At 38.1% G+C, this 72,089-nt stretch overlaps 1 long non-coding RNA gene across 1 annotated transcript; it reads right to left on the bottom strand.

Annotated features, from left to right (window-relative positions):
* Window positions 1-36,354: 36,354 nt before the first annotated feature.
* Window positions 36,355-59,553, bottom strand: LOC121831623 (uncharacterized). The gene is made up of 2 exons (XR_013053097.1): window positions 58,828-59,553; window positions 36,355-36,421 (listed from the first exon to the last, which is right to left on the bottom strand). It is a non-coding gene; the product is annotated as an uncharacterized LOC121831623 (long non-coding RNA).
* Window positions 59,554-72,089: the final 12,536 nt, after the last annotated feature.

The raw sequence follows: 72,089 nt of genomic DNA, 5'->3' as shown, positions 1-72,089 counted from the left end.
ATCTTGCTCTTATTGCAATGAGTAGAATTTGACAGAGAGAACTTACCTAGTCTAACAGTGGGAATTAAGTAGGCTTGTCAAATATTGAATTATATGCAGGGAGGTTGAATTTATCCAGCATGTAGTTAAGAGACTCTGAAAGAGTTTAACAAGAGGAGGTGCATATCCTAAGCATAAGAAATAGTAACTTAAAATTAACAGTGATATCAGAGACAGGACAAAGAGCTGGAATGTGCTTAAATACAGGAGCCAAGTCTGTCTACTCTTAAATATATTTTAAAAGATCAGCATTTGCTAATAATTATTGTTTAAAACCATCTATTTATATATTTTTTTACCAAGTACCAAAATACATATGCCTAAACTTACACAGGGCAAATCTTGAGAGGGGCTTACCCTAGAGATTTGAGGGTTTTATGGAATTCCTATCATCTTTCTTATCTATTTTAATTGCAATCAAGACATTTGGGGCATTTCCACAGAACGTTATATTAATGACCATCATGGCTATAGTTACCTGGAAGCAGCAGATATGTCTAGAGAAACTTATTACTGTATAAAATCTTCATCTCTAAGTGTCTTCTGGACACAATCTTTTTACATTTAGGGTCTTGGTTATGTCTCTAGAGTCTACCAGGATTTATTAATGGACTTAGGAAATGCAAAACTGGTATATTTCAGATGGTGGCCATATGTCATCTGTTCCATGCTGACTGCACCCATAAAACACCTCATTTTTGTACATGGCCTTAGGGAATGCCTCTCTTCCACATACAAATGGGAGAGAGATTGGTTTTGGAAAGCTATAACAGATGATCAAGTTAGGCGGTAAATGTGAAGGGGATGCAGAAATGGGGGATATGATCTACAAATGTTTTCCAAGGTTTACTTTTTAAGGGGTAGGGCCAAAAGAATTCTTGAGAGAAACCCCTATCAGACTCATGAGGACCTTGCTGTTTTTCTTTATGGATGCTTCTCTACCTAAATAATGAGATGGTTCATCTTTCTAAACCCACAGTATTGCAAAAGCAGCCTATGTCGTATAACCAAGGAAATAGCATAAATGCTAAGATGCTTTTATGAAAATTATTTAAGCACGCTGTCAATCAGTCCCTGTACTGTGAAGTATAGGAGGGGATTACTAAAAACAAATAACAACAAGAAACCCATAAAACAACATGATGCAATTGTAGTAAGTAGAGTTTCAAGTCCAGTTAATATGAATTTTTCTTTTGAGATAGGAAAGACAAGTTATTTTCTGCGTATTTTAAAGGCCTCCCTCAGGGAAGCAAGGGCCTCAGGGCCTCAGCCTTCAAGGAGACTGTGAGGATTTCTGAAAAGCATGTTTCTGCATAGCAGAGGGTGATACTCTGGCACAAGAGTTAAATCTCATCTGCAGATTTTGATATGTGACTTAAGAGCCTTAAGGATGGTGATTTGTCACTGAGTGTCAAGTGTAGCTCTTCAAAGGGACTAGCAGATGAAGTAGAAAGATATACCACGTGCCAGTCTTTGTTCAGGGGGATGCTAAGTACTCAGTTGTTCAGTCAAAAATGGTCTGGCTTTAGAAATGGTCTTACCCCTTTACTCAGGCTTGCAAAAACATTCACAATGGTGGCATTTTCACTATTAGGAAAGAGAGTAATGAGAGAGTATATTAGTTATTTTTCTATTGGCTGATGAAACACCATGACCAAGGCAATTTACAGAAGACAGAGTTTATTTTAGGCTTAGGGTTCTAACAGTAAATAGTCTATGATGGTGGAGTGAAGGTAGCATGTGGCAGGCAGCTGGAAGCTCACATCTCAAATGACGGTGGTAGTCAACCTTGTCAACTTGATTGGGTTAAGAAACACATACATACTAGTAGAGTACACTCTGAGTATCTTTGAGATAATGTTCAGAGGGAATTAACTAAGACCTGCCCTGAATATTAGTGGTACTATAGTCTGAGGCCCCAGGTGGAATAAAAGGGAGGAAGTGAAAAGTCAACGAACATGGTTGTTTTCCTTTTCTCTGGGTCTGGAGCTGCTCATTGCTTGATTTACTTTACAAATTTTCCATGTTCTTGGCCACTCTGTTCTCATTAATGAGTTTTTTAATTCATCCTCAAAGCTTACTATGGCCTTCATTGCCTACAGGTATTCCAACCCTGCTACACATCATTTGGTCTCCTGAGCCTTTCTGTGAAATCCACATAATGTCCTTCATCCACTAAAAATCTTGCCTTCTATGTGACTGTAAAACCAGTACCATGTACTGAGGCTTATGTCTGCCACCAGTTTTAGCAGTTATTTCCTTTGTACCTTTGGCTAAAGTGGTCTCCTGAATGGCTGACTACAAGAAGATGCTTCACAGGGTCTCCAGTGGTCTTCTCTTTTCAAGAGAAAGACTTTTAAATACAGTTGATGTTGGTCTTGATAATGAATGGGGTTTGTGCTGTGGCACAAACAGCCATGTTCTGTATGGCAAATATCTTAATAAATAAAACACTGATTGACCAGCAGCCAGACAGGGAGTGTAGGCGGGACTAACAGAGAGGAGAATTAAGGGAACAGGAAGGGAAGGAGGAGACTGCCTGCAGCCGCCGCCAGGACAAGGAAGATGTAAGGTACCAGTAAGCCACGAGCCACATGGCAAAGTATAGATTAATAGAAATGGGCTGAATATAAGAGTAAGAGCTAGACAATGGTAGGCCTGAGCTAATGGCCAAGCAGTTTAAATAATATAAGCATCTGTATGTTTATTTTATAAGTGGACTAAGGAACTGCCGGGGCTTGGTGGGACCTGGAGAGAAGCTCTCCAGCTACAGGTTTGGGACATGCTTGAGATACCTTCAAAACATCTTTCCTGTTGTCCCAATGCAAATAATGTGTTTTTTTAAATGACTGTAATCTTTACAGAAACTGTGCCATATTCATATGTGTTATTTTTGATCAGACTGAAAGTATTTTGAATCTTTCAATTCTACTTTTTTATTGCAATTCTCACTGTAAATCTGGCTAAATGTAGTTGACCATACACATGCTGCATCCTGAATCCTAGGCTGCCTTGAAACACCCTTCTCCAAATCAAATGGTTTATCACATTTAAACTCACAGCTTGAAAAGGACAACATGTGAACAAGTCCCCTTGCCAAAATCTAAAACGAACTGTTTTAACCTAATTCTCACTAAAATCCTTGACCCTACTTGAAACACAGCTATCTGCACTCTGAGTTACAGGCAGATTCATTCACTAAGTTGATTTTGCAGTATTCTAGGGCTTCTATAGGGCACATCTTCAAACTCCTCCACATTTCTTCTCCAAACCAGTTCCAAAGGCTTAAGAGACACTGGAAGGAAGAATTAAGGTTAACTTTTGTTTTCAGAGGCTTCAAGCCATCATAGCAGGGATAGTGTGGATGATCAGATCATAATCATACAGCTAAGAAGCTGAGGAGGAGAATAACAGCACTAACAAGCTTTTTCCATTCTCCGCATGTATTTCATCCTGGCTCTCAGCTTATAGAATGATGTGATCTTCACTCAGAAAGAAAGAGTCTTCCATTCTTAGGTGATCCTAGCTGGAAACACCTTCACTGTCACATCCAAGGATTGATAAATCTTAGGCACTCCAACTGCAATCAAGTAGACAATAAAAATTAACCATCACAGTCATGGCAGATATTTTGAGAAAGTTGAACATTTGGTTCTTAGCACATATATTAGTACTTTTTTTAAAATTGAAGAATGAACTAATAACATAACAGTAACTTATTTTGTCTGTATCATTAACAATAAGCAAGGTGAGTAGTTTGGCAGCTACTTTCCCTGATAATACATTCCATTAATGCAACTGTCTTTGAATCATTTTTGTACTTGTAAATAACTACTCACCCATCTTCTGTAGATAACACAGCAAAACTCATTGGTTTACCAGTTGGACTATGGTCTATCTCCAATTCCTTATTTAGGGTGAGTAGATGTTCACACCTCCCCATGAAGAGTGTCACACACCACAGACATCTACATATGTCAATATAGTTAAACAATTTATGCAGCATAATTGCTAAATCTTTAGGTGCATCTTTAAATGGTACAGATCCAGCTGAGAAGTAATGTTTTTCTTACCAATGAAAGCTTTGTCTTCTCTGCTGTGTCTTATACTACTGGGATCTGTCAGTAGAGATGCATTCAATTATGGCACTTAGTACTTTTAGATGGTTCCCTAAGATATAACTAAAACAGAAATAAACATCAGAACATTTATTATAGTGGGGGAGGTTAGAGCTTGTATAAAGGAACTGAGTAAAAATTGTGTGGTAGGTGAAAGATATCAATTAAGAGTATGTCATGATTTGCTCTGTATCCTTCACTACATTTGGAATCAGGACTAATGGCAACCATAATATCAGTAATATAATGATGTTACATATATGAAGAACACATGTATACATATATGTATGTGTGTATACATATATGTGCAATATGTCAATTTAAAACAAATTCAACTTTGTAGACACAGTTTTATAGCTCCTCTTCCATTTTTCTTTTTTCTTTATATTTAATGGATATACCAGGATGATGGTATACATAGGTACAGTGAAATGATTTCTGAAGCTGTCAATTTATATATTTGTCACTTCACACAGTTGTTATTATAGTAAGCATCTAAAGTCTAATAGCAGAGTCATTTGTTCTCAATACCCAGTGCAGCCATGAATTTCTTCTTCATTTACCACCCATCTCTGGAAAGAGAAGCTTCTCTTATTAAGGCTGAGAATAGTATATGTCTGTTCAGAAGGAAACTTGTAATTAATAACAACAGTATTCAGTTACCCTCCCCAAAGGCTTATAATCCCCCTGACCATGAGCTATTGACCAGACTTATAGTACTAGGCATGAATTCCTCCCCATGGAGCAGGTTTCAAACCCATATCATTAATGACACTATTACAGAAATGGGTATCTTGCTTGTCAGGTTGATCAGTAGATTACAGAATTTACAGCTGGGTAAGACCACTGGTGCTTTTTCTCCTCCACCCTGCCCCATAGCCTGCATAGCAAAACTATGAAACTGTGAAAGCTAGCCAACAGAGAGGAAGCTTCCATTGCAGAACTACCTTGATTTCTCTACATCACACATCCAAGGTGTGCAGTGTCTTCAACCGTGTGGTCTTGTCATCTGGTTCTGGTGGATGACTGTGATGTTTTGAATGAAAATGTCCCCCAAGGACTCATAAGGTGTGGCACTATTGGAGGTGTGGCCTTGTTGGAGGAAGTACATGACAGGGGATGGGCTTTGTGGTTTCAGAAATTCAAGCCAGTGTCACTCGTGTTGCCTGTAGATCAAGATGTAGAACTCTCAGTCCCTCTCCAGCACTATGCCTGTCTGCACTCTGCCATGCTTCCTGCCATGGTGATAATGGATTAAACCTCTGAACTGTAAGCCAGCCCCCAATGAAATGTTTTCCTTTATAAGAGTTGCTGTGGTCATAGTGTCTCTTTACAGCAATAAAAACCCAACTAAGACAATGATTTAGAGGAAGAAGAAGAACATTTAGTGTCTTTTGGGTGAAGCAGCTTCTGTAACTTCCCTGTACAGCTCAAGAGGATGTATTCTATGCTGGAGATTGGGGGTTTTGGTTTTTGTTAAGTAGCTCACAGCTCCTGGGAGCAGCTTTTTTTGAGCTGTGCAAGGCATCTCCCTTCAAATTATTTTTTAATTATAAATTTATATTTTAAAATTTGATTGAGGCACTAAGTTTATGTATGGCTTTTTCACGCCTTCCTTATTTTGGTTATCTGTCTCCCTGACCTCTTTATCTCCCCAACCCCCTGCCACTCTTGCTGCTCTCCACCACCAGTGTTCTTCCTCTGTACCTTTCTATTACCTGGGTCCTACTGTCCTCACCTCTTAAGGAGTTTTCTTCCCCATGGCCTCGGTTTTAGTTTTCTGGATTCTACAGGTACTCCAAGCTGATGATTACACAGAATGAAAAACTCAAAGGTAAAATCCATACGTAAAGGAGAACATGTAACATTTGTCTTTCTGGGCGGAGCAATATTACTCAGTATTGTTGTTTATGGGTGTTGTTGTTGTTCTCACAACCCCACCCATTCACTTAGAAATTTCCTAATTTCATTTTTAACAGATGAATCAAATGTCATTGTGTATATGTACCATATGCTCACTATCTGTTCATCAGTGAATAGACGTGTAGAAGGATACCAATTCTTAGCTGGCTTGAATAGAGTAGCAATAAACATGGGTGAAAAAGTATTTCTGCAGAAGGATGTAGAGTCCTTTGGGCATATGGCCCAGAGTGGAAGAGGTGGGTCATATAATGATGAATTCTACATTGTGTCCAAGTACCTCCTTATTTTTATCTCCCCCTCCCTCTTTCCTCACTCCTCTCTCCCCTCCATTCTCTTCTCCAATCTTCCCTTTCAGTATTCTCTTTTCCCATATTTTTTAACTTTTCCTTCTTCTCTTCATTCCTCCTCCTTCATTTCTTCTATGCCTTCCTTTCTTTCTTTTGAGCAAGGAGAAGAAAAATAAGCTAATGCTTTTCAAAGATAAATATGATAAAATAATTTTTCTCAGGAAATCTCATAAATGAAACTGGTTAATTTTAACACTATGAAAATCCATCAAGAATGAGAGATGTTTTACTTATTTTGTGAACATTCTTTGCTTAATTTCCAGCATTTTAGATATTCCCATTAAAGCAGTAGCTATTGTGAGCAGTATTGTGTTGCCCTCACTCTCCTTATGTTTTTAGACTTCATGCTGAATGAGATAATCATGTAGTACAATCAATTTTATGAATATTTTATTCTAGGATGTTATGGGTAACTATAAAATATGCTTATTTCATTATTCTTACAGAGAGAAACAGGTTCTGGCAAACTCTTAACAATATTTAAGTTGTGCAAAATTATGGGACATTTCATCTTAAAGATATGTAAATGCTAAAAATGGAAATGAGTCAGATTTTCATGAGCATTAACAACGTTGATAATATTGGCGAGCAAAGACTGTATCAAAGCCTTGAATATGTTCATAAAGATATCAAAGGAAGAGGAATATAGCCTCTGCGTGTGTGTTTTATGCTTATGATGATCAGGATTCTCAATCATTGCCTAAGTTATGGAATAATTTAAAATTCTCTTTTGTCTGGGCTCTTATTTATATTTATAAGTATACACTTCCTTTTCCTGTTTTCTTGTCAAAGTAACTTACTATCTTATTGTAATGTAGCAAGTCAAACTGCCTTGGAGACAAGCTAGGTTCTCTAATAAGGTACTAAGCAATGCAATGCATTTTGCAGACTCTTCCAACTGTCAAGACTCTTGTAATGCATCAAAGCCAAACACACACACACACACACACACACACACACACACACACACACACACACACACACACACAGAATTTGTGTTATTAATTATGAAGTATAAAATTGAAATTGCTGAAACAAAATACTTCTACATCTTCATGAAAAAAATGTCCAGGAATAAAGTAATAAGTTTTAATTAGAGAATAAATCCTACTCCATAAATGTGGTCATTCTGAAATGAAAGCATACATAGAATTAATGTATGCCATTGAACATAACTGTAATGGGTGAAGGCTTGATTTTTGTATTAGTAAGTGTTCTCTAGAGTAACAGAACTTAGAGAATGAGTCTCTATATATAGAAAGGAGATTTATGAAAATGATTTACAGGCTGTGGTCCAGCTAATCTAATAATGCTTGTCTATGAATGGAAGGTCCAGGGATCCAGTTGTTGTTCAGTCCATAGAGCTGTGTGTCTCATCTGATCTTCAGTATACATTGGAATCCCAAAGAGGTAGACTCTAATGACTGTGAAGGAAAGTACTTGCTATTGAGGGCAAGAGCAAGCAGCCAAGTAGAGAGAGAGAGAGCTTCCTTCTTCCATGTCATTCATATAGGCTACCAGCAGAAGGTATAGACCAGATTAGAGGTAGATCTTCCCACCTCAAAGTTCTGGCTTAAAAGTGGATCTTCCCACTTCAAATTATTAATTAAGAAAAATCCCTCATGGGTGTGGCCAGTCATTGGGATTTTAGTTAATTCCAGATGTACTCAAGTTGACAACCAAGAATAGTAATTATAGCTTTCTTTCATCTTCTAGAGTTCTGGTATCAGGATCGTGGTGTTGAAAGTGTTAGAAAATGGTAGTCTTTCTACTACTGGAAACCAATTTCTTGATCTCCTATTAAGGTGAATACAGCAGTTCTGCTGAGTTTTAGGCTGAAGCTACGATGATGTTTATTGTCAGTTTCTCTGCCTCTCATGTCTTCCTGCACCAATTCCTGTTTAATCCACAGATTCTGCTCAGGGTCCTATAACAAAATATTGGTATGCTGGCTTTAAAGCAAGGTTTTTTTTCCCCCACTGTCCTGGAGTTTAGAGTCTAAGATCAAAGTGCTGAGGGCTCTTCTTTTGAACTGAAGTCAGTGGCAGCTTTTCTGTCGGGTACATGAACAGCTTCAGTTTTGTTTTGTTTTTCCCCCACCAAAGGCATTGCACAAGCCATTGCTTCTTTGAATACTATTTCTTATGCAGTCACCACGTCGCCTTCTCATCGTTCAAACATCAGCTTAATTTTCATCTACTTTGCAAAGAAATTTGGAACAGATTCTCCTGAGAGCCAATATTCCCTTCTACCACCTTCTATCTTGCCTATTGCTAGAATATCACACAAAGCATCAGTGTTAGCTTAAACAATTGCTCTTTGCTGTCTTCTTCCTTGGTTAATTGGTCCTTCTCTTGACTATCAGTTTTCAGGGCAGAAGTCCTGCCTGACTTACTCCATCATTCCCAAGTCCCAGAATATACCTGACATACAACTTACACTTCATTCTTTCTTTTTGACAGGAATTATTTGAATAAAGAATTACTTAGATTTGCTTTTATGTATTAATAAAGTCAGATATCCCCCCTTTTCAATTAATTCTGTTCACTGACTCAGACCTCTCGAGGAAGATGATGAAGCACAATAGCTCCAAATACCATGTTGAAGACGTATTTGCATTCTTTTCATCACAAACTAGTTACTGAAATGCAAGAGATAACTTTCTACATATAATTTCCATTTATTAAAAAAAAGCTACACGTGCTTCTGATATCTTTCAAAATGTCTCACCCGAGATTTCACACTTAAATGAGTAATTTTGATGTACCCTTACTTCCCAGAGATGAAGCATTTTAAAAGGGAGACTATCCATTTCATCCAGCACACGAGTGCATTAGTGATGCCACAGGTACTTGTAAGGCCAAGGAACAGATACAACTCCACAGCAGTAGATTTTATTTGACAGTCCTGAGACTTTTCTCAATGATTGCACAAAAGCGTTAAATAGAAATGGCCTAGGGATAGGTGTTGAATCAATATGCACCAGTAAGTTTGTGAAATCAATTTATTTGATCCTCACATACAGGAAAATTGATGTAACTAGTGCTGTGTAACTCCTATTAATTGCTCACAGTGACAGAAGATTTATCAATTAATTATTGACTTCTTCAAGGCCGTGGGAAAATGGCGGTGGCCCCAAGGTTAAGTGTATAATATAGAAACCTTCTTTAGACGAATGAAGTGCAACAGGAAACTATATACTTTATCATACTTTTGAGATAGGAGTGTGAGTATCTCTGTATTTGAGTTCACCAATTTATCTCTTCTACTCACGTCTTTCCTTAGATGTTAGCCATATCAGTTGAGTGATTGATAAAGTTTGCAAGAGAATCTGTCATTAAAACTACTACTTAACCTTTCTTGTCACTGAGCATTTTCAGGGAGTTGGAGAATGGAGAAAAGAGAACAGAAAAAAAAAAGATGCAAAAAAAGGCTCCACAGGAATTGGTCCAAATAATGCCATCAGTGTGCTGCCTAGTTTTATGTCAACTTGATACGAGGTAAATTGAGAGGAGGAAGCCTCAACTGAAAAAATGCTTCAGTAAGATTTGGCTGTAGGAAAGTCTGTAGGGTATTTTTTCCTTTTCTTTTATTAATAATATATATTTTTATATCTAGGTTACAATTTAACTCTACTTTTCATAGTTCATCCCTCCCTTCCTTCCCATACATATCTACCCCCTTTCTGTCTCTCATTAGAAAATAAGAATATAAAGCATAATAGTAAAATAAAATAAAACAAAAAACAAAATCAAATCATATCAAAATAGGACAAAACAAACAGAAGGAAAAGAGCTCAAGAACAGGCACAAGGAACAGATATGGGTGGAGAGACTTATTCATTTGCACACTCAGGAATCCTATAAAAACATAAAATTGGAAGCCATAAATATATATGCAAAGGACCTTAGTGATTGATGTGGGAGAACCCAGTCCATTGTGGGTGGGGGTACCCTTGGTTTGATAGTCCTGGGTTCTATAAGAAATCAAGCTAAGCAAGTCATGAGGATCAAGCCAGCAAGCAGTACTCCTCTATGGCTTCTGCCTCAGTTCCTGCCTCTGGGTTCCTGTCATGTTTGAGTTCCTTCTCTGACTTCCTTTGATGATGAACTGTAATATGGAAGAGTAAGGAAAATAAACCCTTTCCTCCCCAACTTGCTTTCGTCATGGTGTTTATCATAGCAATAGTAGTGCCACTAAGACATTCAGATAATATCATTAGATACAAGATTCTCCTTTCCAGGAATACAAAACAGGGGCTTAAGATAATGATGTTTTGCTTATAGGCATATTGCCCAGAGCTAGTGTGTTTTCAATGTGATGTCTTACAATAGACTTTTATCTTCCCCTTGACATGTTCAATACATGGTATTCTTTCTTGTGTCTAATATAACATAGTTCCTCTAGGTATTGCTTCTATCTAAAAAGCAGTCAAGGGAAAGGCTGGAAAACAAAGGGCTACAATGGAGTGCCAGGTAATTTCATCCCATCCAGAAGCTTTAGAAACAAACCCTACTCAAATCTATATATAAATTTTACCTCTAATGGCTAAATCAGATTAAGGAATGCTGAGCATTAACTGTGAACATTAAAGCCCCTAACAAATTGAGAATTATACCAAAGGACAAAGGAGAAAGTTAGTATTGAATAAGTAATTTGTGGATCTGCCCCAGACAATGAGACTTTTTAGGTAAAATAACTTGCCAGATTCACGAGGCCTGAGAAAGTTTGACCCAAGCTATGTGTTAGGTGTTTCTGGGTAGCTCAAGTTCTACTGTCCTAATTATACACAACAATTGGTGTACTGAAGAGTGATGGTTCTGTGAGGTTAAAATGAGGTTTCTTGATGAAAATGATTAGAAACCACTAAATTAAGACATACCTGGGGGAAACAATATTTATTTATTACTTATTTTTATAGAAAAAGTTATTTAAAGCACTGGTAGTAGATGCAAAATTAGAATCATTGTGACCCTAGATCTCATTATTCTGCTAGTCATTTACTTTTCTACTAAGGGGTAGTAGGACAGAGGAAATATTGTGTACTTATTCCATGTTCTGTTTTTTTTTTTTTGTTTGTTTGTTTTTGTTTTTTTGAGACAGGATTTCTCTGTGCAGTTTTGGTGCCTGTCCTGGATCTTGCTCTGTAGGCCAGGCTAGCCTCAAACTCACAGAGATCTGCCTGGCTCTGCCTCTTGAGTGCTGGGATTAAAGGCGTGTGCCACTACCGCCAGGCAAAAATGTGTAGCCCAGGCTGGCCTCGAACTTGTGATCCCCCTGCCTCTGCCTCCTTTAGCAAATCCTACCGTGTGCACCACCACAACCGGCCCATGTTCCGTTTTTTTTTTTTTTAAGGACACTGAATTTGCATGCTTGGTGAGAATAGCTGAGGCTTACCTTCTTAGCAAACTAGAAGTATGTAACCAGTTCTATTAGCTGTAGCCCTCTTCCTCACTGGGGTAGCACAGTAGAGCTGACTCCATTGTAGGGGGCACAGAGGACCTTGTGTACGCTGATCTGAGGATGTGAGAGTGGGAGAGCTGGTCTGGCCCCTCATCTGCCATGCATTGGTGTGGGTATAGGAGAGACAATGCCTACACCGCACTCCCTGTGATAGGTGGAAGAGCTGGCCATGAGAGTGGAATCGCTGGCCCTACTCCTCACTAGCTCCAGCATTCGGGATAACAGGCCCTGCACCTCCACTGGGCAGCACAATAGGGCTGGGACTAGTAATGTGGGTGTGAGTAAACTGGCCCTGGGTGCATGAGAACAGGAGAACTGGTCCCTCCCCTAGCTGCCTGTTGCATTGGGTCATTTAGCTGGGGCAGTGCTGTGGAGTTCGCTCTAGTATTGACAATGGGGGACAGCTGGCAGGATGACCAACTCAGCTACCACTCAGGCCCCAAACCAGGGCTATGAGTCGGCCCACCCCAACATCTACCCCATCTGTGAACTGCTGGAGCATGTGAAGGGACCATTCCTACAGTCCCAAAGCAGCAAGATCTCCATGACACAGGGCAACAACAGGATATCCAAGAGGAGTTCTGATGAGGGCCCAGCACTGGTAGTGTAGCAGAAGCCAGAGGCCTTGAACCAGACCAATGACTCATTACAATGAATACTTGCAAGTCAGGTGCATGAACTAAAGTGTATCCTCTGTGACACACTGTGGCATACTAATAGTTTGCATGATGAAATTTTAAAAAATTTTTTTTTTTATTTTATTTTGAGGGGGAGGTTACAAAGGCAGAGGGTGGATACAAAGAGATGAGGAGGTGAATGGGGTAGGGATGCATGATGTGAAACCCACAAATAATCGATAAAAACTTTAAAAAAGATATGTTGATCTGATACTTTATTAGACTGGTTTGCTTGAGTTTTTTTTTTAGTGTTTTAAAAATACCATTTTTTCATTATTTCTATAATTTCAGAAATGTTTGATTCCTTCCATACTGTAAGGTATGCTTGACAAATAAAAAATGAACATTGACCTAGTTATTGTTGGCATATTCTGTATATGTTATACACATAAATTCAATTGTATCTCTCTCTCTCTCTCTCTCTCTCTCTCTCTCTCTCTCTCTCTCTCTCTTTGTTTTTTGAGACAGAGTAGCTTTGTGCCTTTCCTGGATCTCACTCTGTAGACCGGGCTGGCCTCAAACTCACAAAGATCTGCCTGCCTCTGCCTCCCAAGTGCTGGGATTAAAGGCATGCACCACTACCACCCGGCTCAACAATATCTCATACTACATTTTTTTTTTTAATATACCAAATCAATTGAGTTATATTTTATTTTCCATGCAATACACTTATTCAAAGTGTATATACTCTGATGGCTTCTTATACAATTGTCATTACAATCAATTTTAATTTTTTTAATCACTCTAAGTAGAAGCTTTATGTATTGCAGACATGCCTCCTTCTCTGTCTCTCATCACTAAAGAACAAGGAGCCCCCCTGTTGCTTCTGTGGCTTTGTCTGTTCTGAACTCTAGGATTGGGATGTTGTTTATCTCTTTCAGAATTTGATTGGTTGGATTTGATCACCATGCTGCCAATGCAGAGGGCATGGCCTTTCAGAAGTGATTAGGTTGGTTAAAGGAAATGAAGTCTTTCCCACCACAATGGACTTTTTATGCAGTGAGGATTCTCCTGGGGTGTTTCTCTCTCCCATGCATCTGCTTGCTCTTCTGCTTTGTGCAATAAATAAACCAGCTTCACCAGAAACAAAATGGCCGCTTATCCTCTGTCCTTTGATTTCCTTACCTCTAGAACCATGAAACAAAGTATATTTCAGTCCTTCAGAAGTTAACAAATCACAGATAATCTAGTGTAGTAACAGAAACCAAACCAAAACATGGACACTTCACGCAAATGATATCATACACTGCCATAGTCTGTTATAACTGCCTTCCTCATGGAGCATTGTTTGTAATGTTTATCCTAACTTTAGCATGTTCAGCAGTCAATCTATATTTATAGACAAATAATATTTTATCATATGAATGTACAACATTTTATTTATTCATTGATCAGATTTTATGTATTTAGTTTGCTTCTGCCTTTTCAGGTACTGTGATTAATATTGCTTCAACGTACACAGTTTATGTGAATGCATAGTTATTCTTCTCTTGGATATATTCCTGTTGAAATTTGTGTCTTGTAGTAAATCTGTATTTCACTTTTTGAGGAACTCACAGGCTTGTTCAACATAGTCATCTAGTTTTACCTTGTCCTCAGTGGAATTTTCTTTTTCCATTGCTTTAATGTTTACTGTTAAATCTTTTCATTCATAGAGACACCCTATTGTCCTTGAAGAAAGTTCAAGTTGTTGATATGTTTATCAAGAGAACATTTTGACTACTAAGGTCAAATCACATTCAAAGTGACTGGAATCTTGCCATAAAAGGGAATGAGAGAAAAAGAGATATAAATAGGCTGAAGAAAAATTGGAACAGTGGAATAATTCATGGATGAAGATGACCTGTGGTGTTTTTAGCCAGGCATAGTGGGATGTATTTATAAATCAAACACTTACGAAGTAGAGGCAGGAAGATCAACAAATTCAAGGTTAGCCTTAGCTGCAGACTGAGTTGGAGGCGAGTCTGAGCTAATACCAATAGTGCTAGGAATTCCCTGTGAAAGTCCAACGAAATATAGCATTACTAATGGCTGTTTACCAAGACGAGGCCTTTTACAGTCAGTGAATGATTCCAAACAAGGCCCAGAACTCTTACCCTGTGATCATGATGTGTTTCCTACTCAGAGGCTTGGGATGCATGTTCAAATTCATTTCCACATTTTTTTTTTGCTGGAATCTTGATCAAGTAGTTTAACTCAAAATTTGTTGAACAAAATGGCATTTCGTAAAATTCAAAATACAGAACAAAAGCACAGAATGAATTTATTGAAAGCATATGAAGACAGAAATCCATTTTCACTATGTACACCGAAATCTTGCAAGGATAAAATTGTATGTTTGAGCTTTTTAATCATTTTGAGTATGTAAGATAAAAATAGCATGAATAATAAAATAATTTAAAATATCCCCAAAACAATTTTGATGAACTCATTTGCAAATAATGTGGGGTGCTATTTATTTATATCTATAAGTACTACTTTTGCATATCTATGTTAGAGGTGATCGTTCTTCTTCATTAATCTCTTGTTTTGGGAGAGAACTGTTGTAGCAAAGGGAAAGTAGACTTTTTAATCACCCTGCCATGGCTTTCCCTGTAAGACTTCAACAAAGTCACGAATGGAGTTTTTCAAGAATGTACTATTTGAATGAGGAATGCGCCTTTTCCTCACTGTTAGTGGACGAAGAGACATCTCCATGTTAATATTTTGTCTTTCATCACGAGGCAGTTAGGAATACACAGTTTCTAATTTTCTGTCTCACTGTCATCCTGCTTTTATATATACATCTCTTTCAAGCATCCCTCTAGGCATTAAATCCATTTAATACCTTTGCTATGAATGAACACTATCACCATGTTAAAGAAGATGATCAAAATTTTGCCATTTGTCAATTTTTCATGCCTTAGATTATATATAAACCAACATTAAAAAGCTAACTGAGAACTGATCCTAAGTAACATATTTTTAATGGTAAGAAATTATATTTGTGATACTCTTACATATAGTAAAAATCATCAACATTTAAATTTGGTACTCAAGATGCAATATGTTCAAAATAAATTCAAAACAAGCATTTCAGTACACACTTCACTGGTGATGAATGAAACATATAATTCATGTGGAAACCATTGATCAAATTAGTGCTTCGAGGATAGATGGAGATAAAGTTAAATTTGAGTCATTTGCAGGGGGGGGGCGCTATCAATAAACAGCACCATTAATAATTTACAGAAGCATTAATGATAAATGTGCTGCATGAATAGGAAATGACCAGGTAGAGTCCACTCAACAAATGTTCCAAAGATAATTTTATGGGGTAGGAAAGAGTGAATATGTAGATGCTGCTGCTGATTTCAGTGAAGTGTCATCAGGTGAGTGTTGGGGTGTGCCTGTGAGAAATGACGTTATCATGAAGAGATGAAATCATACATATATCCCTTCCAAAGAGGTCCTTCTGGAGAGTATGTTTTAATTTATATCTTATTTATAGCCTCATTTAAAAATAACATGTAATAAGGTTCTAGAGCTATTCACAAACGAAACACTACCTATTATCCATGGTAATAGAAAATTATTTAAGATCATTATTCCATACATAGAATTCTTGGAGACTTTTAAATTAATTTGCATTATAGATTCAGTCCACTGTTAATAGAGTGAGGGCTGGCTATTGTTGATTTTTTAGTTTAGATGTTTTTACCTTTGTTAACTCTATAATCTGGTTGTTTAAGCTATGATTGGCACGTAATTTGTTACATAAACCATATTAGTTTTTAAGAGCAAAAAGGACTCTATTGATACTATTGAAGAAAAAATAGGTACAGACAGGGACTTAAGCAAGCCAGACTATATGATGGCTATATGTGATTTAGGAATTTTATTCTAAAAGAAAATCTGCCTTTGGACCTGACAATGTAACTAAGCACTAAATAACTTACTTAGAATATGGAAACTCTGGATTTAATCTCCAAGGCTGTACGCCCCATCCCCATTCCTATTTTATTCAAATTCTTCAAACTGAGAACAACCAAGATATTCTCCAGCCATGGAGCAAATACATTGTTATATATACATGATGGAATACTGTAGAGCAAAGTAAAACGAACTATATGCATTAGCATGATGAAATCAGTGGACATAAGCCGAACGGAGGAAGAAGGATTGTATTCATAATTCAAATGGCAACAAAGTGAGGCCAATGATATCTTTGGATAGACTAAAAATGGACAAATAATACAGAGGCTACATTCATTAATTTTCCTTTAAATTATTTCTTACTAAAAACTTTGATACATTTTGTTAATAATCTTTAAACTCTGACAACTCATCTAGGGTCCTTCCCACCTCCCCACCCACTGAACTTCACCTTTTTTCTCTCTTTGTCTGTCAAATGTAAAACAAAAATTCAAACAAACAAACAAAAAACCATTAAGACAAAACATACCAAATCGAAAGAAATAAAACAAAAGTCACATAAAAAACAGAGTCTTTTTTGTGTTCGACAGCTACTGCTTGGCGTAGGACCTGACCTAGGTGTGGTTGATATACCTAATGACACTGTTGGAGAAAAATGGTTTTCCGCCTCCCAGAAGCTATCATTTGCAAATAGCTTCTTGGAAAGGGGGTTGGATTTTGTGCTCACTTCCCCTTACTGCTGTTGTAATTTTGTCTGGTTTCAAATTGTACAGATTTTATGGGTGCTGTTACAGTCTCTGTAAGTTCATATGTGTATTAGCTCTGCTGTGTCTAGAGATGCTAATTCATTGAAGTCATCCACCACCTCTGGCTCCTGTGGCCTTTCCACTTTTTATTTTGCATAGACTGCTGAACTTTGAGGGGAGGGCATTGATAAAGACATCCTGATTTTGGCTGAGTGTTCCAAAGTCTCTCACTCTCTACACATTGTCTAGTTGTGAGTCTCTGTGTTAATTTATCGCCTTTCCAGATTTCAAGTTGTATTAGTTATGGTCTGATGAAATACTTGCCAAATCTTTTTAGGAAGAGTTCCTTTTCCTTGGGATTCAAGGGTACAGTCCATCATGGCTGGGAAGTTGTAGAAGTAGAAATAAAATGCAACTCATGACATTGATTTCACAGTCAAGAAGGAAAAAGACATGAATATTCCTGCTCAATTCACTTTCTCCTTTTTATTTTCTTCAGTACTCCAGCTATGGGATGGTGCCAACTTGTGGTGATATATTGTGTACCCTAATAAACTTGCCTGAGGATCAGAGGACAGAGCCAGCCACTAGATTAGACACTGAGCCAGCAGTGGTGGCACACACCTTTAAGCCCAGCACTTGAGATCTCGTGCCTTTGTTTGGGAAGCACACATGCTTTTAATCCTCGGAAGTAATATGGGCAGAGAAAGGTATATAAGGCATGAGGAAACAGGAACTCACTCTCTTTAGGTGGAGGATTTTGTATAGGTAAGAACTAGTGGTTGGCCACATCTGACAGAAGACTGATATCCAGAATATATAAGGAACTCAAGAAATTAGACATCAAAATGCCCAACAGTCCAATTAAGAAATGGACCTTAGAACTAAACAGAGAATTCTCAACAGAGGAAACTCAAATGGCTGAAAGACATTTAAGGAATTGCTCAACATCCCTAATCATCAGGGAAATGCAAATCAAAATAACTCTGAGATACCACCTTATGCCTGTCAGAATGGCTAAGATCAAAAACACTGAAGACACCTTATGCTGGAGAGGATGTGGAACTTTGGGAACTCTCTTCCACTGCTGGTAGAATTGCAAGCTTGTACAATCACTTTGCAAATCAATATGGTGCTTTCTTAGAAAACTGGGAATCAATCTCCCCCAAGATCCAGCTGTACCACTCTTGAGCATATACCCAAGGAATGCTCAATCATACCACAAGAGCACTTGCTCAGCTATGTTCATATCAGCAGTGTTTATACTAGCCAAAACCTGGAAATAACCTAGATGCCCTTCAACTAAAGAATGGATAAATAAAATGTGGTACATATACACAATGGAATACTACTCAGCAGAGAAAAACAATGACATCATGAGGTTTGCAGGCAAAGGGATGGATCTAGAAAAAAATCATCCTGAGTGAGGTAACCCAGACTCAGAAAGACAAACATGGTATATACTCACTCATAGGAGGATACTAGATGTGGAACATGGATGAGTGGACTGCTACTCACATCACCAGGGAGGCTACCTGGAAAACAGGACCCCAAGAAAGACACAGGGATTGCCCAATGACAGAGAAATGGATGAGATCTACATGAATAGCCTGGACATGAGTGGAGGTAATGAAGGGCGAGGGTCAAGGGAAAGAGAGCTTGGGGGAGCGGGAGATCCCAGCTGGATCAATAACAGAGAGGGAGAACAAGGAATGGGAGACCATGGCAAATGAGGGCCACATGAGAATAGGAAGAAACAAAGTGCTAGAGAGGCCCACAGAAATCCACAAAGATACTCCCACAATAGACTACTGGCAATGGTTGAGAGAAGGTCGGAAAATTAGACTCCCGGAGGTCCACCCAGGGCCTAGCTCCGGGAGTCTAATTCTCAAGAAAGAGGAGGGTTTATATGAGCTAGAATTGTTAAAACCAAGGTTGGATAAAGCATAGCGACAAATAGCCAAACGAATGGAAACACATGAACTATGAACCAATGGCTGAGGGGTCCCCAACTGATCAGGCCCTCTGAATGGGTAAGACAGTCGATTGGCTTGATTTGTTTGGGAGGCATCCAGGCAGTGGGACCGGGTCCTGTGCTCATTTCATGAGTTGGCTGTTTGAAACCTGGGGCTTATGCAGGGCCGCTTGGCTCAGTCTGGGAGGAGGGGACTGGACCTGCCTGGACTGAGTCTACCAGGTTGATCTCAGTCCTCAAGGAAGGCTTTGCCCTGGAGGAGGTGTTTTATACAATATATTCTGATAAGGGTTTTTCCCTTCCTCATCTCATCCCAGATCCTCCCTACTTTTCTACTCATCCAATTCCATGCCTTCTTTCTCTATTTCTTTAGAAAGCAAACAGACAAAAATAAAATAACAAAAAGCATGCAACACACACACACACACACACACACACACACCCCAAAATCTATAAAAACACAAAATCAAAAATCAAAATATACAAGTAAAAGACCAGTAAGGTTAAAAAAATGCTAACCAAAGCAATATGAGACAAAAAATATCTCCAAAAAGACCATTGAGTTTGTTTAGTGTTAGCCATCTACTCCTGGGCATGAGGCCTGCCATTAAGTACAGTTTATACACCCAGTGAGACTCCACTGAAGAAAACTAATTTTTCTTTAGGCAACTATCAACTGGAGATAGCTTTTTGGTTAAGGATGGACACTTGTGCCCACTTGCCCTCTCAGTCCTGGGACCCCATCTGGCTTGGATCTATGTGGGCTCTGTGCATGCTGCTAGAGTCTCTGTGTTCGTATGTGCATCAGACACACTGTATCCGGAAAATGTACAGCATTGTCCTTAAAAATCCTACTTGGTGAGTTTTTGATCCCCCTTCCCCACTTCCCATGCACTGAGAATATTGGAGTGTATCACCATGCCTGATTCAATTCATGCTGGTAATCATATCCAAGGCCAGTACTTGTTAGGCAAACATTCTACCAACTCAGCTATCCTCAGTTGTAGCTAGCTATTGTAGCTGCTCTTAAACTTTAGTCAAAAGTGCTTCCTATTCCTCATTGAATTTAGCTTTGCTCCTCCAATTATTTAAGCAATCACTCACAGTGGATTCTATTTTTTAAATACTCTTTCCCCCAATAACTACCACTGAAAATCATTCTTCAAACAGCCAGCTCACATAATTTCTGTATGAGTTCTTCCTCAGCTACAGTACTTTTAAAAATTATGCTTTACCCAGCATCAATCTGTCTTTCCTTTCTCTGGCTTTCTAATTATTCATTCAACACATAAATTAGACCTCACAGTTAGAGGAGGGAATCCTTTGACATGTGAGACTAAGGTCTTGTCCATATTTCCTTAGATAATGCAGATTTCTCCGGTATGTCCACTAGTGTATGTATCTTGTACTGTATTGAGAGTCTCTGTACAAGATGAAAATTCTCTGATGGTAGGAAAAGTGGAAAGGCTGAATCTCACTCTGCTGTGTATTCACCACAATGTTTTAGCAGGAGTAAAAATAGGTACTCAAAAGCTTAAGAATTGAAATAGATTCATTTGCTTGAATTGCTTGAAAATTTTCTGTGGGAAAATATTATAATGAACTTCACAATTTTGCTAACCACAGGTGGTTGATCAGATTAGTTAGCACTTTTAATAACTCAAGTTCATTGTACAGATAATACACTACATATAATTTATCTTTCCTCCAATAGAATGACTTCCTAGGGCTTCAGCGGGGGTTGTGCAAATTAAGTTAACGTAGTGCAAATGATTTCTGCTCTGTTCAGTTTTGAACATGATTTCTTTCACTGTGTGGCATGGGGTGGGTAAGATCTGTCACCTCCGCTCCTTAGAGAAGGCTAGCTTTTGTACTCCTTTCTGTTTCATTTCCAAAACACCTATGAGTTCCTTTGAAGTCTTACATGCAATTTACCTTGAATTGCATTCAAGTCACAGAATGCATTCCAGGAGATAATTTATACATCTTAAAATAAATGACTTTCTCTTTCCATTTCCCCCGGAGTATTACTATTTATCCTCAATTATTTTTGAGGTTTATATTAGCTTATATCAAGGATGATCTCTCAAGTACTCTGTTGAACTCTACTGAGTAATCATTTGGTCTCTGTTAATTCTTGGTAGCCAATGTTACATTTAGAGAGAATCCAAAGTTCTACACATGTAAAAGCTACTGAAGAAACTTGTGCACCATTTAAAGGGGCAGGGTAAGTTAGGTCGGTGTCTTTGGTTCCATCCTTTCAAACTATTTTTAGAAAGTGGATATGGTGGCTCATACTCTTAATTCCATCACTCAGAAGCTGAGGTAGGATGATTGCCTCCCTTTTGAGGCTAGCCTGGTTACCTTAGGAGAAAGAGAATCTTCATAAAAAGTAAATAACTGAAAATAACATTAAAAAGTCATATCTCATTGCATATAAAATATGGTTTTTGAAAGTAGACTATTGAGTAATTGTAACACAACATGAATAAAAATAATAAGTTCAATATGTAAATGAAAATTTGTTTTATGTATGTGCATGAACACGTGGTTCAGAAAAATACCCAAGGAATAGATCTGTGTGTTTTATCACATGCATTTCATACTCTTATTTGACATTTTCTAAGAGGACCACTTAATGCCTAGAATGAATGAGGTCTTGGGTTCAATTCTCATCCTTGTTAAAAAAAAAAAAAAGTGCCAAATGGTGGTGGTGCACATTTTTAATCCCAGCATTTGGGAGGCAGAGGCAGGCAGATTTGTGTGAGTTTGAGGCCAGCCTGGTCTACAGAGTGAGTTCCAGGAAAGTCTCTAAAGCTACACAGAAAAACCCTACTCAAAAAAAAAAAAAAAAAAACCCAAAAACCTTAACTAATTAGAATAGCAATTCTCAGTCCTTTAGGCTTTAGAAAAGTCACATGACTTAATAAGCTTATAAATGATTCAAGTAGATTGAATGTTCCCACATATATTCAATGTGTTATTCATTAACTTTCATTTTTATTAAGCAAAACTGACCCATGTATACATTTTTTCATAGTATTTAAATAACAAACATTCAAAATTTATTAAATGAAACAACACATTTTAGTATAGAGTGCATCTCTTGTTGCATGCTATTATTTTATGTTTTAACAATTGTTTTATAGTGATCCTTTTTTGAGAAACTAAATTCAAGCCACAGGTTGAAAATGGCAAGGCATGTTAGAGATGATCAATGCTGACTGATCTGAGTGCTTTCCCACAAGCTGTCAAGACTAGCATTCTCTTACTGTCATTGGAAAAGTTTCCAAGAAAGAGTAACCACATATTTCAGGCAAAGAACTTAGGAAGCAAAACTTTGTTTATGATGATGAAAACATAGTGGTTTTGTGCATATCGAAGAATCAGAGATTTCCTAAGGCATCCTTCTATTGTATGAGGCAGCCTCATATTATAAATGTTATCTATCTATCTATCTATCTATCTATCTATCTATCTATCTATCTATCTATCTATCTATCCATCTATCTATCCCTTCTATATATCAAAACATTATCATGAAGTATATATATCATGTGATATTACATTGTCAAGTCCCACTCGACCTGTTGAACAGGTTCTAAAGGTGAAAGTATGGAATTGGGAAATGATAGCTATGAAATATAGATGTAGATGAAGAAAAAGACAGAGACACATCATAGTTTCGGGAGGGCTCTGGGTCAGTACCACAGACACTGAGTTTATTACTCACAGCCTTTAAATACCCAAAAGCAAGAGAGGCAAAAAGACCTCCCCCTTTCAAGGACATCATGGTTCAAAGGACAAAGTACAGTTAAGTGTAAACTCCTCCTTAGTACTCAAGACACCTGGTGACGATGCCTTATGGCAAAGCATCCTGTAATTAGGCCTTGAAGTATAAGACACCTGGTAACTACACCTTTGCCCAAAACTTCCTATTTTGCAGCCTTGCAGGGGGGAAACAAGCTCGGACTCTCTGATCCTGAGTCAAGATGAAAACAAACCACATGCTGGAGTCTCTGTGGGCCCCCACATTGCATATTATTCATGTAAATAAATAAGACAAAACTATGTGTATAATAACATGGTATTAGAAAAAGCAGCACTCTGCATGAAAAAACTATACATGTGATTTCAAGGCATTGAATTTAGAGTTAGAAATTAGAAAATGAAGAGAAAGGATATACAATAAAAGGGAAAATAAATTTTACTCTCAAACTGGGAAGGTCGAGACTATTTTTTCATTCTGGTTTTCTTAGAAATTTGCCAACTGACCTCTGGAAAGACTTAAAATTCTTTAGATTTCAGTCTTCCTGCATGTGCATGAATAGATTGACCTGCCAATTTGCACATGATGTGTAGATGTAACCAACCGTCTTATTAAATAGGAAACACAGAACCAATGCAAAGAAGAAAGCCAAGAGATCAGAGCTAAGAGCCTTACTACCTGCTGCAGCTAGCCTCTTAAGCCAAGAGACCTCTCTGAAAAAAGACCTACTTCCTGTATGTTTGTCTTTATATAGTCTTTCTGTTCTGCCTTCTCATTGGTTGTAAACCCAAACACATGACTGCCTCATCACTGCCTGTATGTACAGCCCTCCAGGTCTTCTATGGTATTGAGATTAAAGGCGTGTGTCTCCAATGCTGGCTGTATCCTTGACCACACAGAGATCTACCTAGCTCTTCTACCAAGTGCTGGGATTAAAGGCGTGCACCATGAATGCCCAGCTCTGCTATAGCTTGCTATTAGCTCTGACCCCCAGGCAACTTTATTTATTAACATACAAATAAAATCACATTTCAGTACAAATAAAATACCACCATATGATGGGGCAGATGAAACATTTTGCTATGTATTTATTGTTGCACCTTGAGTTGCAGTAGGAATGATTCTTGGCAATATCTATTGAAAAAATACTAGATACTTCAAAACATTTAAAGTTGCTTATATAATCCACGTGCTTTGTTTGTCCTGGAGACAATTTTATTGGGGCCACGAGGAGTATTATTTGTTCTTTTTTTATTGATTAGTTTTTAATATTAAAGTTTTCATATAATGCTATTATATAACTCACTCCTCTTATTTAAAATACTCCTTCCTGGAGGGAGGAGGAAAGTTAATGAAACTTACAAGGGTTAGGGAGGTCCTGAAAATTACAAGAACCACAAGAGTTCTGTCCAAATTTACATAAGCAGCAATTACTGGGGTGAGGAAACTCTCCAAAAGATTGAGCAACTGCGAGTTGTGTAGGCAGCTCCAAGATACAGCTTTCATGAGTTATCACCTATTGTAGGATGGACTTTTTAATGATGCAGCTGTCTTTGAGTCATTCATGTTTCTGTAACTCCTTACCCATATTCCTGCAAATAACCCCAATAAACTCACTGATGTAATAAAGTAGACTTGGATTTAATTATCTCTTTGGAGTTTTATCAGTATCCTACCTGGAGTGGAAAATACCTTGTTTCTATCCCCTAGGAAAAGTTACACAGCATAATTAGTGCTCACACAGGGCCAACAGAACCAAAGATGACTTGGAGATGAGTGCTTGCATGCACTCTGTAGGGGATATTGAGAATGCAATTATGGCTGATCTATGTGGGGGCAAACCTTCCACAGGGTAATCCTGATACGGCTATGTTTCCTCTGAAAACATGGGATTGTGGTGACTACTGTGTAGGGTAATAATACATGTTCCCTGTGATGGGTAATAAGATGCATTACCAAGGACAACACATCTGAGAGTGGAAAATTTTGTAGGGGACTTCAGGGTGACCATGCTTCTTAATTGACGTGAGGAGACCTGTCTTGTCAATAAATGGGCTCCACCATGTGAGTTTGGGAATGCCTCCAAACAACTAATCATCTAAACAATGTATCACAAACCCTGAGAGTAAAATATATGGGAAAGAATGTAGGCAGGCTGTAGCAGCTGTCACATGGACTTTGCTGTGGGTCAGAAGACATGCAAATGAGGTTGATTTGTCTGTCCAGAAAGAAATTGCCTGTGTAAGGAAGAAATTACAGTGGGGAAAAATACATGTAGATGTTATATATCCTCATTGCCCTCTGATTTTTCGAGGGTAAGTGGAAAAAAGTACAGATAAGATAGAGGTGCTGGCTTGTCTTTTCTTACAACTACTGGGGTGTGAAGGACTGAAATCATATTTGTGCTAAGAGCCCTTCCTGGGATTCTCAAACTCAGAACTCTTGGAAATAATCTGATAGTGAAGAAGACAGTGGTAGAAATGACAAAACACACCCCTTAGCTCCAAGCGTTAATACAGAAGAGAAGAAAATCCACCATTCAGCATGTGTGTGGGTGCTTTAATATGGCCCAGAACAGGTAACTGTGATAATCAACATTAAAACTGCTTGAGTTTTAAAGTGGTTTGAAATAAACAGTGGAAATTTCTCATAGCTGGGCCTGTAAAATGGAGGCACGTGGGACAGATATAATAAGCCTGGATGCCACAGCAGTGGAAAAAAAGCTGAGTGATTTACTCAACCAGCTCTCCTTCAGACAAGGGCTAAGGCAATGCAAAGGAAGTCAGTATCTGATGGGCGGGCTCACTGGAGCCGTTACGAAAACTTGGTTGCCACCAGCTTCTGTCCCCATGAATATCATGGACTGGAAGACAATAAAGGAAGGACAAGGGTGAATGAGGGAACAGAGCAAGAGCAAAGTGACATTTGATGCCTTCTTCCCTGAGCTATTGTGTTCACAGGAGAATTTAAAAAAAAAAAAAAAAAAGACAAGACTGCCTTAACAGGGAATGTTTTGAGGCTCTAGTGTTTAGTGTCTGCTGAGTTTCATGGTAGGACACGATCTTTATAAGAAAAGAGAGCCCTGGCCAGATATGAACAATCTGGAGCAGCATGTAAATTGGGTCTGTAAGTTGCTAAAGCACTCAAGAGAATATGCCAACCTGGAAGCAGATCATGGCACCTATCTGCCTGACTTGGATGCAAACATGGCGAGACATGTGTCAAGTCTGATTTCCTAAGGAAAACAAAGCAGAAAGTTAAATGCCATGCTACTGAGCTTCTGGAAACCATGAGCAATAGTTCAGGTCAAACATGAGTGATAAAACAATGTGAGTAAAATGTTTAAGCTTGTCCTAAGTGTGGGCAATTATCTTCCTAGTGTATGCAATATACGATTCTCCTCTGCAATTACATTGGATGCGGGTATTGTTCATCTGGTCCGGGGTCTTTTAGCGTAAGTGTGGCAAATGGAAAGACAATAGCTATGGTGTTTCCTCAGAGTCTGTCAGAACTGGGGAGCTACATCAGAGGCAAGCCTCCCTCTTGTATTTGAGCTAAGATGAACAGTACAATTTAGCCCCTCTGAGACTATTATGGTGGAAGGGCATACAACATCCGATAGCAGCAACAGCAACTAAGTGTGAGAAAACTAATGGGTCATGGAATATGACATTGGGCAACTGCAAGCTAGATAGGGCAGGTTCTCCCATTCACACTGCTCTATTCAACACCAGTCTTTTTTTTTTTTTTTTTTTTTTTTTTTTTGGTTTTTCGAGACAGGGTTTCTCTGTGTAGCTTTGCGCCTTTCCTGGGACTCACTTGGTAGCCCAGGCTGGCCTCGAACTCACAGAGATCCGCCTGCCTCTGCCTCCCGAGTGCTGGGATTAAAGGCGTGCGCCACCACCGCCCGGCTCAACACCAGTCTTTTGACAAAACAGCTGATGCATCTTTTGTACTGTATTGGACCTTGCTAACTTTTACTTTTTCTAACATCTTCTTAGCTTCCCAATTCCAACTGGCACTTAGACTAGATGATAGTAGGCCTTCAGAGACCCAAATCTACCTTCTGTAGAACAAAAAGTTTCCTTATACAATGCTAAGTGTCTTACAGATTAGTCAAAGCATCTGGAAGAACTGTGTGAATAGCAGTTAAAGAGTACAAATGAAGGCAACTTGTTTAGTAGACAGCACTCCCAGGGGCCCAAAGGTGGCTGCATACGAAGTTCGATGCCAGGAGTGTACTGTCTCCTTAGAAGTTGTTTTCCAAGGTCCCACAAACACTGAGGTTGTTTCCATTACTGTTGATTACAAGACAAAACTAGGTAGCGAGTCCCTGTTGGTACCAAATGCCTTAGCTGGAGGATGTGGAGAAATCAAACAAGCTAACACCTCTTTCCTGTGGCCTGGTTTTCATAGTACTGGAAGGTAGGAAGCAATCTTCTGGGAAAGAATTGTAGCCAACAGTTCTTAATTAGCAGATTTTGTATGCTTAACTATCAATATTTTGGGCAAGATGTGCCTAATGGTATAAAAATTGTATGACCATTATGAATGCAGTCAACTGCTTTCCAATTGGGTTTACAAGTTGCTCCCCAGCAGGGAACTCACATCTGGTACAGTAAACCAGGGCAAAAGTCTATGGTTGAAAAGATTATAGGCACTAATGTTGAGACTACTGCTAGTTTTTTGCTAAACAAATGCTATATCAAATTGCCCTCAAAACATTTGTGTTCATATCCATAAAGCATTATTAATGTGATGATCATTGGTCAGTCATGAAGGACTATTTTCTTTTTTACAATGAGTCGAGTGCTTTAGAGATTATTAACCAGTTAAGCTCTTGATAATAAGTGACTGTTTCTGTGGCATGGTGACCCAATGTTTAGCAATAGTTGGAGGAAAATAGCAGACATCTATATTTCTCTCACCAAGGCTCAGAGAAGAACATTGTAGAAGAAGGGGCAGAAGGAATGGAAAAGCCAGAGGAAGGTGTGGAATGTTATGTAGTAATTTTTCTCTGAATTCCCTCCTCGAGGAAGGAGTTGGGTTCATAGAACACAGGAAGTAAATGCAACATACAAGGCTCAGGAAGTAAATAGAATGTATGATGTTAATAAGGTCCCTCCCAAGTTTACAGAAACAGTAACAACTGGGGGAGAAAAGACTCTCCAATAGGCAAATCTGCCTGAGAGTTTTGCAAGGAACCAGAAACATGCAACTATTTTAAGTTGTTACCCATTTGAGGAAGGGTTTTTCAGTGTTGTCGTGGCTTTGGAGAGGAACCTCTCATACAGTGTCTTGCAACCTACCCCCAACTAAGTGACAATGTAGATTTGGTGGAATCTTTTTTTTTTTTTTTTTTTTTTTTTGGTTTGGTTTGTCATTAGCGCACTACCTGGGCTGATGAGAAGTTGGTTCATGTTGCTACCAGAAAAGTCATACAACAACCACCTTTATTTCTTGGTTCTCTTTGAAAGTAGGTGCCATTCTGAAATGCATGCCTATAGTTGTGTCTGGTAACCATTGGCTAATGGTGAGTTAGAACTGCTTCCATTAAATATGAAATTGTGAGAGCAAAGGTGTGTGTGTGTGTGTGTGTGTGTGTGTGTGTGTGTGTGTGTGTGTATACGTACATAGAAATAAACTGTTGTTGTTGTTCTGGGAATTCTTGACACTCATAAGATAAAAGAACTTTAAGGAGCACGTTCATAGGAATGATGAGAGAGGTGCTTGGGGAAGTAGATATGAAAGTGTCAGGCAACTAGCAATAAGGAGAGGAAACTGATTCCATTAAACTGATTGAAAAATGGCTTAAGTTGGGCATAATGGAGCAGGCATAGTTGAAAAAAAGCAGAGTATAACTTTAATGTTGAAGGTCTATTTCATCATTCATTAATGTACCAGTTAAGATTCATGCCTAAATAGGTTCTGTGCTGTCCCCAAACCCAAACCTAGGAAAAGGCTGGATTTGAGTCCTTTCTGACTGAGTTTTGACTCAGCTCATTTCTATCATTTCTTTTCCCCTCCCTTAGTACAACTGTAAGATGCTCACACTCCACTGATGCTACACAGTGACTGTGCTGGCAACCTTGAATGTTGACAGAATATCTTTAAATAGTTTAAGGTTATGTTCTACAAGCGATAATCAGAATTTGGGTGGTATTTTTTGGACAGAAAAAAACACCTATCTTTCCTAGGAGAGAGCAAATATTTCTTTTTAAACAAGATTGCTTTATTAGATGTGGAAAAAAGACTTAGTAAGCCCTGCTATATATTGTTTAAAAGACACATGGTCATGAACTGACAGAGAAGATTTGTATGTGACTACAAAAAAATCTACAATTAATTACATAAAATAATTTCATGTAAGAAGAAGAGAATTTACCCTAGGGTAAATATTGATTATGATTTAGGTGACACATGACAAGTTACCTACAGAGCTTCCTTTCCTCATTACTCATTTTGTATTTTGAGTTCAATTGGAATGGAAAGGCACTTATATATTCACCAAGATTTTGTTACACTAAGGACCAGTATGATCATGAACAGACTTTGTTGGAAGAAAAAACAATACAGCTAAAAACGACGCCTTCACTAACATTTCCAACAGTACTTTCAAATTGTCATGACCTAAAACCACTAGCTGTTTATGCAGGTATTATTATTAAGAGATTGCATGGTTGACATTTGCTTTATTGGAAACACAAGATTGCTTTTTTCATTTATTTTATATTCTAATTTTATTAGTTTTTATTTTATGTGTGAGGTTTTGTTTTGTTTTTGGCTTGCATATCTACCTGTGTACCAAAGGTGTGTTTGATGCCTATGGAGATGAGAAGGGGGCATTGGATTCCCTGGAAGTGGAATTGTAAATGATTGTGATTCACCGTATGGGTCCTGGAAAATCAAATCCAGATTCTCTGCAAGAGCAACAAATTCTCTTAACTGCTGAGCCATCTCCCCAGCCCCAGGATTGCTATTTTTAAATAAATGTAATAAATGAGACTGGGCATTATCACCATTAACAAGTTTAAAATTTATAATTTTAAAAAATATAAATCTAAGTTTTATGGCAAGGATAGAACATACTTGATTTTACTTTAAAAAACACAAAACTTAAATATTACTTTATTATCACGTATTAGGTGGTGTCTCACTTTGTCAGAGGCAAGATTCCTCATTGATTTACAGATAACAAGCAACATTGTAGCAGAGACACTCCAAGTGTAGATGCTGTTTCTAGTATATTCTTCCAAACAATAACCAGAATTTAATTTGCATGATTGGAATGATCATTTCTGTTATTATGCATACAAGAAATAACTGTTACCTTGCACACTGTGTGAATGAAATGTTGCACATATGGAAGAGAACATATTTCATTTATAATTTCAGAGAACATATTGCACAATATTCTTTTTGTAATCTTATTTTCAACCTAGAGTAATCATCATCATCATCATCATTGGAAACACTAATAAGATTCATTATTGTTATTGCAAGCTATTATTACTCCCATTGCCGTTTCTAAAGGAAACTGCTTAAATATCTATTAGAGCAATTGTTCTCTCATTTATTGGCTATTGGTTTTACCAGTCTGATTCCAAAGATAAGTTGTCAATCATTTCTCTCTTTTATTATGGTCATCACTATTGTTTATAACTGTTTGGTGAGACTTTTTGAGAAAACAGAAGATTGAGATACAATTTTCAAAAACTTTTACCTAAAGAAAATTAGACTATAATACCCACAGGTTAATAATCTGTTCCTGTTTGTTGTGCAAATCAGTGTACACAGAGCTAGAGCCATTTCTTACATGAAAATATTGGTCCAGTGATATTGGCAGATTCCTCATGAGGCTATCAGTTTTAAGGTCTATCTTATTAACATACTTAAGTGTCAGATCCACAGTCTCTGTTATATATGAAAATATACCCTGGTTTATGGGTAGATAATTTATCATGTGGAATCAATCCTGAAATGTTACCTGTTTTTACATTCAGAAATTCACTTGAACTTGGCTGTGTTTTGAGCATTGTAATTTAATTAAAAAATAACATTGTGACTGCTTTTTGCTCTTTAAAAATGTCAGTAAATCAAATGCTTCTACAACCTAGACTGCTGCCATATATACCTGTAAGAATATGAAATATAGGTTCTTCATTGAGTTTAAGATGCAGGATCAACTTTAAATGATTATAAACAACTATTAAAGTTCCTTTTAGAAACATGAGCTGCTTAACCTCAAACTTATTTTGTGTTGCTGGTTTGTTTGCAGGGAATATTTTTTCGGTGTATCTTTTGCTCTTTGGAGTTTGAACATGTTTTGTTTCTAGCCAGATTTGTTTGTGTTTTCATGTGACTGCTATATATCCCCTCTCTCTTCCTCTTCTGAAGATTTTGTGGCTTATGTTCATTTAACATCATTTTTTCTTATGTTTTCTTTGTTATATATAGATAACTCTTTTGGAATTTTATTGTGATGTTTTACAGACCCTCTCTGCCTGTTCTATTATTTCATCAATACTGCATGTGACATAAAGATCTAACTCAGGGTTAAGGATGAGCTACAGTAATAGACTGCTAGCCTGTATGAGGCTGTGGGTTTGACACTTAGACAACAAATTAGTTGTCTTTCAAATGCAGTAAAATCAAATTGCCACGTCAAATATTAATTAGTTACCTATGTTGCTTTTATTCAGCAAGTGTATCCTTTTTTGCTTTCTGCTGCAGTACAAAATTTAAAAATATAATCAAATACAATCTCACATCTCTATTTTAACCATACATTTTTTCCTATAATCATAAATGTAACTTTAGTTACAAGAAGTGGAGAGAAGAGAAAATGAGCTATAAGAAATAATGATTATTAGCAAGCAAAAGCTGAACACACTACACATAGAAAGGAAACATAGGAGCTGATGAGAAGTGCAAAGAGACTGGATTAGGAAGGAGCACAGTTTCACAGTTTCAAACAAACCCCAATTAGAATACAATGGATTCTTTGCTCCCATTGATCCTTTGTTACTGTGCAAGCTTCAGAACAGAGGCAAGCCACTGATTAAAATTAGTGGAAGACCTTCTTCCCAACACCCCATTTTCCAAATGCAAATTAATGGTTTCTGTGATCAATAAATATCACTGACACCATCTTGAAGAAGGGTTCAGGTAAAATGAATGATCATTTGAGATGAACAACCTAAGGTGGTCAGGAAGGGACTGTTTGGGAAGACTCACTCATCATGAGTAGTAGGATAATAATATCCAGTGAAGGCCAATCAAGTAGAAGGCCCCTGTAAGGACTAACTGGGTCCATATTATCAGATTATGGTTCTATCATCACATTGAACATTTGCCTTTCTGTGTTTATAGGATTGTTCCAGAATAAGCAAATCCTAAAGTATTATATTAGTAGAATTACTGCTTCTATCTATTTCTAACAGCAACACTTGCTGAGGAAAAAAACGATAAAACTTTAATTTAATTGCTTTTCTAGGTAGGTAATTATCTTCCCTGTCTTGTCTAACTTATGTTCCATGCTAATTTGATTGACATAATTGTGAGGTTCTCCCTTCCCCTACAGTTTTTCAGCTTTCCATTATCTCTGTGGTGAATTAAATTTATATGATTTACTTTTGTTGACTTTCTCTTTACAAATGTGGAGTTCTTTTTCCACAAATGCTTCTGATACTGGTAGGCTAAGTCAAGAATCCTAGAGAGATCCTTCTAGTTAATAGTGGTCCATCCTTAGGAATGACTGGCATTATTTTTCAAGCCTATTCCTTGAAGTCCAAAAGTAAATTCAAGGACCTGATATTGCATTACATAGCATCTTACTTTTATTAGGTCAGAAATATTTTCTCTATGTATTTGTACATATCTTCTTATGCAGCACAACAACAAAAATGAAAACTTATTAATAAGATCATTCCCAATAGTAATGCTGTTTAAACATCTATGATATGTCAGGACTATAAGAAATAACTTAGATGTACTGTTTTTTTGAATTTCCATGAAATATCTACTATTTTTGTTATAAAAATAAGCAAAATAAAATTTAGAGTTGCTAATATTGTCCATGATCACATATTTTATAGGCGTACTTTTAAAATAAGGGGTTGATCACACTACCTATTGTAATTCACTTGAAATCATGTGAATTATTTTGAAAAAATAATATTATACCTCAATTACTTCTGGGAGAACTTCAGCCTACTCAAAGTCATGTAAAAAGATGGAGTTCCAATGTGAAGGTTCTGTTATAGTTGGTATCTATGGACATGCAGAAACCATTCTAGCAGCAGTACAAACATCAATCATTTACTGTGCTCAGGGGGTTGAGTATCAGTAGTTCAGACAGGCTGTGGTGGAGACTTGTTGACTCCATGATGTCTTGGGCTTCAGCTGGGCTGGCTCATTTGTGGTCATTCACCTTGTGAAGGTTAATTGGCTTTGTCAGCTTCATTGGCTTGGGAAGCATCTAGGCGATTATGAAAGCATTCCTGTGAGTGTATCTGTGTGGGCATTGCCAGGGATGATTAACTAAGGAGGGGAAAACTGTCCAGAATGTGGGCAGCACCATCCTAGAGGTTGGGAGATTGGATGGACAAAAAGGAGAAAAAGTAAAAAAACAAACAAACAAACAAACAAACAAAAACAGCTTGAGCAGACATACTCATTCTGTTTCCTGCTGCCTTGATGGGAGCCTTTCTGTCACACCATCCCCAACATATGAAACCTTTGGAAATTCTGAGCGAAATAACTAATTCTCTTAACTTGTTCTCTGCTATAGTTTCTCACAGCTACAGAAAGCTAGCTAATGCATGTCTAGTGTGTTAGTTCTTGTCACTGTTTCTTGGCTCTCTTCTGTATCTTATTTGCCTTGTCTGAAATGTCCAGAATAATCTTATTCAGTGTAACTGAGCTGGAGAGGCTGGGATTCTTCAGGATCATTCCTTCTGAGGGACTGGCTCCATAACATGGCTAGTTTAGAGTAACTGAAGTATTTACAAGGCAGATAGCTTCTGCCAAAGCAAATTTTCTTGGATGTCCAGCTGGAAGCTGAAAGCTTTTTAGGAATCATTCTTGAAAGATCCAAAGTAGTTCCCCCACCCGCACTGTGTTCCTTTGATGAAGGGTAGGTTGATCTCTCATGGTTTGAGTAGCACTATGTGTAATGACTAGACTGCTGCTCTTTTGCTGTGACTTTGTTACAGATACTGCTAAGAGAATAGCTGCATAGTAAGGTTGTGCTTTGATTGGGCATGGAGAAAGGGAGAAGAGCTGGCTCATAAGCACCCGTGCCAGAAATCTGTCGGTCATCCCTCACCCTCAAGTGTCTTCAAAGAGGAACAGTCAGCTAGCCAGAAAAACACTGACAACCAACCAAAGATCAAAGTGTATTGTTGTCTGGTTAGGGAATAGATGTCACCCTTGATTTCATAGCTGCATCCTCTTCAGGTGAGCCAGACCTATGTGGGGCAGGTGCAGGCTGAATACACACACACACACACACACACACACACACACACACACACACACATATTTCAACATGTGCTAAAACTTGTTGGTACGTGATTCAAATGTAATAATTTTTGGTTAAAAAGTTAGTGGTGAGTATATATTTATAATTATTGTATTTATTGCAATAAGTTAAATATGGACACAATTTGTCTTCAGTTATATCTAATTATAACTAATACTACTCTATTAGATAAGAGAATTTAGTGTGTACTATATTTATGACTTTTGGACTTTGAAAGGAAACGACCTCTGGAAGTTCTACTGAATTTCTGACAAGGCTTTATTTTGTTGGTGGTTGGAGAGGAGGCATAAGAGTCATTTAATGTAGATAATCATCCAATTCTAGAATCAAACATGGGCTACATGAGAAGTTGTGTGGGGCTACAAAAGGGAAGGAAGAGAAATACCAGGGTAATAATTAGTATCCAGTTCTTGGTTCCAAACATTTATAAATGTCAGTCATATTTCCTGGTCTTGACCTCAGTATCTGTGAATCCCTTCCATCTCTTTCATCAGCGACAGTAAAGTAAACACAATTGGAAACATCTGGAATAAAACTTCAGAGAATCTCTTATAAAATTCACAGATATTTGTCTAGAGATTGTTGGGCTTTGGACAAACCTGCTGACTGAAAGCAACTTCTCTGAAATGAATGTGAGTTACCAAACAAGTGTGGCTACATCTAAGATTGTATAATATGTGCAGAAATGGAAAAATGTCATTTTTAATTCTCAGAACTTATTATACCTATCAGAAACTATTCTCCTTTTTGTCTTTCTGTATTAGGCTCCATCTATGACCCAAATGGACCAAAATCTATCGAAAAGAAAGTCTTCCATTTAATGTGATTGTACTTGCAGATTGAGGAGTAGAAAATAGAAAATATTATTAATACTGAGAAAATCAATCTTCCAACTTTCGAAGCTGACTTCTTGTTCCTTCCCATTTGTTTCTATTTATCATTACCTGTTGGCTTTTATGGGCCAGTGATGGTATTTACTTTTGATGAGGTTACTTTATTTCAAGTCCAGAGACTGGAACAAGCCATTATTCACTAATAAGCATCATTTATTTTCATTTGATTTCTTGGGTTCTTAGTTCGTGGATGCTTATTAAATTGAATAATAAATACACTTGAGGACTCTGGAATATTGCAAAACATTTTCTTCTTGATGTTCTTGAGATAAAAACATTTACAAGATCATGTGACCTCTGTATTTGATTTCCCCTACTGCTGCCCCTGAGTGACCTTGGGTACTTACTACTGAGCATTCTGTGGCTATAAAGTGCAGTGGAGCTTTAGAAGCATCTGAGATTTTAAGTTTTTTGAGGTTTTATTTTTATTTTATTTATGTGTAGGTGTGTGTGTGGTGTGTGTGTGTGTGTGTGTGTGTGTGTGTGTGTGTGTGTGTATGTATGTGTGTGTGTATGCCATGTGTGTGAATGCCTGCAGAGGCCATAAGAGTGCATAAGATACCATGAAGTTAGGGTGTTTGACAGTTGAGTCTCACCCGATGTGGGTCCTGGGAAGAGAATCTCAGTCCACTGGAAGACCAAGAAGTGCTCTTAATCACTAAGATTATGATCACTATCTCTCTAGCCCCCAATTTTGAGTTCTTTAGAGATTAATCAATTAATGTTCTTAATTTTACGGAACAAAATTTAAACCACATCCATGTTAATTACCTGGACTTGAGTTCTCATTTAGGGCAGAAACTCAGTTCTCGATGAACATTATATAAATTCACATCATGTAAATAAAAATGATGCTGTAGTTTTTATCTTAATTATAAGACAGTCAATCCCAGTTGATTCCTCCCCCATTTCAGGTATCTTGGCCTTGAGCCAGCATTGTGCTACCTCACAATCCTGCCATGATGTGTCCTTGTGCAGCTGTGTTGCTTAGGTGGCCATTTAAAACTTGACCTAGAAACCACAAAGATTACAAATGGTATGAATTCTAAAAAAGTTATTGTGTTTATTAAAGTTTATTATTTGCTGATAGTTTCATATAGATATTGATACATTATACAATTAGTAAATATTATCAAAAATATGCATTTTTTTTTAAAAATACCGATTCCCTGCCACCTTCCAGCCAACTACTTCGCACTCCATTATATTGAAATGGAAAAAGAAAAGCATTAACACTCTAAATTTCCTAAGCTTATGTAAAATTCTACTTTTGTTTCTGGCAAAGATATTCTTCTTAAGAGTTTTAAGTACAGTTTTTAAGGGAAAGGAGTCTCCTCCAAATCATTCAATGTTACCCTTTCCTATTGGTTTTTAAATGTAGGTGTATTTGTAACATTGGAATTCTAGGAATGTAGTTCTTTTTAGACAGGAGAATGTAAAGGAGTCCCCCAGCAATCAGAATGTTTTAGCATGATTTCCAACAGAACTCTGAAGCTGAGCTAGCTATTCAAACAAAATGTGCTTGATATTTTTAAAAAATTGAGAGTCTAAGAAGAAAGCTACAATCCTCATATGTATGTTCCACTATTTAAATCCCATGAGGGTATCTTTCAGGAAAAAAAAATATGTTACCAAATCCCTTATAAATGCATGGAAATTTAAAATTGAATCGAGTCATACACCTTTGAAAGTAATTGGACTACTATTTAGTACATTAGCAGATACTCAATATCTTTGTGGCTTTAAAAAATGTGATCCTTGAGCAGGGCAGTGGTGGCGCACACCTTTAATCCCAGCACTCGGGAGGCAGAGGCAGGCGGATCCCTGTGAGTTCGAGGCCAGCCTGGACTACCAAGTGAGTCCCAGGAAAGGCGCAAAGCTACACAGAGAAACCCTGTCTGGAAAAACCAAAAAAAAAAAAAAAAAAAAAAAAATGTGATCCTGGTTGACTTAGTGCAGCATGATAATTCTTAGTATTTTAATAAGCAATGATATTTTGGTATTAGGGCATCATTGTAAGTAGGTGTTTCAAGCATTCCATTGTAAATGATGCATTCAGTCATGTGATCCTTTAAAATTCACCATTTGATTTTTTTTAACCAACTACTTAAATCTCATAGTTCAAACCAAAGATATTCACTTTTACTGAAAATTTGATCTTTGAGAATGTTTTATTCGAAAACAACCTTCTTCCTTTTGTGCTTCTAATCATTTTCCTCCCTTAGGATTCTGTTTACAGTGTAAATTTTGAGAAAATGTGAGTAAACAAATCTTTGAGAAACAAGGCACACACACATACAAAATAACCTGTCTCTGTGATTTAAAAGGCATATCAAAGATCATCCATAGCTTCCTGGGAGTCAGTTTTATGGGTCAGTGGGTGTGGGGAGAAAAAGTATCTGAGGCTGGTAACAGTTCCCAGAGGAGGACCCAAGGAACATCATTCCTGTAAACTCTTAGAGGAAACAAGTGTTTCTGGTTACATAAACATATGAAGTATTCGTTTTTAATCTCTTTTCTGGAGAGTCACAAGTCCTTAGTCATATTAAATGTCCTGAGAACTTTGCCAAAATTTTGAAACAGATCTTATAAAATGTATTTATCAAACATTTTAAAAATAGAACTCGGGAACATGCTACTGACATTTTGTAAAACAATAATAGCAGACAATACCACATAGATACTGTTTTTAAGATTAATTATTTTCATTTTATCTGTGAGTGCTTACGTGTACGCATGTGTACCTACATGTTTATATGTACACCACATGTTCACAGGCTAGAGGAAGCCAGGCAAGGGCACTAGATCCTTTGGAACTGGAGGTACAGGTACTTGTGAGTCACTTGATGTGGGTTCTGGGAACTGAACCCCAGTCCTCTGCTAGAACATCAGATGCTCTTTTTAATAGCTGAGTGCTGTAGGATGGTCTGTATGTCAAATTACTCGGATTGGTCAATAAATAAAACACTGATTGGCCAGTGGCTATGCAGGAAGTATAGGCGGGACTAACAGAGAGGAGAAAAGAAAGAACAGGAAGGCGGAAGGAGTCACTGCCAGCCACCACCATGACCAGCAGCATGTGAAGACACCAGTAAGCCACGAGCCATGTGGCAAGGTATAGATTTATAGAAATGGATTAATTTAAGCTATAAGAACAGTTAGCAAGAAGCCTGCCAGAGCCATACAGTTTGTAAGCAATATAGGTCTCTGTTTTTACTTGGTTGGGTCTGAGCGGCTGTGGGACTGGTGGTAGACAGAGATTTATCCTGATTGTGGGCAAGGCAGGAAAACTCTAGCTACAGCTGAGCCACCTAGGTAGATAATTTACAGACCGATGAGACAGAAGTAGGGCAGGGGGGAAAAGTGAAAGACAGACACATAGGAGTCTAGCTAATTTGAGATTCTTAAACTCTTAGACATTTTCCTTAAAAGACAGAGGCCTTTAAAAATGAGGTTATTAGATGAATGGATATAAAACTAGAATTACTTAAATTAGTACATTGCCACATATTTTTAATAAGTGATCTGAACTCAATAGATCTCACTGTATTTCCTAAGTATGAAGCAAATTAGAATGATTAAGTTCCTTGCCTCCAATCAGTTATTGTTTTAGACAGGGGCACATTCTGACATAAAACTAGCTTTAGTCCATAGCCCACTTGCTATTCATTATGCCACAGTCCCATTACCTTCTCTGAAAACAAACAAACAAAAAAACTAAACAAGGAAACAAATAACCTGACTTAAAAATTGGGTTACAGAAATGAATTGACTATTCTCAAAATACACAAATTTCTAGTAAATACTTAAAATATGTTCAAGGAAGTTCAAATTACTTTGAGATGCCATCTTACCAAGTTAGAAAAATGATTTTCATTATGAAAAATGACAACAAACACAAATGAGAATGCAGAAATGAGGGAAACCTTACATACTGTTGATTGTGAAAACTGATACAGCCAGTATAGAAATACGTATGGTGATTTCTCAAAATAAACAAACAAAACAACAAGAATAACAAAACCCCAAAACAACAAACAGACAATAGCAACAGCAACAACAACAACAGAACTCAAAAAAACCTAGAAGTACAAATTGCATATGATCCGACTGTACCATTCTTGGACTGTACCCTATCACAGGCATGCTTGCACATTCAGTAGCATCCCATGAGGAAATGTCTCTCTCCAAATGGTCCCATTCCACTTAATCACTTTGTACTATAATGTCATAAACTCTGCCTGTCTTCTACACTTTACTTTTTTACATCCCATCTAGATTCATTCAACAGGGATTACAATGAATGAGGTTCACTGTGAGATCTCAGAAACTGTGAGCAGGGCAAAGGGTCAGTTGCTCTTGTCAGCTACTAGGCAGGCCTAATGGCCATGGGGAATTGACATTCACTACCAAAGTTGGTCTTACTCAGTTTCACGTCTATGGGAGTAAACTCTTGTTTACTTGGCTCAATTTCATTTTCCTTGATGCTCCGTTATCCAAGTTGTGGTGGTCAGAAATGTTTAGACTTCAGCAGATGCTAATTGCTTAATACTGGAGTTTTAATGAATAAATTTTGCTAAATTATTTAATACTCAACTACAGAAATGATGAAATGGCTCAGTAGGCAAAGGCACTTGCTGCCAAGCTTCATGACTTGAGTCTGAGGACACACATGGTAGAAAAAGATAGCCAATTTAAACAAATTATCCTCCAACCACTACACAGACACCATTACACACACACACACACACACACACACACACACACACACACACACACATACACACACAGAGTTTGATTCTTTTCTTCTCATAGTACTTCAACTTAGAATGAATAAGTTCTACTATCTATGCATCCTATTCCTTGTTCTCATGTTTTTATAAGCTGATGCCAAAGCTAAGTATGTAACTTTTGATGTCCCCATTTGAGAGCCCTGCTATACTTTTGAAACTGAGTACAGAAGTGTAAATGATAAGGATTATTACATAGTATATTGCTAATGTTCACCATCTGAAAAATCCTAAAACACCCTTTAATATAATATCTTTTATTTATTATTTGACAGTTTCATACATGTAAATGAGTTATCTGGAATTTATGTACTCCTTACACATCCCCCACCCTGTCACACTTCCTCCAACTGATCTTGTTGGCTTGATCTTATACAGGTAAGCATAGCTGTCTTGAGAACAGTCATGTCATGTCTGTCTTATCCTCCAGCCCTTATATCCTTTCTGGTTATGTCTTCAGTGACTTTCATTGGGCCTTGGAGTATTATAGGAGGTTTGATATGGAAGTTCCATCTAACCCCGAGCACTCAATAGTCACTTACGCTCAGCACTTTGACTAATTATGAGTCTCTGGATTGACTATTGTCCATTACAAAGAAATGCTTATTTGGTCATGGTTGAGGGCAGCATTAATCTATGTATATAAACACAATTATTTAGAAGACAGTTTGATAACATGTTTATTTATCAACATAACAATAGTAGGTTCCTCCCATTGTTTCCATAGCCATGGGATTTTTGCCAGGTTTTCAGTATCAGACATGAATTCCCTTTTGTGAAGCAAGCCTCAAATCTAATCTAAAAACAGTTGGTTACTCTTATAACCTTTATGCCACCATTGTATCAGTGAGTACAACTTGTATGACAAGTTGGTGCTGTAGCATGCAAGGCTCACTGCTAGGTTACACCATTGATAGTTTTTTCCTCCAGCAGCCTCTATACCACCTTCTGGATTAAAACATTTTTTTGTTGTTGGCATTATAAAGTCGTAAATTTCCTGGTTGAATGATATGTGTTTATAAGTATGTACATGTCATAAGTACATTTTCCTCATAAGTACCTTTTTCTCAAGAAATAATAAAAAAGGGGGTGATTAATAGGAATGTTATAGAATACTGATTGCTACTTGAATTACATATGCTTCCAAAGCAAATAAATGAATTTTCTTACTTTTATATTAACCTAGTTGTATTGATCAGACTGTTGAACACATGTTGGATTTGACCTTGTTTACTGGCAATAACTCCAAAGGAGACAATTTACATTCTATAGAGCTTCAGAAATATCTTTACTTGTAATATTTAATGTGTTGACATAATTTTAATTGCTGATTCTCAAATTATACACCAGGAGGAAATAATTAAAATAATTTGTGTCATTATTGATTTCCTTCCACAGTAGAGAAGTGTGGAAAATAGGCCATAATAGAACTATAACAGAAAGCTACAAATTGATTCTACTGATTATACTCACAAGTCAAATGATAGCTTTATATAAGGCAGGTCACTTTAGCCTGATTGTGTCAGAACAGGTTTTCCTGAAAGACTCACTGTGGCCCAGGTGACCTATTTTGTTTCCTTTATGTGTCTCAGACTTTTCATTTTGAAATACTATACCTTGGAATATGAAAGTGATTGATATGAATGGACATGACCTAACCCATTTCTCCTCCCTGCTCTTAGCCTTGTCACTTCAGACTCTCAACTGGTTTCTCTAGACCTGAAAAGCAAGAGGAACAGCCAGAAAACAGGGTTGTTTGCTGGCTCCGCTTTTCTAACTCCTGTTTCGTGTCCATAGAAGCCTTTCATATCCTTGGTGTTTTTTTTATTGTGAATGCTTCAGCAAGTAACTCATAGTCTGCTGGAAATAAATTGTGATCAGGCTCATGCTGCTTCTTTTCCATGCATACATATATACATACATAATGCATATATAATTAATATATGTATAAAATAATCAATATATTATATTATATGTGTAAATATGTATATGTAATATAATGCATATATATTATATGTATATAATATAGGTAATATATTGTAATATGTATATATGTATACATGTATATGTAGTATATATGTAATATAATGCAAATATATATTAAACCTCCCACAAAATCCTTCAAAAGCACATAACCTGTTTAAGGACATACCAGTAGTAATCAGTTGTATTAGTCACTATTCTGTTTCAAATTTTGATAGGTCTAAGAAAAAAAATAGAAGGATGATTTATTGACTTATGTAATTAAAGACTCCAAGGTTCATTAATCGTTTATGTAGCTGGATTCAAGAGGTTCAGTTGATGTTTCTTAGTTTTCAGTTTCTGTCTTGTCCATCATTGCTTCTGCATATTTTGGCTTTGCTATCAATGAGACTTGTTCCACTGTGGCAGTATGATGGCTCTCACAGCCAGACGAAAATGCTTCACTCATTATATTTAATGAAAGTGACAAGCTCCATTTTTACCAGCATCCAAAAAAGTCCCAGGCTGACTCTAATTGGACCAATTACAGTCTGGTAGTCATTTTTGATGTTCACAGGAAAGAAATATGCTCTAGAGGGAGGTCTGGGTCCCTTACCTACCTTGGGCCTGGGACCATATAAGGTTTTATGACAATGCATGGGATTTAATATAATGGTAGACTGACATCCAAATGGGGAGCTGTTATGAGAAAATAGTACTGGAAGTTGATACAGGTGGTAGTAACCACAGATATGCATGCTGGAGGTCAAACAGCCTCCAAACTCAGGTTTATGTTGATGAGGATTGTTACTAATATAATCTTCAAGTTCTTCATGTTGACACTGTGCAATGTCCCCTTCTAACTCTCATATCCACCAAAGCATTTAACCCAATACATTTGTTGACATTTCTCCTTACTAAAAGACAGCATGGGAATAGTCAAACAACATTGCTTTCAGAAACTTCATATGTGCTTTTTGCATTTTATTTCTTAGTTATTAAATTAACAACAAGTAGTTGAATATCTTAGAAGCTGGAGTCTTCCTTTCTTCCTAGTTTGAACAGCGTACAGTGGCTACCGTAAGTCACAGTATAGAAAATCTTTTATGTTTATAACAGCCTGATCTCTGCTTTGGGTTTTCATAAGTACATCTTGCTTTCAAAGAGCTGATTCTCTTCAAATAACTCAAGGAATAAGCATCCTTAATTGTTCTAGAATTCTATCCTCTAAGATCCTGATCAGATATTTAACATCATGAAGAGATGTTCTCAGAAGCTAGGTGTCCCCAGGAGACCGTGATTGGACTCTTGCTTCCATGACAAATCTCCTATCTTGTGTAGCCAGTTTTTCATAATTACAGCTTTTAGAACAAGTGCATATTATGTTTGTGAGAAGTAGAATGAGCATGGAATTTCCTTTCACAGTCAGAGGGGTAAAAATTTGCATCCAGACCATCAGCCCAGGCTGTTGCAATGTGAATAAATCTCATAAAAAGTTAATGGGATATGGATAATATTTATAAAATAATACATGTAATATGTGAAAAATTATAAAGGAATTAGTTTTTCCATAAGAAATGTCTCTTTTCCTATTTTATGTCTTCATCCTCTGGTATACAATTGCTATGATAGGTGCTAGTTTCATTTCATTCTGTTATTGTGATATAAAGATCTCTGACCAAAAGAAACTTAAGGGTAGAAAGGGGTTATTTGGCTTACATGTCCAGATCACATTCCATTACTGAAGCAAGTTAGGGTAAGAGCTCAAGACAGGGACCTAGAGGCAGAAACTAGGAAAAGATGAGACTTGCTGTCTTGCTATGCAGTTCACTATCACTTAGCTAGTATTTAAAATATATGTAGTACAATACCACATGCTTAGGAAGGTACAGTGCTTCCTACAGTGGGTGGGTCCTTCCACATCAATTAATAATGAAGACAAAACCACACAGACATGCCAACAGCACAATCTAATATAGGCAATTCTCCAGTTGAGGCTTCTCCTCTCAGATGACTCTAGGCTGTGTCAAGTTGACACTTAAGGCTACTAAAGACATAATCAAATAAGAAAAGGCCCATTTAAGGTATACTTCAAGCAGCCTTGAGCCTTTTGTTGAGGACAGAAAAATCTGAATGATAGCACTGATATTATATATGATTCATATAGTCATTTTGTAGAATAGCATAGCTCATTGCTGTTTTCCTATGTCAATATGCTTGTTTGAGTGCTGTGGAATATTCCTTTACACTGTGTGAATATATGTTGCTGTGATTGGTTTAATAAATAAGCTGACTGTCCAGCAGCTGGGCAGGAAGAGATTGGGCAGGAAAGCCAGACTAGGAGAATGCTGGGAGAAGGGCAGAGTCTGGAGTTGACAACAGTTGCAAAAAGAAGCAAGATGGGCATGCCATGCTGAGAGAAGGTAACAAGCCACGTGACAAAGTGTAGGTAAGAAATGTGGGTTAATTTAAATGTAAGAGTTAGCTAGTAACAAGCCTGAGAAATTGTCCAAGCATTTAATTATAATTAATATTAAGACTCTGAATGGTTATTTGAGAGTGACTGCCACCACAGGAAAACTCTGCCTACAAATGTTACCCAATGTGGGACTTAGTAGGATCAGGATCCATCCCTGGTTCATGAACTCACTTTTTGGAGCCCACTACCTATTGTAGGGGACCTTGCACAGCCTTGCACGGGGGGCGGGGGAGGTTGGACATGATTCATTTGAATGTACCAGGCTCTGCTGACTGGTTCAATAAAGAAGCTGACTGTCTAATAGCTGGGTAGGAAGTAATTGGGCATGAGAGCCAGACTAAGAGAATGCTGGGAGGAAGAAGGGCAGGCAGATTTGGGGTCACAAGCAGATGTAGAGAGAAGCAAGATGGGCATGCTGTACTGAGAGAAGGTAACAAGCCACATGGCAAAGCATAGGTGAGAAAAATTGGTTAATTTAAATGTAAGAGTTAGCTAGTAACAAGCCTGAGCTATTGGCCGAACATTTACAATTAATATTAAGTCTCTGAGTGTTTATTTGAGAGAGGCTGCCTGCACAGGAGAACTCTGCCTACATTTGAGAATAAAGTAGAAGCATAATTAGAGTTATTTCTTGATTGTTAGCTTTTTAATGTGGACCATTAACTTCCTCTGTGAATAACACATCAAAACAGATATTTCTCCAGTCACTTTAATGGATATTTTTGAGCATATACACCTCAGAATTATTTTTTCTTCATTTATTTTCTACCTTAATGTATCATATACAATGATCATAGTACATATGGGCATGGAAATTAACAGAATGAGAGAAGAGACGAGAAGAGGTGAGAAAAAGCATGCTTATTCCACTGAAGCCATAAAGTAAAACAAACACTGAAGACATATGCTGTGCTTTTCTTTGAACAGTGCATTATTCATACATGAAAAGTTTTAATACTTGTATCTATATGGTAAGCTTTAACAATGGCCCAGAAAGCACTCTCTAATGGCAATAAGGCATAGATTTGTCTTCTTAAATAGTTAGCACTCTGGTATCCCACCTGACCTTAAGAAAATGCCAAGTAATTCTCTGGAAATAGAACTATAAAATGGTAACCTCTTCGAAGGATAGCTCTGTCTGTAACAGGTCTACAAATCATTTCCATTTCTCAGTAGAAATCAATACCTAACTGTTGTTTAATTGGAGAATGTAGTGTGACCTAATCATCTTGATGAGGTCCTCTATCCAGGAAGTTCATCCCTGGGGAAAACAGGATGAGCCTCAGGAATAAGGAGTTAATTGCAGAAAGATAATGAGCATGGTTTCAATCAGGCTGAAAAAGAGAGAGAGAGAGAGAAGATGGGATAGAGAACTTAAATCTCAAGGTTCTGATTTACCTACTTTATCATTAATTAGCATGAACTTTAATTAAGTATGACACCAAAGTAGGTACTGTGCCAAAGACACAGACTAAACTTATTAGCCAGGTCTGAAAGAGACAAACTACAAACTGAAATCTGGTCTTGGACTTTCCTTTAGCATCTAAGTGTAAGGGGCTCCATACAATGATGTGAAGAATAAAGATGCTTTCAGCCATCTCCCTTCTTGTTCATAAATCCTTCTTCTCTTCCTTGGCTTATAGGCAGGTTAACCTTTCATTTCAGACTGTATAGAGAAGCAATATCTCCACCAGACAACTTTAACTTGCTGTGTTAAAAATCAAAATGAAACAGACAATCTCAGCAGTGGTTCTCAATTTGTGGGTCATGACCCCATTGGGGGTTGCATAACAAATATCCTGCATAGCAGATATTTACATTGCAATTCATAACAGTAGCAAAATTACAGTTATGAAGTAACAACAAAATAATTTTAAGGTTCGGAGCACCACATTATGAGTCACTGTATTTAAGGAAACATTAGGAAGGTTGAGAACCACTGAAACACAGCACAAAATGGTCCTCTGATAAAATCATTCCCTGTGGAAGCATGCATGATTCATGTTGCTTGGACCAAGAGCTGTGTGCTGGCATGCTGTAAAAATTGCACAAAGTATTATCAGCTCTAGTTTTCAAATCCTGATAGAAAATAATATGAGGAATCCTTTTGTTGTAAGGCTTATTATTTTAAAGAACTGATAGAGAAAAACTACACAAGACAGGACACTGCCTGTCTTAAAGAGTCAATAAATAAATATTGATGGGGTATTGCTCATAATTATGGCTGCTACTCTTTGCCTGCATTTTAATGTAAATCAATCAACAAATGAGTACATTAGAAGATTCAGTTAAAAAAAAAAAAGACACATTCTAAGAAGCCAAAGGCAATTTGTTATACTGTGAAAATGTAGCATAAATTTGCTTATAAACATATATTTGGGACCAATAGCAGAATAATATGATGAAGGTAACATGATAATTTGCTAGACCTTTATTGTATAATCACTAAATTAACAAGGACCAGGCAGAAAAATAAACTGACAAGCATTATGAGAGAAGTAAGCCTCACTCTTGGATGAAGTAACATTTTAGCATGGGAGATACATAAAATGAGTATCTGTTGTGTGACTTGCAACTTTTCATGTCTACACAAAGTATTAGTCATTTGCATGGCATTGAAGGAGTCAGATTGAATTATCCAGTGGATAAATTGAGGGATGATGTTTAGAGCAATAAAATTATGGCATGGGTTTTGAACAGCTAGAGGTATGTGAACATGTACCTGAGTGGTGATTATTTGTATACATGGTACAGTATCTAGGCATGAGATCAATTAAGACTGAGAAAATTCTTGAGGTTTCCAGATGACATAGTCCAGTTTTTTCTTAGAATATTAAGTCTGTTAGAAATTATGTCAATATATTGGCAAGAGGAGTGGAGGGGCAAGAATCGAGACATTTTAGGTAAGATCTAGAGCCCAGATTGAAGAGGAAAGAATTTTTGAATTTGGCAAACAATGTTATTGATGATATCCTTTAGATAAATGCTAGAGGGGTTCCAGTAGGAAAATGAAGTAATAATGAGTAATGCATAAGAGTAGTTTGCTCTATGCATTTAAGAAGCTTGATAGTTGAAAGAGGCTGGGAGATAGAGGAGTTCATGAAGTTGAATGGAAGAAGTCTTTTCTTTATTTTACAATAAATATACACAGAGAGTAATGAAAATGAATCAGTGTGCACAAGATAGAAAACAGCTAAGTGATGAGGATTCCACAGAAGTGGAATAAAATCAATTCCTAAATATCAGGAATGGTCTTGGTAATAGTAGGGTCCACTTTTTTTTTAAGTTAATAAAGAATGAATTAGTCTTAAAGAAACTCTCACTCAGTTCTCCAATTCTCTTCTTGTTCTTTTTCTGGTAAAATTGATAGTGTGAAGTTATGGCGATTTAAAATCTAAATGCTTGAGTTACTCTATCACACAGATGTGAGTAACAAGAATGAAGGTGTTGTAGGAATTAGGCAAAGTGACAGTTGGTGTGGGTTATAGCTTATGTACCTTTCTATTGTCAGCACCAAACACTAAATCATGTGTCAGACCCAATTTAAAATTGGTGAGTCCCAGGAGGCAGCATAGATACATGTTGTACCTCTCCATGGTCCTGAATTCCTTTTATGTTTTGCTAAGATAAATTTATGAAATTTATCTCTTTTATTGTGAGGACATTGCAAATCCCTTTTGCAAAGTAGTGGATACACTGTTAATAACCCAGCACATTTTAGAAGCAGTATGCTTCTAGGGAAGATGTAGATGGCTATGTCACTGATGACTCAGAAATGATTTTTTTTTTTAATGGAAGCTATACTAGAGGAACTTGTTCTAATCTTAAAGTCCTGTTAAGTCTTGAGGGGAGAAAAAGCCTTTTTTTGAATCTGGCAGGTCTCAGTCCAGAAGCACTCAGTGCCTAGGAGAGCACTGCGATTCCTGAGGCATTTCACAGCTCTAAAGGCTACTGTATGACACATTTTTCTTTAGCAATTCAGTTAAATCAAGTCCCGAATCTCCCAAGACCATTTAACCTCAGCCTCCATTTGTTCTTCTCTGTGTTGAAATTAACCACAGTGCTAAAAGATGTAATCCCCTCTTGATATGATCATGAATTGAGTAAATCCAAAAGCCAACAGAACTGAAGTGAAGTGTAGCATTGTCCTTTCTAAGAGACTAAGTGCCGGTATAAATCTCTAGACGTAGGAAGACACAAGAAAATTATTTTTGAAGTCTCTGATTAAACACAGTAAATTAGTTAAGTGCCACCACTGAGATTTGTCCTTTGGAAGAAGAGTTCAGAACTCCAGAGAGAAACTGTTGGAGACCTGAAGAAAGGGATAAATTCTATCTGAGAAAACCATACATGCTATTGAAGAAAATAGGCAAGTGTCCACAGAGATCTTAGAAGTTACAGGTATGACTACTTTTATGAAAGCAGAAGGGGAAAGATTTTATTTTTCAAGAGGCTGAAGATGACACTTTGAGGACTGTAGAAAAGCTTCACCATTAAGAAGACAGTAGCACTCTTTACCCAGAGTCCTTTAGATAAGCGTCTGGCCAGTTCACAGCAGGTGTTTTGCTTCATTCCTGAATACAATCATTGCACCATGCAAGAGGTCTTAAGCAAACATGGCTTCAATGGCTTAAGAACACTTAAGCTTTTTTCTTTACCTTTGCCAATATTATCGAGGTAGTGTGTGTGTGTGTGTGTGTGTGTGTGTGTGTGTGTGTGTGTGTGTGTGTGTATGTGTGTGTGTTGTATATATATTTTTGTGTGTATATACATTCATGTGTGTGTGCATGTGAAAGCCATAGGTCAACATTGGCTGTCTTCCTCAAACATATTCCACCTTAGTTTTGAGATATTCTCTCGCTGAACTTGGAGCTCCTTGACTCTACTAGACTGGTTGGCCAATGAGCTCCACGGATTTGTCTGTCTCTGCTGTGATTCCTTCCCAGGGTGCAAGAGTCATAGACACTTGCCACCTCTCCCTGCTTTTACAGGTGTGTTGAGAATCTGAACTCTGTTCCTCATGCTCGCATGGCAGGCCCTTTGCCAATGATTCCATTTCCTCAGCTCCTCATGGTAGTGCTTTGTGGCTCCCTTTAGTCTAATCTTTAAATATTCTCCTCTGCATCGCCACCCAAGTCTTCTATTGCCATAAAAAATGTAGGAAGACACCACTTTCTTGCTGGTTTTCGAGAAGGTATGAAGTTCCCATTGGGCCATAATTGGAAACCAGGCTGAAGGCTTAGCAATTAATACCCAGTGAAAATATATGAATACGGCAAGAAATGTTATTGCCTGGGTTTTTTGACTAAACTTCTGCCAGCTCTTACAATGTTTTATGCAGAGATGTTGGCATACTCAATAAATCTTGACTGGCTGTTGTCCAGGAGAAATTATCGCCAACCCGATGAAGGATCTCTGGATTCTTTTTAGGAGAGAGAGAGGGGAGAAGGCATGGTTCTGGTTCATTCTGAGTTGTGCATTATACATTAAATTAAAATATATGTTTCACCCATTTAGCGGTCTGAATAATAAAAGCCATATACAGCTGCAGCAGCTCTGCTCTATGCATTTTAATGACTGATTTGTGAATATACTAGAATTATAGCTGCTATTCAAATATTTTCCCATTTTAAGAAGTCACAAATCCCTCCCTTTAAAAATGCACAGACAAACAGTTTATAATCTTTTAATAATTTGTACAAAAGAGTTTTAAAGCTTAGGCTATGTGGAAATTATTTGTTTTAGGACCAGTAAATACAATAGGCTTGTCAATATGGTATTTAAATAACTGTCAAAATATTTGGAGTGTCTCTAACAAAGGGAACCTAACTCGATTTCTGCATTCAAATGAATTCTAAATAGAAAAAGTGATATACAGTTCAAAAAGCAGCATTAGACTATAAAGCACCTCTCCGCCTCTCCCAGGAATTATGATCTACTGCTCAAATAGACTTTTAAATGGTTGCTGAGTTTTCAGGCTTCTCAGATGTTCATGCTTAAATCAGTTTGCACTAGTTAAGTAGAGTCACAATTAGAATTGTAATTTCTTTTCTCTCTGTTTTTAACCAATTGTGAAGAAAGCTAATAAAATTGGGGAACGAACATCTGCACCCTTTAATATGATAACTAGGTTTCAGAAGGGTGGAACACGCTTTGTTAACCTCTGGAGTTCATCTTTTTTTTTTCCTCTCTCAGCATAACACCCATTTTGATACTGGAGCCCTGCGCTCTTTGTGTAATGTCTCATAAATCACAAACCAGAAGATTTCTCTAATGGGCTCAAAAACCCAGGAAAATCAGAATCAATTTATAAGGAAAAATGATATAACAAAAGCAGTAGTATCAAAGCTTCAATTTCTTGTGAAAATGCACAAAAGTATGTATCAGCTAAGCAAAAGTTCAGGATGTCTATGATTAATGTAAGAAAATTCTCCATTGCTTCCTGTAAGTTCAGATGGTCTTTCAGGGGCTGGAAATGGGTCTGTAATGTGGAGGTCTGTGGAATCTTTGTCGGAGCTGAGGACCTGAAGGAATCCCCTTTATTGTCTATTCATTTCATCCCCAAATAACTCTCAGTATCTTAATATTACCCCTAGGATCTCATTTTAGAAAGGATGGTTTCAAAGAAAACAATTTGAAGAAATTTCAAGTGGTAGGAAATAAAATTTTATTTCTAATACATCTATGGTTTGTAACATGGGCAATTCAAACTTCCTCCTAAGCAGTTTTTGGCATCTGTAAAGTGATCTAAATGTCCATTATGAGTGTTAATTTAAGAGCAATCATTTAGGAATTAGTTTTTCAGGGAAAGAATCAGCAAAATCTTTTTTAAAGGGTCAGGTAATAAGTTAAACATTTGCAGATCTCTTAGGGATGCTCGGTCATAATTATTCAACCTGGTCACCAAGCTGCAAAATCCACAAAGATAAATGTAAACATATATAAGTGCTTGACACTTTTCCCCCATGAACTGGAGTTTGGTAATCCCTATTATAAAGAAAAGATGGATGATTGGTGAGTATTGTATATGGGGAGGGTAGGTGATAGCATTTTGAGCATTTCTTTTGGAATTTGCTATGGAAAGTTTCATCGCCAACAACAGTTTATAGAAGAAATCTCTTTCCTTTGGGTCTGGAAAAATGCCCCAGTGGGTAAAGTTCCTCCAAGCCTGATGATCTGAACTCATGGAATTTATTCTGAGGACAAGTAGAGTAGGGCATAGGAAGTGATGCTATTATTTCCTGACCCTTGATTATGTATAACTTGGCAGTTCACCATTAAAACTTAATAGTACAGCATTTGAGAAGTTACTGCCCATCAAAAGTGCTGGCAGTTAGAGTGAATCCTCTAAGATAACCAATAATATAGAGAGCATAAGATTAATTTCCCATTTAATCCATAACTCCAAATCTCAAAACTCATTGAAGTCATTTTCTTTCATTTGTCCATCATAGCTCAAAAGTCCCGTTGTCAAGGCTGGGGAAGTGGCAGAGCAGTTATGAACACTCTGCTTTTACAGAGGGTGCAGTTCTCTGCCCAGTGCCCACAACAGGCATCTCACAATCATCTTTAACTCCGGTTCGAAAGGATCTGACACTCTCTTATCGACTCCACAGGCCCAAGGCATGCATGTAATATACATACACATATGCAGGCATAACACTCATATGCATAAAATACACATTGTCAGAGTCAGAGGATCAGGAAGATTGCTGTGAGGCTGTGTCTTCGAGTAATGTCAGACAAAGTCTCACCAACATGATTGCCTAAACATGAGCTGAACAAGGACAACAATAGATATGCCAATGTGAAGGGTAGAAAGCCAGAAAGGCCTCAATCCTATGTGGAGAATGAAAGGCAACCCAGGAATCCTAAAGGTAGTAGAATTAGTTTTTTTCCAGGGAAGAGCACACCAATTGTTTTTCCAATACCAGGTGGTTACACACACACATACACACACACACATACACACACACACACACACACACACACACACACACACACTTACATACCTGACAACAACTAATGAAAAAAGAGGCCTTGAATTTGAAAGAAAGGCTATGACAGGGTTTGGAGAGAGGAAAGGGAAGGACAAAATGATGTCATTTTATTAGAATTTCAAAAACAAAAGAAATCATTTTTAAAGAACAGAGACAGAAGTGAAAGAATACAGAAAGATTGGAAATAGAAAAGGCAGGAACATTGGTGGCAAATTGCCAGAGTATGCCCCTCTTTGAATCAACCACACTCCAAGCACTGAACATTGTACTTCCAAACACGATATATCTGCAAGACCCCCACAGGCTGTGAGGACTTATGGGGATTCCAGTCTCTGGCCATGAACAGCAGGCTGGAGATATGTCAGTATTCCAGATAATTAGCATTGCTGGACTTCAGTGGCTCAGAGCTTGTCTGATCTCTGATTGCCCATGCTTTGGTCACATAAGCTGATTCCAGCCTCATTTCTTATTTTATCCTTCTGCCTTGCAGAATACTGCCTTTGACCAAAGAGCCAGTAATAGGCTCCATTTGCTTTCAATTTCCCCATTCTTCTTTACCAATTGGAAAAATAAGTCCCTCTCTGAAGCCTTCTGAACTTCTGTAATAACTCCATCTATGAAAAGACACACAGAGAAATGCCAAAAGCATTGGAAACTAAAACCTTTTAAGGATACATGTACTTAATACACTCTTCCCTGGTATGACTACCCAGTAGAGACGAGTCCCTTAGTAGGTCATTATGTGGTTTACAAGTCAGAATCCATGCTGCAGAAGCGTATCCAGTTAGGCATGGCAGTGAATGGCTGTGATCTCAGCATTTAGGAGATAGAGGGAAGAAGATAAGACATCCAAGGCCAGACTCAAGCACATGGTGAGTTCGAGGCCAGTCTGGCCTATTAAAACCTCATCAACTAAAACCCAAATATGCATGAAAGAAATATTGTTTTGAGATAACTGCTGTCCTAAATTCTACTGGGATGATTGTATTGTATACAATCTTTACACCTATGTTGTCTTTGACTGGTAAGTTTCTAAAACTCTCTGGCTTCTGAGTGTGGCTTTGCTAGTGTAGTGACCCTTTATTGGGAGAGTAGGAGTAGTTTCCGTATTGGTCACACTATTACTAGTAGTTATTTACTAAATGTACATCACATACTTTGCATATGCTAATCCACGGGCTGAACATGCGAGTTCTATTACAGCAGCATTGACATCTCCCTGTTGGGTATAAAAATGGATGATACAGTGAAACTAGATAATCTGCCCAAGGTCACAGAGCTCCCGGGAGCACCACTAGGTATTCTCTGTCATCAAACCCATTCAGTCTGGCAGTCTGCATGGAATGCAGTTTGATCTGCTGTGCCAAAGTTCCCCCATCTTTCTTATGGGCCCCACTTCACTAGATATTTAATATTTGAATGTTCTGTCTCAACTAGAATTCAAACTCCTTGACGGCAGGGATTGCCTCCCCAATGCTTTCTGCCCGGTAAGGGTCAACATGAAAGCATCTATGGCAAAGAATCAATAGGTTAAAAAGAGAATTCTGAAATTCGGGAACTTACTAGAGACTCTTCAGGTTAAGTTCCCCTTTGTTCTATCTTCTGTGAAGTTTGTATAACTTTGTGTGACCTGACAGTTATTAAACTCTGCCTCCCTTGGTGAAAATAGCCAGGCATAAGCACATATACTGTCCTATCAATGACTAAAGATGTGGTTGGCCTTTGCTTTCTACATATTAAATACTTACTCTTAGCTGGGGATGAGCTATGGATCTCACACTTGACTTTACCTTTTACAGTTTCTGGACTAGCTACCAGTACTGATCCCATACTAAAGATGAGAAAACTAGAATTTAGGGAGATGTGATCATAATACAAGGAAGTAGTGAGTTGCATTAACATTTAGGTGCTTTTCTTTCAGAGCGCAAGACTTTTTACATCTTCTAGATTCTGGCTTTTCGGAGCCTAGTTTTTCATGATGCTGTTAGAGTTTGTTTTGTTTTGTTTTTCGAGACAGAATTTCTCTGTGAAACAGTCCTGGCTGTCCTGGAACTCGCTCTGTAGACTAGGCTGACCTCAAACCCACAGAGATCCGCCTGCCTCTGCCTCCTGAGTGCTGGGATTAAAGGTGTGCGCCACCACTGCCCAGCTTAGAGTTATGTTTTGAAGATACAAGTTACTAATTTATGGCTTCTTTTCTGCTGACAACTTGTCACTCTAGTTTCAATGATAGATACTATATATTCTGAATGTTCTATCCTCATTTTACCATAGTCAACACTCATCATTCCTAGAGCAACATGGCAGATTTATGCTAGTGGGGAGGTTGGGACTCATAGGTGTTAAGGAATTTACTCAAACTCATCAATAATTTCCACCTGTAATAATGTTCAAATGAAATTCAGCTGAAAGGAAACCCCAACCCTTATCCATACTCCACTTATCCTGCCTTCTAGTGAACTAGTTCATACATTTCATGATTTTTTAAATATTAAAATAATCCATAGAACTTCTTATAACTGCAATTACTATGTACTAACTTACTGAAATAGTATAAATTAATGGAGTGTTCTCAAATTTACCAGTGGTATGTTTTTGAGTTTTGTTTAAAATATTTCCTGTGTGTAGTATTCATTCCATATATTTCTTTTTTGAGGCCAATTTCTTCCAGTTAATCATATTTATTAAAACACAGCTTAAAGCATTGAAATAAGAACTAAATGAAACAAGAAGACAATGGTTGACAATGTATAGAAGCCAGATTGGGGATTTATTGTCTTTCAAGAATCATTAATTATTAACAATCACTAGTCTACAGAGCGAGATCCAGGATAGGCACCAAAACTACACAGAGAAACCATGTCTCAAAATAAATAAATAAATAAATAAATAAAATAAAATAAAACAAACAAACAAAAACCAAAACCAAACCAAACCAAAACAACAACAACAACAACAACAAAAAAAAAACAAGCACTAGTGAATGGTGGAAGTCCATGAACTATAGACTAGTGGCTGTGGAGCCCCCACGGGACTGGACTAGGCCCTCTGGATATGGAAAATGGTTGTTTGGCTTGAACTGTTTGGGGGCACCCAGACGGGGATCAGGATCCATCCTTGGTGCATGTGCAGGCTTTGGGGAGCCCAATGCCTGTAGTGTGATTTGTAGCTAGAGTTTTCCTGCCTTGCCCACAGTCAGGACAAATCTTTGTCACCCACCAGTTCCACATCCACTCATATCTGACCAAGTAAACACAGAGACTTATATTGCATACAAACTGTATGGCCATGGCAGGCTTCTTGCTAACTGTTCTTAAAACTTAAATTAATCCATTTCCATAAATCTATACCTTGCCACGGTGCTCGTGGCTTACCAGCATCTTCACATGCTGCTTGTCATGGTGGCAGCTGGCAGTGACTCCTTCCGCCTTCCTGTTCTTTCTTTTCTCCTCTCTGTTAGTCCCACCTATACTTTCTGCCTAGCCACTGGCCAATCGGTGTTTTATTTATTGACCAATCAGAGTAATTTGACATACAGCAGTGATTGCTTGCAATCCCACAGCAGTGATTGCTTGCAGGGCCTTGGTGCAGTAGGGAGAGGCCTGGACTTGCCTAGGCTCAGTGTGCAGGGCTCTGCTGACTCCCCATGGGACACCTTGATTTGGGGGTTGTGGGGATGTGGGGTGGCTTGGGAGGGAGGGCTGGGGGTAGAAGGAGGGAGAAGACAAGATCTGTGGGTAGCATGTAGAGTGAGTAGAAAATTTCTTAATAAAGAAAAAAACCACCAGTGAATAAAAACAAATATTTTTGTGCCACCTCTTTACTCATTAGGAATAAAACAAGATGAGATTCATCCAACACCAACTTAATCTGCTTGAGTGCTGAAAATTTGGAAAAAGCATCAATGTAGTTGAAAAAAGAGAGAGAGAGAATAGACTTTCTGAGCATTCTGATTGATTGAAGGTTAAAAGGAAATGCGTCCTTTTCCTTTCCTTGGGCTTAAGTCCTGTGGGGATGTCTCAAGATCTTCAAATAGTTCCTTCCAAGGGAGAAAAATCCCAGTACTTATGACATGCCACCTCAGTGCCTGGGGACTCCCTGTCATCTCACTTTGGAAAAGTAGTTGGTGAGCTATGCAGATCACGAAGATTGGGTAATAAAACCCCACCACCATCAAGCTAAGGAAATCTATTGCTCACCTCTTCTATTAATAGAGTTGAGCTTCGATTTCACACTGCAAAAAGCAAAGATTTATTTTGCTTACTTGAATCTCAAAGCTTGAGTGGTCTCCGATTTGGGAAATGTAAATTCTGCCTCCCTTTAAACTAAATAATGCTTCTATTTATAACACTTGTCATAGCCCTTCCAAACCTTTATTCTCTTCTTCCACGGAAAGCGCTGTACTATTCCTCCTCTAATGTTTCTAGCAGAGTATGTTTAGATTTATTAGAAAATACGAAAAGTAAGAGCCAGTATCTCTGGGGTGCAGGATTGAGCCTGGAGAGCTGTTGCCCATTCCAGCCTTTTACAAATGAGAAGTGGGGGGAAAAATCCACCTTCTTCATTTGTAAATTCACATGGAACCATGCTTGTCATTGAGATGTTGATAGGCAATGCATGCTGTGAGTTTTGTTTAAAGGCAATTCCCATTTGTCAGGATGATCTTATTGTTTGGGCATCTATCATTTAGAAAACAAGGGGGGGTGACAAGACAGGCCAAATACCAGATAAGCAGGTAATAGACAACTCTGCTTCCAGTTTTTATGTGTGAAAGAATTTCTCTGTTGAGCCGGGAACAATTAAACACAAAATGAACATAACTAGCCATTGGGTGGCACTGTTGCTCCATTGAGGTCTTATTGAAAGAGCATTTTTCTTATATTAAAAAAGAAAAGAAAATGAAGAATGATTGTGCCTTAAAGAAATTAGCATTGTCTAAGTGAGAAAATTGGTTTTCCTCTGTTTCTTTGATTTTTTTTTGTGTACACTAAACATTTCTTGACCAAGGTATAACAATTCTATATTCAGCTGCTGATATTAGCTGTGTGACCAGTGCCACCTACCTTTTCCTGTTCATGATTTTGATTCCATAGCCAACCCAGTAAGGGAAATATTACAGGTTGGTTAACAATGCTTGGTATGGGAGTAGAATAGTGGGATGGTGACATACTGGATGCTCTTGCTTTGGCTTACATTTAGAACTTTAACCCCCACATGGTGGCTCATATCTATGCCCCCAGCAACTGAGAGGATGGGGCAAGATCACTGTGAGTTCAAGGCCATCCTGGGCTTTATGGTGAATTCCAGGCCAGCCTGTGTCAGTGTGAGACCTAGTCTCAAACAAACAGAAAGTAAAACAAAGCAAGAAAACCAAGCTCTAAATACTGTGGACTAACCATAAGTCTAAATTGTGTATTATCATGGGGGCTAGAATAGAAAAAATATGGCCAGAAGAGAAAGAAAAGTAATGATGGGTGATATGTTCAGATACAATATCGATGATGCATGTTGTTCAATTCTGATCATGAGAATATGACCAGAATTTAACATGTCATCCTTTCTTGCCTCACTCAATATAGGCCAGAGTTTTTAAAAAGATTACAAGAAACTGGTGTCATCCCCACTATGGCAAGAACGGATGAGAGTGACCGAAGCTAAAGGGATGAAGTCAATCAATGAAGTCTCATCAGTCTTTCTAAAACTCAAAGCCAGAATCACATATTCATCTTAGCGTTTTGAGCATTATGTCTATTTGATTTCTAACTTATTGTGGTTTTAAAATTATTATAGACCACATAAATATGTGACTCTTTGAATGTCTTTTTCTACCTCTTTACTTCTAGTAGTCTGTGACATTATTAAACATACTGTAGAGTTCCTTATCACCAAGGAAATAGGTATTAATTACTATTGATGAGGTGAATGTTTAAAGCCCACTGGTTGTACACATAAGCAACCAAAGAGGGCTACCTTTTACTTTATTAAACAATGCAATTCTGTTCCAAGCAGAATCTGTCTTGTGACTTGAGAAATACACCTTCTCTTCCATGGGATAGTGCTTAAATACACAGTGTTGGTAATGCCATTATGGCTTACTGACCCTTTCTTTGTGTGTCACTGCTCTAAATCTTTTATACATTTAACTTTTCCAGTAATATATGGGGTAATAATCTTATCCCCACTTACAAGATGATGAGACTTAAGTAGGAGCCGGTCTTCAACTAGGACAGGTTGATCCTCTGCGTTGGCTGATATCTTAGTTGCTTTTAAATGGAGCTCAGCCAAGGATATTCCCAAACAAAGAAGTCTTTCTCTGCTCACTTGCCCTCTTGTTTCTTGCCCCCCCGTTGTTTCTGAGGCAAGTAATAGAAACTAGAACACCCTTTCCTCATAACTACCCGTAGTTGAACTATTCCTTTAAATTATCCCACTCTTTTCTGTAAATGTTGGCCACAAAGAATTTAAGAACATCATTTGAGCAAAATCTTGATGCATAGACAGGGACAAAGAAAGGGTACAACAGAGGGACAAGGGAGAAGCTATACAAACAGGATTGGTGGGCTTTTCCACTCACTCAATTCTCATTATCTCAGGTTCCTTTTGTCCAATTAAGTTGCTACATAACTGTCTTTGCTTCACTGAACCTATAGATAAAAGCCAGACAGCTTCTTCTTTCTCCTTTGAATAGTCAGCTTGAAGACTCCCATGCTACATACAGTTTTTATTAAATACATCTATTATGCCATTTTATCTTCAGTTGTCTTTGATATGGGGTATCCATGATGACCCCAGTGATGGGTGAAGAAAGCCCCACCCATTCCTTCCCAACTCAGTGACTATCACTGAAATGTGTTTGCAACATTTGCTTAGAAAGGAGATTGAGCCAGTGTTGGAAGGAGAAAAGAATGGCTGTTGAAGCTGCACTCCATGTTGCAAATGAGTTCCATTTAACAAGGAACATGGTGGCCATGCTATTACAAGAAAGTGTCCTTGGGGGAGTCTTTAATTGCTTCTTCCTCTTTAAGTAGCATGTCATAGTATTCCCTCTACCTAAACATGTTTTGCTCCCTGGAGGCTTTCGGCAAATATAATATTCTATGACTCATTACATTTACATTGTCCTTCTAACGTCCTCTACAGGAGACTGCTTTGGCTGATCACCTGTCTCTGGCTCTGATCCAGGCACAACTAAAGTTGTGTGGGGGCCAGAGGAGGGCAAGGCTTTTGTTGAGTGACAGAAAACCAGTGAAGGTCTTTATGATAGACAGAATAATTCAACCAGCAGCCCCAAAGACATACATATTCTAATTGCCAGAGCCCATGAATCCTTTGCCATATATTCCAAAAGGAACTTTTCAAATATATTTATCCAAAGGATCCTGACATGAGATTACCTTGGATTAGTTGGTTAGGCCCTGCAATTATCACAAAGCACGCTTATAAAACATAAACATTGAGTCAAGGAGGAAAGGGAAAACAATGGGATGACAGGAAAGAGAGGAGGGGAGAGAGACAGAGAGACAGAGAGAAACAACAAGACAAACACAACCAGAGAGAGAGAGAGAGAGAGAGATTCAGAGAAGACACAGACAGAGAGAGATACACACAGAGATACACAGAGAGAAGCAGAGAGACAGACAGAAACACAGAAAGAGAACAGAAAGGCAGCGAGACAGAGACAGAGATAAAGTCAGAGATAAGAGTGGCAGAGAGACAAAGGCACATGGATAGAGAGACAGACAGACACGCATACAAGAGAGATCCAAGGGGCATGGGATTTGACTGGCTTAAAGGAGTTACAAAAGACAAGAAAATGTTCTCTCCAAGAACCTGAAAGAGGAATGTTGCTCTGAATGTGCATTTTGGACTGATCTCCAGATGTGTTCTCATAAGAGGTTTGCTATCTCAGTAATAAACTTATACAAGCTGGGCAGTGGTGGTAAATGCCTTTAGTCCTAGCGCTCACGAGGCAGAGGCAGGTAAGTTTCTGAGTTAGAGGCCAGTCTGGTCTATAGCATGAGTTCCAGGACAGCCAGGGCTGGGCTACAAAGAGAAACCCTGTTTCCAGGAAGGAGAGAGAGAGAGAGAGAGAGAGAGAGAGAGAGAGAGAGAGAGAGAGAGAGAGAGAGAGAGAGAGAGAGAGAATTTCCTACTGAAAAGGGAGAATTTGAACAATCTTTACAGGCAGAAGAGTATCATTAGATAATGTTGTCTTAGGCATGCAGTTTAGGCTATTATAATAAAATATTTAAGACTTGGTAATTTATTAACATTAGAAGTCAATTACTTACAGGTATGGGGGATTAGGCAGTTTAATACTAAGTGTGTGCAGATTCAGTATCTGGTGAGGACTTCCTTTCTATGGCAGAGACAGAGCCTTGCATCATATACTCACACCAAAGAAAGGTCAGGCAGGCTAGCTTATGCCTTTTTTATGAGCTCATCAACTTTCCTCACAGAGCCCTCATGACATAATTACTTCCCAAAGAACTTACCTCTTAAATACCTTTGCCTTGGCTACTTATGCTTCAACCTGTTAATTTTGAGGCAATGGACACAGATCTTAAAGCACATGTAGAAAAAGGCAGGGTGTTCCAGCCACAGTAACTCACAAATTCAAGGGCACACAGCCCCAAAGAAGCACCATAGTCCTGGAGTCTGTGTGTCCCAGCTTGCCTGCAGTAGATGAGCTCCGGCTTCATTCCTTGAAGCTCTGTAGAAAGAGGGGCCTCTGGTATCACTGCTAATCACCGACATGATGAGACCACCATCACCAATGCCAGACTTTCTGCCTCTGGACCACACGTGGACCTCATGAGTCTCCTGTGGACTTGCTCCATGCATTTCCCTTCCCACAGAGATCAAGAGGAAAAACCCATAACTATTTGCTACAGGAGAGGATGAAAGAGTCAGAGCACGGGTCACCATTAAAAATAAGAAAGTAACTTGAAAGAGATAAAACTACTTCTGCTACCTTAGAATTTTTAGCTACCATTAGGAAGTGAATGAGAAGAGAGCAAATTATCAATTGCAGATTGGACAAAGGAACATAAAGGAAATGCTTTTGACCCTATAAATGTGTCGTGGGCTTTTATCACATATATATATATATTATTATATTATTATATATAATATATATATATATATATTATCACATAAATATATATATTATAGCAGGGTAGAGAAAAGTAAAATTGGCAAGAGATTTCTTGGAAGGGAAAGCTTTGTACTCTTCTTGGAAACCTTTGTGATGTGCCAGCCTTCTTGAAAGAAAAACTAGTTTTGCGAGGCTGGAGGCAGATTAAAACAATAAAGATATGGTAAGAAGAGTTTTAAGTTTTGTGGTACGAACTTCTCTCCCTGATGCTATTCACCACTGAGGAAGATTCCAAATGCCTTATGCAGGGAAGAAACAGAACATGCATACCAGTAGAGCAAAAATCTGTGAATAACTAGGTTTTTATTATCTGCAATGCCCCCTCACCCCCACCCCGCACTAGCCAATTCATTGATTATGTGGAATAAAGTTGCTACAGAGTTCCAAGGAAGTCCGCTCATAGACAAGGCAAAGTCCGAGGTGAGTTGAGAAGTGAGTGAAGAATTTCCCTAGATTCTACCTTTAATTAACAGCAAACGAAAGCCTGGTAATCAAGATAAATGACATTTAGAAACAATGATTTAAAACTAATTAACGAAAAAAAACTCCACCAAACCACTGCAGAGCCCAATGAAAAATGAAAAGTCAGTAATGCAGATTCTTCTTTATTTTTAAGATGTTTATAGTTTCATCACTATTGATTCTGTACTAATTTTTAAAATATAGCCAGGTAAGCATTTATATATCCTGATTTTCCATGTTTCTACCCTTTTGTCTCTCAGAATATACTTATTTTCATTTTCTAATGTGTGCTGGAGTTTGCCTCCATGTGTGTATGTGTACCATGTGTGTGCAGTGCAGCACTGGTGGAGCCAGAAGTGGGCCTTGGATCCCCTGGCACTTGAGTTATAGATGATTGTGAGCTGCCACGTAGGTGCTGAGACTCAAACCTGGGTCCTCTGTAGGAGCAACAAAGTGCTCTTAACTGCTGAGTCATTCTCCAGCCTCCATTTTTCACTCTTCGGGTCATCTCTTTCTTGTCTTAAATATTAGAAGGAAAATCAAGAGTAAAATCGTATTCCTAAGGTTCCTCAATTTTCTACGTTTTATATACCAAGTTAACACATTAGGCATGAGCTGTTAGTCCCATATGTTGAAAGAACAGGACCCAGTGAGGAAAGAATCCTTGGTAGACAGGTCTCAGCCAGTATAGTGTTTCTTGACTCCTGGGTCTGTCTTCTCGTCACAGCTCTGGTAATCTCACTGCTGAGAGTTGCAACTTTCCTCACTTATTCACTTTTTTGTCTGCTTGGTTCCACTGAATTTGTGGATCCCATTTGTAGAAGGGGTTGAGAGTATTGACCTGTGTGGACTGCAGCCCTTCCTGCTTTGTGTTTGTTATTCAGATTCAAAATCAAAAGCAGGGGGGACATGCTGTCTTGTTACTTTGATAGTAGGAAAGTATTTCTAGATTAAAATGTCCAAAGGGAAGAACTCATCGTTTCTAGTAGCGTAACGATGACAATTAAAGTTTAATTTAGAATGCCTTTCTTTGGTAGTTTGTTTGCTTTTATATTTTTATTAGTAAAAATATGTATATCTACAAAAAATATAGTGTTCACCCACCATTGCAACATTATGACTCCCCAGAAAACTGTCCCTGTCACCTTCCACAGGCTGGGCTATAAACTAGTATGGAAGTCCCAACACAGTAGGGTGAGATGCAGGCTCTGTCAAAGTAACTTTGAACTCTGTTTCCAAGTAAAACTCCATGCTGAATGAGCCTCAGTCCTGCGGCCAGAGAAGGTGTCTATTTCTTCAGAATGAGATCAGATGAAGGCTAGTGTAGCTCAGTGGTAGAGCACTTCTGGAGGCCATGTGCAAGGCCCTGGATTTCATCTCTAGCGCTGCTACAGAAAGTAGCGTGGAGGTGGGGTATAGGTGCAGCAATAGGAAGCCAAGTGAACTGAGCTGGGTGGTTCTGCTGTCTGCCAGGCCCTTCCCCAGGGGACCCATGATAAGGATAGATGAGAATATAATACAGTCCTTAACTGTGGTAATGATAACATATCTGTTAATCATCTGTTTTCATTTGTTCACTCACATCTTTATTTATTTTTAATTAAAGATAGCAATTACACATACTTAACAAGTACATGAGATTTTGAACTATATATGCATCATTGGATAATTTCAAAGAACTAAATAATTACACATTACCTCACTTTTTTTTTCCTTATAGAGTGCACTTTACAATCTATTCTTGGGAATGGTCAGTAAGTAAAGGTACTTGCTGCTAAACCTGATAACCTATGTTTGGTTCCTGTATCCACAGGGTAGAAGGAGAGAATGAACAGACTATTGTAATTTGTCATTTGACTCTTACACATATGTAGTCCTCACATATGCCCACATAAAAGTAATCTTGTCTCAAAGATCTGAAAAAAATATTCTAAAATACAATGTTTTAATTTACATGAGCATTGAATTTTGGTAAACAATGTTGAGTTTGTTAATTATTTTGGGCAATTTTATTATTTATTACCACACACATCTAGTATTTCCACAAACTGATATCCTATATAGGAGTCAGTCAGTGAATGCAGAAGTAAACATTCGAAGGAGAAAAATGATTTTAATAGGACCAGATATATGTCAAACAGTTTATTTGTATTTGTGCATAATGAGGACACTCTAGAGAGCTTAACCTAATGGGCATATGATAATAAGGGATCTTTGAATTTTGCCCAGAAAGGCACACATGACATTCACAGAGACTAGTGAAGAGAGAACCCATCATTGCAACGTTATGACTGTATTTAGAAACTGACAAGGTAGTCATTCATCTAAGAGCTGAAGTGTGGAGACACTACACAGGAAAGATCAGGAGGACAGGACCAATCCTATGTCACCAGGCCCAAAACAAGAAACAGGAGAATGTGCCTGCAAAATAGAATCTGGCTTTGTGTGAAAATCATGGGCAATAAGGGGATGGCAAGATGGCAGATCCTTTCTAAAAGGAATCTATCTGTGTATCTGTGCCCAATGGCCTTAGGTCTAGGAAATGCAACTTGAAGTAGTTATAATATGTCTACTTTCACTTAAAGATTTACAGGACATGATTAACTACCCTGAGCTTAGCATTCGGCATGACTGGGACATCAGCTCTTTATTAACTGGTTGTGTCTTTGTCTAATCTCTCCAAAATAAAAGTGATGATGGTCCCTAACACAGTACACTGATGGGGATTAAATGAGATCATAGGTTTAAGCATCTCATCCTAGGGCAGCCACAGTCATATTTTAAAACTAAACCACATCGTATCATTTACTCAGCAGCCATGACTGACTCAGAACTGCACCCTGCCTGCTGACATCACCTGAGAGTTATTTCTCATTTTTGTAGTAATTGGCTAATTCCTATAATAAAACCCTTTTTTTTTCCTTAAGAGGAAACTAGTTTTTCCTCCTAAGTTTTCTTACTTTATTTATATAGGCCTTCCCTGACTGCTAACTCAAATATGGTATCTGTTCACCTGTAATGACCTAGTCCACTGCCATGAAGGTACGACTGCAAAATAGTGGCCATAGGCTCATGTATTTGAGCACAAGACCCAGAGTTAGTGACATTATCTTAAAATGCTGTTGAAATTTAGGAAGATCCTCATTAAAGGAAGTAGGTCACTTGAGTTTGGCCATGAGGTTTTATAACCTGACCTCACTTCCTATCTACCTGCTGCTTCCCGACTGCAGACCCAAAGTAAGCAGCCTCCTCAAACTCCTGCCAGCATGTCTTCTCCATCATGATGGACTATTATCTTTAAACCACAGTTCAAAGTAAACCCTCCTGCCTTCAGCTGCTTTGGTCACGTATTTTGTTACAGCAATTAGAAAAGTAATAAACACAGTAACACTATATAATTTTCTCCACAGCATCTGCCACTTTATAGAATTGTTAATCCTATTCTTAATGTTTTTCTGACACCATCCACCCCACTGATGTCAGTGAGGATGCAGGCTCTGCGTGAGGTAGAACATCACTTGGGACAACTGTTTTATTTATTGTGGAACACTCAATATTTAGTATAGTACATCTCATGATGGGTACTCAGTCATGTTTTAAACAATGAACTGATCAGCACAATGCCTATTGTCCTGTGGAGGTTAGCTCTTGTTTGAACACGTGTTTGATACACATGTTCAATGTTGGCAATATTCCATACACAAATGAGATGGGGAATTTAGTCTTGTGAGAGCTGACATAGGGGCTTACTGTGATTCTTCTCTGAGGCCCTGAGAGTCAAAGTCTTTTGTTTCAGTTGTAGAGGACTGTTAGCTTTTACTGCCTGGAGTATGTACTGCCACAGTTGATCATTTGAACTTTCACGGCATGCAGGTGCTGATGTGAGTATTTAAGATCTTAATAGCAAAAGTAAAAAGAATATTTACATAGTCCATAAAAGGACACCTTATGCTCCCATTCGACATTTTACAGCACCTCATCACAGCAGAGAGTAGATTCAGTGAGGCACTACAGTCTTATATTATCCCCGACTTACACCACAGTCAAATGACCACCCTGGTTTTAAAGCTTCCTGAAGCAAATCAACCATCGCCACTGGTGCTAAAATGATATTTCTCTCTTAACTCTCAATAAATCCCCCAAATGTTATGCAAATTGAAAAATACCCCTGTCAAAAGACTGTCAGATAACACCTCTCATTCCCAAGGACTATTTGTAAGCATAAAGAAACATCCAGAAAGATGTAATAAATTGTTATAGCACACTGTTCTGGCAACCATTAATAAATCAATATGAAGGGGAGTTCTGAAGGGCAAAATGTTGCTGTCGGTGGGTGTCCGATTTAATTTTGCTCTAAATTAATATTTTGAATATGATGAGTGAGCTGGCAGGAACAGATTTCATGATTAATTCTATGGAGTCAAAAATGCTTTGATGGCACTTTAATAGCTGGGCCACTGATCTAAAAGTGTCTGAAACGGGCTCACGTGGGTAAGCTCACAAATTGCATGATAATGTGGATCCCACCCAAGGAGGAGATTTACTTTTTATTTTCAAATCTCTGGCGTACCTTGGGATAGATGTGTTTCATCATGCAGGCAGAGACATTTTTATAGCATTGTGAGCCATGGCTGAATGATACATGCGGTGTGAGTGAGCAGAAAGTGCCATTAGAACTCTCTTGTAACTCCTGCCTCCCGGAAGCCACATAAATCAGCTTACAATGGAGCCATTGCTCCCCTGAAAATGAGGGTCCCTACAATGAAAACACTGTATTTCAAAAAAGACCAGGAAGATAGAGACAACCTGAGCTCATGAATGAGAAGCACAAATGGTAACTGACTGTTTATTTTGGGGTTAACTACGACTTTAAACAGCTGGGGACATGATAGGCTGACAGTTGTTCAGCTGGAAGACTATCATTGGAACTTAGTATTTGTTAAAAGTTTACCAAGGGCGTTAGGGATTTTGCTTAATGACATGACACGGAAGGTGAAGGCAACAGAGTACTGATAATAGTGGTGTTCAGATTCCAGGTTATGGGCCAGTTGTTTTGACTGAAGGAGACTGAATGGGGCACCAGACATGCTGTGTTAGAACTGCGTGAGAGGACAGGGCAGCTTTTTCTGAGCTCTTCCATGCTTTGTGTCATTCTTAGAGAACAGGGGAGTACACACACATTTTTATTAGTCGGCATACATCTTCAGGTAGGTAGGCATCAAGCAGATAGGGCTACAATACAAGCAAGGTGGAAAGCATACCCAACCCTTGTACTACATGGGTTCAAGGCAACTGAAGCTCTCTTCACTGCATCTCTCTGACTCCTGTCATATAGCCTAAAGTCCTTCTTCCCTATCTTTGACATGTAGCGTAGACGAGATATTAACTAAGCCTCCTTTCTCTTCATGCAGAACATCCCTTTCCTTCAGAAACCTCTATAGATGCTTCACTTTGCCTGGTGAGAGAGAAGCCTTTTCCTTCCATCCTCCACAGTGCTTTGCTACCTGTCTGCCTGTGGTGTTAATGAAGCCCGGACCCAAAGAAGGATTCAGACTAATACCCTTCTCTCAAACCCATCCTCTGCCTCCTCTCCTTCCCCTAAACTAAACAGCTTTGAGCAGAGAAAGTGAAGGAAAATCATGATGATGTGAAAACCTTGATGTGTTTGAAGAATGATATTACATTCAGCATGATTAGAGTCCAGACCCTTAAGAATATGAAAGGAACTAAGGTAGAAAATCAGGTTTGGAATCAATGAAGAGTTTTGAATGCCATATAAAAATGGACAATATTCTTTGTGTAGAATCAGTCATGGATTCCCAAAGAGGTAGGGTCATAATAATCACCTTTAGGAGACTCTGTGGATATTCAGTTTATACTGAAGATTATAGTGGCAAAGATAAAAAGTTGTCATTCTTTAGCTCAGTTTCTGGTTAGAACAACTGAAGCTTCCATTATCTAACGTGTGTGCAAGAACAGAGTTTGGGGAAAGCTGATAAGCTTCAGCATTGATTAAATGTATTTCATGGGCCTTAAGCATGTTAGAAGGAGCATAGAATTCAGTTAGAAATATAGCATGTGGGTACAAAGCTCAAAGGAGACATCTCAGTTGTGGGAAATGGGCTGAAAGTCATGAGTTTGGATAATGGGGAAAGAGAAGAGGTCTTAGGTCCACATCTTGAAGTGTTATACACTAGAGGAGAGTGGGATAATGAAAGAAGACAAAAAATAGGGCGTTTAAAAAATAAGGGGTCAGTATTGTGTAGGGATCAAAGGAAAGACTAAGACATGCCTCCTGCAATTACCAATAAAAGATGTTAGGTGGCATTCCTCCGAGGTTTAGTAGAAATGAAACCTAGACTATAACCCATGGGATTAAAGGTGGAAGCTAAATGCATGGTAAATATAGATAGCTTTCTAAAACTATGTTCAAGTTTGGTTTAAAAAAAGGGGGGAGGTGCCCCATTCCCTCTACAGTATTTATTGAAAATAAACTTTTAAACTGTTGGACAGTGTTTAGAGAACAAAGGCATATATACATATACAAGTGGTGGTGCTCACACATCAGTTAAGTTCCTTCCAGTACTGGGAAACGGTAGATGTTATGAACAATTATAAGATTGCAAGAAATCTGTCTTTGCAATCATTTTGACGTCTCCCAAGGGTTTATTGACTTCAGGGTTAGGTATTCATTATCATAATCAATCTATGTTCATTGAAGAGTTCATGGGATGTTGATGAAGGCCCACAGGAGAAAATGAAGAGTTAAGACTTAAGACTTTCACTTGAGTGATTGAATTTAAATAGGAACTTCTTATCCTTAAGTAATCAAAGCTGTCAAGTAAGCATATATGGAAGAGACTCGTTTGTTGTTCAAACCGCCTTAATTTTCTTGGGAATTTTGCTTATTTACTTGTTTGCTTGCTTGTTTGTGTGTGTGTGTGTGTGTGTGTGTGTGTGTGTGTGTGTGTGTGTGTGTATTTCCCCACTTTGGTTCAGTTGACCTTTAAACTACAAGTGGAGGATTTAGATATTTTTGTACATTTAGGGATATTTGTTGGAAAAAATTTTTATGTGGTAATATGTCACCAGCATATTGACAATTATTGGCTTCAATTAATCTTTAATTTTAAAGGAATATTTGTTGGGATTGCTAGAGAGACTACAGGGTAATATGCTTAGATCTTCCTCCCAGGTATTCAAGGATTACATATTAGTTTTCTTCCACTAACTTAATGGTTTTCTTCCACTAACTTCTAGACAAGTCATGATCAGAACCCAGGAAACGTTTATTATTTTAGTATGAATAATCATGAGTCTTCCAATGCAGAAATATATCTTTGGGCCTAGAATTAATTTTTATGACAACAAGTGAAGTTGCTTCTGTGGAATGAGTATAAATGATGAGGGGGAAAGAGTAAGTCATTTCCTTTGTGCAGCTTGTTTCGAATATGGGCTGAGCACTCGACAGTGCAGGCACACCAACTGGTCGTTCATAACTCATGGGTGCCACAGCAAACATAGAGGAAAAGCCTTGTGCCCTATGCTTTTGGTAGGAAAAAATACTTTACAATGGTTAGATACATGCAAGGGTAAATGAAAGTGTGTAAATTTTTCTGTGGGTAGGAAAAAGAAAATTGAACAGCTTTAATTTAGTCATTCACACTTTGTTTTTTCAGTCTACTGAGTTGCATGTTACCTTTTCTTTCTTTACTATTGCTATATCAAAGTACACATGAATGATGTTTAGGATTATTTACTATGCATTGGCATTACACCTTTGCTATTAATATTCATTGAAATCCTTGAAAACTGATTAGCTAATTAAGTGCAAAGACTTTGTTGAGATCCTGCTAATTTATTGTTTTCTTTAATAATCTTCATATACAGAGTACCATTCACTCATTTTTTTTTCACACTTTCCTAGAGGACCTTCCCAGCAAATTATTAATCAAAAAGTTGACTGGTTTTTGTTCTGCTTCTAGTTTTACTGGAAGTCTAACCCACCTGGTTTACAAAGCTAATATCTGAGTCTGTAAATTTGTAAGTATGGGAGAAAATTAGACTCCAGTGAATGAATGTGCTTTTGTTCATTCCAGATTTGGCAAAAACAAGTCTAATAATGGAAACTTCTTAGGGATAAACATTCATTCCAATGGGTCCTATCTGGGACACGGGTGATAGAGGATGTATTGCTACTCTTCAAAATCACTTTGATGACTAATTTCTCTATTGAAGCCAAAGTCTGTCAAATGTTGGAGTTTAAATGCCAAGCCCAGCTATCTTCAGCTGGCCATTGGCTGCACAGAATCCTGCTGTTTTCCTTTTCCATATTTCCTCAGATTTAGAGACACCAAACTCCCCATACTGGAGAATTCTTCAATCTCATAAGGGTAATTTTTTAAATTAAATTTGATATATTTGATATTGGTTTTCTATTTTAAGTTTCAGAACACTATATCATCTCATTTCTATAATTTTACTGTCAATGGAAGGAATTATCATCATACTTGATACAACATTACTATTACTAGTTTCATTTTCATTTATTCTAATATAGTTGTTTTACATTTAGCGTGGATTATTTTCTCATCCGTCACCAATCAGAGACTGTACTGAGGTTTTCAGTGGAAAGCGCCTTGCCAGCTGAGCCATCTTGCCAGCCCAGGAGTTTTCTCTTTGAAATTAGAATCCAGTATGAATAGGCCTTATCTTAGCTATGTTTCCACTGCTGTGATTAAACAGCATGTAGCAACTTAAGGAGAAGAGGGTTTATTTCTTCTTACCGCTGTAGTCCATCATGCAAGGAAGTTTGGGCCAGGAACTCAAGGCAGGAAACTGAAGCAGAGGCAATGGAGGACCATTGCCTACTAGCATAGGTTTTTTGCTTTGCTGGTCATGCTTTATTGTACATTCCAGAATCACCTTTGTAGAGGTGAAACAGCCCACAATGGGCTGGGCCCTCTCCAATAAGTCACCAATTAAAAAAATTACTGACAGGCTTGCTTACAAGCCAGTCTTTGGATGCATTTTCTGCATTGAAAGAATACACATTTTCTGCATATCTCTTCCCGGATTCTTTTAGGTTTGTGGTTAGCTGACAGAAACCAAACAACACAATTGACTCATTTTCATCTTAACACACAAACACATCACTTATTAACCCTTTCCCTTTCTTTTCATGTTATCCCCAAGATCCCTTCATCAATAGTCTCTCCTAGGTTCTCTGCAGTGACTCTGGCCCTGACAACGCGGTGCCAAGCCTCAAATTCTCTGCATGACCCCTTCAATCCTGAGCCTTCTATTGCAACCGAGGCTGCTCCATCAACAATGGCCTCTTCTGAGCTCTCATGTTGCCACGCTTCAGCTGCTCCCCATTACTCTTTCATGCCTTGAAAATCAGTACCACCTGGGAGACTCTTGCACATTACCACGTTTGGTTGACAGCGCAAGGTATAGCCTTGCTCTCCCTCCTCCTCCCCACTGGGCCACGTCTTCTGTGGGATGACTCTGATGAACATTCCCCAAAAGAGTTTCTTCCCCCTGAAATTTCATAACGTGGCCTCCATCACCTGCACAGCTCCCATCTCTATCTTCATCACCAACTTCTCCTCCTCCTCCTCCTCCTCCTCCTCCTCCTCCTCCTCCTCCTTTAATGGAGATTTTATTGTAGATATAAGGGAGAAATGAGGCAGAGGGAAGAGTCCAGGCAGAACATGGCCCGCAGACTAAACTGGAGTATGAGGGGAGAGAGGAGGAGGGAGAGAAAGAGAGGAGCTACTGGCCAAGAGAGAAGGCCTCCCACAGAACAGGCTACCAAGCTCTGGGC

The sequence above is a fragment of the Peromyscus maniculatus genome, chromosome 8 (genome assembly GCF_049852395.1).
Source record: "Peromyscus maniculatus bairdii isolate BWxNUB_F1_BW_parent chromosome 8, HU_Pman_BW_mat_3.1, whole genome shotgun sequence".
Classification (NCBI taxonomy): Eukaryota; Metazoa; Chordata; class Mammalia; order Rodentia; family Cricetidae; genus Peromyscus; species Peromyscus maniculatus.
This window is presented reverse-complemented; position numbering and strand designations above follow the sequence as displayed.